The 71,197-nt window shown below is 46.9% G+C and overlaps 3 protein-coding genes across 5 annotated transcripts; all 3 read right to left on the bottom strand.

Moving 5' to 3' along the window:
* Positions 1-31,507: 31,507 nt before the first annotated feature.
* LOC123424682 (myb-related protein 1-like) lies at positions 31,508-34,168 on the bottom strand. Its single transcript, XM_045108346.1, has 7 exons — positions 33,870-34,168; positions 33,541-33,763; positions 33,369-33,445; positions 33,214-33,271; positions 33,033-33,120; positions 32,876-32,945; positions 31,508-32,377 (listed from the first exon to the last, which is right to left on the bottom strand). Exons 1-7 carry the CDS (start codon positions 33,918-33,920, stop codon positions 31,880-31,882), a joined length of 1,065 nt encoding a protein of 354 aa, XP_044964281.1. The 5' UTR covers positions 33,921-34,168; the 3' UTR covers positions 31,508-31,879.
* A 1,784-nt stretch (positions 34,169-35,952) lies between these two features.
* LOC123424681 (nuclear pore complex protein NUP214) lies at positions 35,953-49,418 on the bottom strand. 2 transcript variants are annotated; one of them, XM_045108344.1, is made up of 18 exons: positions 49,161-49,418; positions 48,852-49,069; positions 48,216-48,375; positions 47,396-47,542; positions 46,563-46,687; positions 45,031-45,140; positions 44,661-44,803; positions 44,416-44,578; positions 44,115-44,284; positions 43,228-43,994; positions 42,624-42,776; positions 42,463-42,520; positions 41,414-41,547; positions 41,219-41,343; positions 40,461-40,779; positions 40,029-40,236; positions 37,887-39,926; positions 35,953-36,640 (listed from the first exon to the last, which is right to left on the bottom strand). In XM_045108344.1, the coding sequence occupies exons 1-18, from the start codon at positions 49,369-49,371 to the stop codon at positions 36,519-36,521; spliced, it is 5,373 nt and encodes a 1,790-aa protein (XP_044964279.1). In that variant the 5' UTR covers positions 49,372-49,418; the 3' UTR covers positions 35,953-36,518. The 2 variants fall into 2 exon arrangements, with proteins under 2 accessions (XP_044964279.1, XP_044964280.1); XM_045108345.1 differs by having other exon boundaries at positions 37,890-39,926.
* A 3,396-nt stretch (positions 49,419-52,814) lies between these two features.
* Positions 52,815-55,387, bottom strand: LOC123429430 (probable pectinesterase 53). 2 transcript variants are annotated; one of them, XM_045113465.1, is made up of 5 exons: positions 54,891-55,375; positions 54,515-54,707; positions 54,211-54,417; positions 53,435-53,670; positions 52,815-53,332 (listed from the first exon to the last, which is right to left on the bottom strand). In XM_045113465.1, exons 1-5 carry the CDS (start codon positions 55,274-55,276, stop codon positions 53,185-53,187), a joined length of 1,170 nt encoding a protein of 389 aa, XP_044969400.1. In that variant the 5' UTR covers positions 55,277-55,375; the 3' UTR covers positions 52,815-53,184. The 2 variants fall into 2 exon arrangements, with proteins under 2 accessions (XP_044969400.1, XP_044969401.1); XM_045113466.1 differs by lacking the exon at positions 53,435-53,670 and having other exon boundaries at positions 54,891-55,387.
* Between the last annotated feature and the right edge of the window lie 15,810 nt (positions 55,388-71,197).

Genomic DNA, 71,197 nt, shown 5'->3' with positions numbered 1-71,197 from the left:
TAGCACTTTGTTTCGATTACTAATAAAATCTTTCGCAACAAGTATGTGAGTTCTTTATGACTAATGTGAGCCCATGGTATAGATGCACTTTCACCTTCCACCATTGCTAGCCTCTCTAGTGCCGCGCAATTCTCGCCGGTGCACAAACCCACCATATTCCTTCCTCAAAACAGCCACCATACCTACCTACTATGGCATTTTCATAGCCATTCCGAGATATATTGCCATGCAACTCCCACCGTTTCGTCTCATAACTTGTGACGTCACTCTCATATTGCCATTGCATGCAGTGGCGGAGCCAGACCATTTGTGCAGCCTTGGCAAGGTATGAGAGCTGCAAGAATTAGCTAAAATTGCCCACAAGAACTCACGGTGAGACACATAATCCGTAGTAAAATTAGTGAAGGATTGTCTAGTGGAGCCCGGGCAACTGCCCAGGCTAGCCGGGCCTTGGCTCCGCCACTGATTGCATGATCGTACTAGATCGTTGCACATCACGGTACACTGCCGGAGGCATTTCCTATGGAGTCATCATCATTGTGATCTTTGAGCTGTGAGTAAATAAAAGCTTGATGATCATCATTATTAGAGCATTCTCCCATGTGAGGAAATAAAAAAAAGGAGGCCAAAGAGCCCAAAAACAAAAACAAAAAAAGAGAGAAAATAAAAAAAGAGGCCTAAGAGCCCAAATAAAAAAAAGAGAAAAAGAGAGAAGGGACAATGCTACTATCTTTTTCCACACTTGTGCTTCATGTTAGCACCATGTTCTTCATGATTGAAAGCTTCTTGATTTATCACTACCATATGTTAGTGGGAATCTTTGTTTTATAACTTGGCTTGTATATTCTAATGATGGGCTTCCTCAAAATTGCCCTAGGTCTTCGTGAGCAAGCAAGTTGGATGCACACCCACCAGTTTTTCTCTTGAGCTTTCACATACTTATAGCTCTAGTGCATCTCTTGTATGGCAATCCCTACTCATTCACATTGATATCTATTAATGGGCATCTTCATAGCCTATTGATACGCCGAGTTAATGTGACCATCTCCTCCTTTTTGTCTCACAACCACCCCCGCACTCTATTCCACCTATAGTGCTATATCCATGGCTCACGCTCATGTATTGCGTGATAGTTATAAAAGGTTTGAGAAAGTAAGAGTGAGAAAACAATTACTTTGCCAATTCCGGGGTTGTGCATGATTTACATTAGTTGTCTGAGGATGATGGAGCATAGCCAGACTATATGACTTTGTAGGGATAACTTTCTTTGGCCTTGTTATCTTGAAAGTTCTTGATAACTTTGCTAGTTTGCTTGAAGTATTATTGTTTTCATTTCAATAGCAAACAATTGGTTTGAATCTTACGGATCTGAACATTCATGCCACGTGAAAGAAGTTGCAAAGGACAACTATGCTAGGTAGCATTCCACATCAAAAATTCATTCTTTATCACTTCCCTACTCGAGGACGAGCAGGAGTTAAGCTTGGGGATGCTTGATACGTCTCCAACGTATCTATAATTTTTGATGGTTTCATGCTATTATCTTGTTGAACTTTGGATGTTTTGCATGCTTTTTATTTATTTTCTGGGCTAACTTATTAACTCAGTGCCAAGTGCCAGTTCCTGTTTTTTCCATGTTTTTGACCCCTTTCAGAGGAGATTTTGAAACGGAGTCCAAACGGAAGAAAAATCCCCGAAAAGATTTTTTCCGAAACGAAGAAGATCGGAGAACTTGGGAGCCAAGCCAGAAGAGCCCTAGGGGCCCCACAAGCCCCCACCTCACGGCCAGGGGGCGCGCCATCCAGGCTTGTGGTCCCCCTGGAGGTCCCCTGACCTAGATCTTGCGCATATATATTCCCAAATATTCCCAAACAAATCAAGAGACGGTCGCAATCACTTTTCCGCCGCCGCAAGCTTCTGTCTCCGCAAGATCCCATCTAGGGCACGTCCTGGTACCCTGCCGGAGGGGGGATTCGTACACGGAGGGCTTCTCCATCAATACCATGACCTCTCCGATGATGCACGAGTAGTTCACCATAGACCTACGGGTCCATAGCTAGTAACTAGATGGCTTCTTCTCTCTCTTGGATCTTCAATGCAAAGTTCTCCATGATCTCCATGGAGATCTATCCGATGTAATCTTCTTTTGCGGTGTGTTTGTCAAGATCCGGTGAATTGTGGATTTATGATCAGATTATCTATGAATCTTATTTGAGTTTCTTCTGATCTCTCTTATGCATGATTTCATATCCTTGTAATTCTCTTCGAGTTGTGGGTTTTGTCTGGCCAACTAGATCTATGATTCTTGCAATGGGAGAAGTGCTTGGTTTTGGGTTCATACCGTGCGGTGAGCTCACCGAGTGACAGAAGGGGTAGCGAGGCACGCATCATGTTGTTGCCATCAAGGGTAAAAATATGGGGTTTTCATCATTGGTTTGAGATTATCCCTCTACATCATGTCATCTTGCTTAAAGTATTACTCTGTTCGTCATGAACTCAATATACTAGATGCATGCTGGATAGCGGTCGATGTGTGGATTAATAGTAGTAGATGCGGAAAGTATCGGTCTACTTGTCTCGGACGTGATGCCTATATGTATGATCATTGCCTTAGATATCGTCATGACTTTGCGCGGTTCTATCAATTGCTCGACAGTAATTTGTTCGCCCACCGTGATATTTGCTATTATGAGAGAAGCCTCTAGTGAACACTATGGCCCCCAGGGTCTACTCCACACCATATTTTCAGCCTTACACTTTTTACTTCGTTGCTCTTTCCACCTTCAGATCTCACTTTGCAAACAATCTTGAAGGGATTGACAACCCCTTTGAAGCGTTGGGTGCAAGCTTGTTTGTGTTTGCGCAGGTACTTTGGACTTGACGAGGCCCTCCTTCTGGATCTATACCTTGGTTCTCAAACTGAGGGAAATACTTACTGCTCCTGTGCTGCATCACCCTTTCCTCTTCAAGGGAAAAACCGACGCAAACCAGAGAAGTAACAAGAAGAATTCCTAAGCGCCAGGGAAGGACTTTTGTTGCCGTAGCAGCCATGAGCACCGCCAGAGAGGTGGGCTCAGAGCACATGAGCTTGTGCTTGAGGAGAGTGCCGTCTCGGCAGCCATCGATGAAGTATTGGGTGGCATGTACCTCATGCACTCCCTCGAAGGAGTTGCGAAGCTCCGTCCAGCGCGTCACGTAGTCGCGAAGGGGTTCGTCAGGCCTGTGGACGCACATGGCCAGCTCGCGAGGCCAGCCAGGGCGCTTGTAGGTGCCAGTGAAGTTGCGGACGAACGCCTCCTCGAAATCAACTCATGAGTTGACGCTGCTGGCTGGAAGGCTGTTAAGCCATGTCCGAGTCGAGTCGGTCAGCATGAGTGGCACATAGCGGACGGCTATGCGCTTGTTACCCTTGGCGATGCCAACGGCAGTGGTGTAGTCGATCAGCCAGTCTTCTGGCTTGGCTGTGTCGTTGTACTTGGGGGTGTCCCGAGGAAGAGTGAAGCCTCGGGGAAACGGCTCCCCTTGGATCCGGGGGCCAAAGCACGCCGGACCAATGGGACCGTCCTCCTCCAGAAGAGCCGACTGTGCTAGGGAGTTGAGACGCCTGCGGGCGTCGTGGTCGCCATGTGGGACGCGAGCGCCGATCCGAGCCGCGATCGTAAGGGCGCCTTATGAGCCGGTAGCATGGGTCCTCCCCGGACGAGGAACCTCATATACCGAATCACTCTCATCATCCCCGTGACACCCGCTTGAAGTAGGCTCGCTCTAGCGTTGAGAACGCATGTCGTGGCTGCCATCGCCCTTCCTGCCGGAAGTGCGATGCGAGGAAGATCCCTCGGCTTGATGATGACCACTGGGGTTACGGCACGCTCCGGGATTGGGTCCCGGAGACTTCGACTGAGCTTGACTGGGGTCAAGCCGTGTTTGCTGCTCGTTGACGGCGTCAAGGAGATCCTTGACCCACTTCTCCTGGAGGACACGCTCCTCGCCCTCCAAGCTTGGCATTTCTGCCATGGCCGCCTAGGCCGCCCGTAAGTTGGCCACAAGAGTCTCGTAGATGGGCTGCTTGCTGCCTAGAATCTCAGCAATGACCCGGCCGCTGCTACTTCTCAAACAACAGCGCCAGAAATTGACACATTAACTGAGACTTGCTTGCGTTGGCTTTTCCCTTGAAGAGGAAAGGGTGATGCAGCACAGGAGCAGTAAGTATTTCCCTCAGTTTGAGAACCAAGGCATCAATCTAGTAGGAGAATCTCGTCAAGTCCAGAGTACCTGCACAAACACAAAAGACCTTGCACCCAACGCTATAAAGGGGTTGTCAATCCCTTCAAGATTGATTACAAAGTGAGATCTGAAGGTGGAAAGTGCAACGAAGATAAATAGTAAGGCTGAAAATATGGTGTGGAGTAGACTCGGGGGCCATAGTGTTCACTAGAGGCTTCTCTCAAAATAGCAAATATTACGGTGCGTGAACAAATTACTGTCGAGCAATTGATAGAACCGCGCAAAGTCATGGCGATATCTAAGGCAATGATCATACATATAGGCATCACGTCCGAGACAAGTAGACCGATACTTTCTGCATCTACTACTATTACTCCACACATCGACTGCTATCCAGCATCCATCTAGTGTTGGAAATATGCCCTAGAGGCAATAATAATTAGTTATTATTATATTTCTTTGTTCATGATAATCGTTTAATATCCATGCTATAATTGTATTGTTTGGAAACACAATACTTGTGTGGATACATAGACAAAACACTGTCCCTAGTAAGCCTCTAGTTGACTAGCTCGTTGATCAAAGATGGTCAAGATTTCCTGGCCATAGGCAAGTGTTGTTACTTGATAACGGGATCACATCATTAGGAGAATCATGTGATGGACTAGACCCAAACTAATAGACGTAGCATGTTGATCGTGTCATTTTGTTGCTACTGTTTTCGGCATGTCAAGTATTTGTTCCTATGACCATGAGATCATATAACTCACTGACACCGGAGGAATGCTTTATGTGTATCAAACGTCGCAACGTAACTGGGTGACTATAAAGATGCTCTACAGGTATCTCCGAAGGTGTTCGTTGAGTTAGTATGGATCGAGACTGGGATTTGTCACTCCATGTGACGAAGAGGTATCTCGGGGCCCACTCGGTAATACAACATCACACACAAGCCTAAGCAATGTGACTTAGTGTAAGTTGCGGGATCTTGTATTACGGAATGAGTAAAGAGACTTGCCGGTAAACGAGATTGAAATAGGTATACGGATACTGACGATCGAATCTCAGGCAAGTAACATACCGAAGGACAAATGGAATGACATACGGGATTATATGAATCCTTGGCACTGAGGTTCAAACGATAAGATCTTCGTAGAATATGTAGGATCCAATATGGGCATCCAGGTCCCGCTATTGGATATTGACCGAGGAGTCTCTCGGGTCATGTCTACATAGTTCTCGAGCCCGCAGGGTCTGCACCCTTAAGTTATATGGTTGGTTACCGAATGTTGTTCGGAGTCCCGGATGAGATCACGGACGTCACGAGGGTTTCCGGAATGGTCCGGAAACGAAGATTGATATATAGGATGACCTCATTTGGTTACCGGAAGGTTTTCGTGCATTACCGGAAAAGTTTCGGGCTCATCGGTAGTGTACTGGGAGTGCCGGGAGGGGTGCCGGGGACCATCAGGAGGGGTGTCACGCCCCAAGGGGTGTCATGGGATATGGGAAGAGATAAACCAGCCCCTAGTGGGCTGGAATAAGTTCCCACTAAGGCCCATAAGGTTTGAGAAGGAAAAAAACACAAGGTGGAAAGAGTTTCCAAGTGGGAAGGTGGAATCCTACTCCAAGTAGGATTGGAGTAGGACTCCTCCACCTCCAACTTCGGCCAAAACTTTAGGTTTTGAGGCTGCCTCCTCCCCTCCCTCCCTCCTATATATAGTGGGGTTTTAGGGCTGATTTGAGACAACTTTTGCCACGGCAGCCCGACCACATACCTTCATGGTTTTTCCTCTAGATCGCGTTTCTGCGGAGCTCGGGCGGAGCCCTACTGAGATTAGATCACCATCAACCTCCGGAGCGCCGTCATGCTGCCGGAGAACTCATCTACCTCTCCATCTCTCTTGCTGGATCAAGAAGGCCGAGATCATCGTCGAGCTGTACGTGTGCTGAACGCGGAGGTGTCGTCCGTTCGGCACTAGATCGGAGCGGATCGTGGGACGGATCGCGGGACGGTTCGTGGGACGGTTCGCGGGGAGGATTGAGGGACGTGAGGACGTTCCACTACATCAACCGCGTTTATTAACGCTTCTACTGTGCGATCTACAAGGGTACGTAGATCGGAAATCCCCTCTCGTAGATGGACATCACCATGATAGGTCTTCGTGCGCGTAGGAAATTTTTTGTTTCCCATGCGACGTTCCCCAACATCTAGTGTATTGAGTTCATGACGAACAAAGTAACGCCTTAAGCAAGATGACATGATGTAGAGGGATAAACTCAAACCAATGATGAAAACCCCATCTTTTTACCCTTGATGGCAACAACACGATGCGTGCCTCGCTACCCCTTCTGTCACTGGGTGAGGTCACCGCACGGTATGAACCCAAAACCAAGCACTTCTCCCATTGCAAGAATCATAGATCAAGCTGGCCAAACAAAGCCCACAACTTGAAGAGAATTACAAGGATATGAAATTATGCATAAGAGAGATCAGAAGAAACTCAAATAAGATTCATAGATAATCTGATCATAAATCCAAAATTCATCGAATCTCGACAAACACACCGCAAAACAAGATTACATCGGATAGATCTCCATGAATATCATGGAGAACTTTGTATTGAAGATCCAAGAGAGAGAAGAAGCCATCTAGCTACTAGCTATGGACCCGTAGGTCTATGGTGAACTACTCACGCATCATCGGAGAGGTCATGGTGTTGATGAAGAAGCCCTCCGTATCCGAATCCCCCTCCGGTAGGACACCAGAACGTGCCTCAGATGGGATCTTGCGGAGACAGAAGCTTGCGGCGGCGGATAAGTACTTTCGATGATCTCCTGATTTTTTCTGGAAATTATGGGAATTTATAGGCGAAAGACCTAGGGCAGGGGAGGCCCAGGGAGCCCACAAGCCTGGGAGGCGCGGGCCCCCCTGGCCGCGGCTAAGGGGCTTGTGGGATCCCTGGTGGCCCCCTGCCTTGGTTCTCAAGCTTCCCGATCTTCTTCTGTTTCGGGAAAATCTTTTCAGAAGTTTTATTCCGTTTGGACTCCGTTTAAAATCCTCCTCTGAAAAGGGTCAAAAACACGGAAAAAACAGGAACTGGCACTTGGCACTGAGTTAATAGGTTAGTCCCAAAAAAGATATAAAAGGCATACAAAACATCCAAAGTTTGACAAGATAATAACATGAAACCATCAAAAATTATAGATACGTTGGAGACGTATCAGCCGCGGCCGCGGACCGAGCCAAACCGGCTAGGGGCCTCGGAAACCGGAGTGAGGCTGTAGGCGGAGTTATACTCGCGCTGCGTGGCCTCCATCCGGCGTTTAGCCGCGGCGATGGCAATGCCCTTCTCCAAGATCTGCCTGTCAGCCTCCTCCAGTGAGGTCCGCGCGTCGGTGGGGTTTGTGGAGGTGGCGATGGGCGTCCTCAAGCCGGTAAGTGCGGCCTGAAGAGTGTCGGCGGAGACAGCAGCAAGCTCACCAGTGTCTGCTGACGCCTTGCCATGAGTCGTGTTGGTGCCGGCGCCGATGACCATTACCTCCACGACGTTGGAGACGGTGGCGACATGATGCGGGGTAAAGAACCCCGCGGGCGACGGAGGACCGTCGAAGACGAGTACATTGCTGGGGTACACGTCGAATGTAGGCGTCTCGGTGATAGAGAGCCTACTGAAGCTGGTGCATAACGCCTCGACATCGAAGTCCTCGCCAGGGTAGCGAGGGCCATCGCCGAGACGCAAGTCGCTAAAGAGAACGATGAGGTTCTCCATAGCAGCGACGACGATGCTGGGGAGCGACTCATCGTTGGACTCTCCATCAGAGTCCGCATGATGGACTGGGACGTCGATCATAATTGGTGAAGCCTCATCGAACGCAGGCTCCACGGGCATGCAGATCGGTCCGGACGCGATGCATCCGGCGGGGTAAGCGCAGGGCCCCGCCCAGCGCGTGAAGCCAGCCGATGCCGCGGACGGCCCCACGGTGGGTGCAAAATGTCGGTGTTTACTCACAACATAAGCCATGGGTAGGCTAAAGATGGTGGGAACCGAAGTGGCACCGGAGGGCGCTGGGAACGAGGATGGTACAAGCATGGAACACATGATGTACCCAGGTTCAGAGCTCTCCGTAGACATAACACCCCTAATCCTGTCGGAGTGTATGATGTATGAATGGGACTACAAAGTGCTCTTGGAGCTGTATTGCGGAGGAGGGAGAAGGAGATGCGAGCTCGCGTCTACCTCTCCTATGCGGTGTGTGTGTGTGTGTGTGTGCTGACTGGACCGACCCTCTGCATGGAGGGGGCCGGAGGGTTTTATAGACGAACCCCCCGACCTACAATATGGATAAAAGGTACAGGAGTGGGACCCGGATGGTAGCCTCGTCGGCTGGCCAGGGGGGCCACGGGGTCTTGTCTTGTCGCGTGAGGGGCCCGCCGGCTGCAAGGTCCCGTCTTGCTGTGGGACCCGCCGGCTAGCCAATAAGGCTCTCGCGTAAGGTTGACACAGGACACATGTGGTACGTCCGGCGTCGTCCAGCGAGGATCGTCATGGGCAGGCAGTATGGCCGTCTCCACTGTTCCCACGCCGAGTGCAGTAATGGAGTGGGAGTTTGACGGGCCGACACTGTGCAGGGTGCTGGATTGGAGCCGGAGGAGGTCGGCGGCGTGGCCGCCGACGCTTGTACGTGTCGTGCACTCTGATCCAGTTCGATTGGCTAGGGAGAGAGATCGGGCACATATGAGCTTAGGGAGCAACAATGGAGTCTTGGAGGGTCAAAGAAGTAGAAGAACCCTTTATATAGTGGGGGAACAGATCCAACCGTTACCCCCACTAACAGCACGCTCAGCACGGTACTACTGCTTTGAGGAAGCGGAACTACCGCTGCCCCTACGGTACTACCGCTTGGGAGGAGCGGTACTATCGCTAGACCAGACGCGGTACTACCCCTTGGTAGGCTCATAGCCACGGTAGTAAAAATACTACTACCAAGCCTACGACCGCTGGAAAAGTACGCGCAAAAAATCTGACGAAGTACAACCGCTCACAGAGGACGGTACTACCGTCCAGAAGCGGTACTACCTCTCAAACGGAGCGGTACTACCGCTCAGCGAGCGGTACTACCACTGGAACATTTTGTAGAGGCTGGCAGAGACCAAACGGGAGCTCCATTGTTGCAAAGAAAAGGTGGTGGAAAGAAAAAGTGTGCGTGTGTGAGTTGATTCCACCCAAACATTTCTCACGCGGACACCTCTTAATAGTACGGCTTTCCTACAACTCAAAACCACGAACGAGAACCGTAGAAACCACCATGCTTCAAAACCACCGAGGGGCGACAAATCGTCTTGTGCCTTGCCATGTATAATCTGAAATGCTCAATGCACATTATTAGTCCGCATAGGTACTGTCATCAATCACCAAAATTACTTAGGACAAAATATGCCCTAACACACTGCTTATCCCGAACTCAATTGTTCTGGTTGGGTCGAGCTTGGTATTTGTCTTGTCTCACGCCGACTTGTGGATCCGTAAATGGAACTGGTCACCGTGTTCTACTTTAGAACTTAATTATGTGTCGCAGATCATATCGGTCTCCCGGTTGAACCGTTTCCTTTTTCGTGTCCCGTCCTTGAGGAGGACGGCATGGTTGATCGTCTTGTACGAATCTGGGTGGTGCACGCTCCAAGGCCTCGTCTTCGAATTCTGGCAACAAGCGCCGACATGGGTAACTTTTGGTTTTCCCCTATCGCTCCTGTCCGTACCCTTCTTCGACGCCCAAGAATTTAGTCCATCTTTCATTGATGGAGTTTTGTTCGGCTTTGAGTTGTCTCTGCTTTATCTTAAGGCTTCAAGCAGTGGCGATGAGTTGTTGCCTGAATACTTCCTGATCCAATGGGTCTTCGTGGGCGATAAAATCCTCGACTCCAAGGCTCTCCTCCTTCTCGATTAGAGGGACATAGTTGTTGTCTTCGAAATCGTCGAGGATCTTCACGTTGGTTTGTATCGACGTATCCTGGTAGGTCGGGGTCATATTTGGGGTCAAAAGGTTTATGGGGTTCGGCTCGTATCCTCATGATCTTGATTTTCCTTTGTGCCGGCATTGATTTCCTTGCCCTTACGAGCTTTGGGCTTTTTGCGCTCGCGACGACGCTTGGCGGGTTCGTCACCGCTGTTCTTGACTGGGGTGCTAAGATTTACACAAGGTCGGTTACAATAGTGAAGGAATATGCTGATTACTATATCACCTTGGATTGCCAAGTCTTTGAAAGAGTCCATCTTGAGCCTGATGCTTCTACTAACGGCCGAACAGGCCCGGGAGTACGGCCCATGAGAATAAGCAGCCGGCCCAAGGACCCCTTAATCCCAGACACCCTCGGGCGCCGATGTGGGTTTCTCGGCCATCGCGCCTGCTTAATGTCGGTAGGCGCACGGACGAGCATTTGGTATGAATGTGTTAGATAGTCGTCACGTCCAGTCATGTCGCTGCAGCATTGAACATGTGCAGGGACCAGGGCATGGCGCATGCGACAATCTCGGTTGGCGCACCATTGTAATGTCAGCTTCAATAAGAGGTTGCACCAGCTCTGGGCCAGCATGAAAGCGACGAACACTGATAGGGGGCAACTACTTCGGGCAGGACATGTTTTTTGGATGGGTTCGAGGTGGCAGAAGCATACATAACAGCAGTCCGGACATCCGCATAGTTGTGTTTGGATTGCGGACAACCAGGCTGGCCCGTGGATCAATGGGCACCATGTTGGATGAAAAATCTGATTTGGATAGTTACGTCCGGATGTATGTGGGCGTTTTGAGGGTCCACATTGGAGATGCCCTAACATGGTTGTTGTGTGTTTGGACTCCGATATGCACCTGAAAGTTTTAGTGGCATATTTATTGATGCATGGATGTCAAGTTTGGTTGTTAAGCATGATAATGTCCATGCTTCGGTTTACTTTGATAGAAACTTGCAGTGTGTCGCAGAAATTTATCATCCTTATGTGGCTGGAATTGTCATCGAAAAGTGTCACGTCGCTCTCATGGAGTAACACTTATCATTTATTTTTTTGTGCGCGTTCATGCTTATTTTACTACCGGTAGGACCCTTACACGTCAGCTTTGCTTTTATGTTGGCAAAAGGCCACCATTATTAAAGGTTAATCCACTAGTGTGGCTTGGACAAGTGCATTGCACCTTCGACCTCTGTACGATGTATGCCATGGAAAATAGGCGCGAATCAACTCATGATCAGCTTGGGTCAAATTATCTGTTTCTCGTCAATCAGCGGTACGCGATGATATATACCGAGTATACACCTGATCTAACAACTTCGTCCAAAGCGCCAAGCTGACAGAGAAAAAGTGTTTGATATAACTTTTAACTAGAAGAATTGGACACGCTTTACTGTGTTGTGTTAGTGATGTTGTTGGGTTTATTAAAAAATACTCTATTTTAAAATATAAGTTGTATTATTATTATTTTAAGTTAAAAAAACAAATTTGATCAAGTTTGTAGAGAAATATCAAAATTCATAATGTCAAATCGATATTTTCTAATTTATCATGAAATGAATTTTCATACTTATTTTGTTTAATATTGTGGATGCAGATGTTTTTGCTGTGAACTTGGTAAAAGTTAAAAAAAATCTAAAAAACTATTTTCATTAGTAGCGCAATCCTCAAGTGTTGAATCTGAAGCCGATATCATGTTCAGTTGTATGCGCATAGTTAGCTTACCCAAAAACTTAGCGAATGCGAAAAGTTGGGTACATTTTTTAGCACGGGAAATACAACCAACTAAATACCTACGCCCACGCCCAATCATTCCGTTCACTATACGTAGTAGGATAAAATTGAATCAATTAGTAGCGAGCTAGACGATAGACCTTCACTGTACGCGGAGTACATTGTCCCAACTACTCGATCTCGTGATCGAGCCATGTCTGTTTTTTAGTCCCTGTCAGCTACCGGTATTTATTTTTTCTTAAATAATGGATGTCAGCTACGAGTAAAACAAACCGGGAGCAAACAACACTCTTCCACAACGAAATTAACAACAACATTGTTTGCAGCTTTAGGCATCACTGCATCAGTAGTGGACTTTCCACCAACTTACACGGCCGAAATGGCATCGCGAGGAGGCATATGCACGCACACTTTGTACACTTTTGGCTTCATGTCGGGGGTAAGCTAGTTCTTTAAGCCGTCACTTGCAACTTTATGACGTGTAATGATGTTTAGTTTAGAACATTCGAGCATAGGAGCCCTAGCCAGCTTAATAAATCGACGCCTCTCGTGCCTATCACCACTAGGTTAAATGATTAATTTGCTGTCTAATTTAGGAATTAATTTGCATAGCCATTAGGAAATGACCGCAGCCACTAACCCAACGCACGGCTAGCTACGCACCCAGCTCGTGCATCACGATAATGCAAATAGATGCTAGGGCACTATATATAAGTACATTTGTCTTGGCTGAGGATGCCGAGCAATGAGCGATGTTTCCAGGGATGGATCGAGAAAGAATTATCGCATGTAGGAGTACGTACGTACGTACTACCATCTGGTACATATGATATTATATCCTGTCTCATCTTTGCACCTTGTGTTGGGTGGACGACGAGTATGAAGACAAGGGGAGACGTCGCCGGGATCAGGTGAAAAGGCCGGAAGCAAGACGCGGACACGGCACGAGGCGGTGTCGCGGCATGCATGCACGCGCCGGTGGGGGGGTGTCCCGGCGTCGTCCTCGTGGTCGTGGGATCAAATCAGTAATCACTAGTGGGCAGCGCGGCGCGGCCGGAAAACTCCCCTGCTCACCGGGGCACCGCATGCGCCCCAAAAGGCATGCAAACCGGCGACCAACCCCCCCGTGTCATGTCTCGGCCCGGAGAATTTATTTATGAACGAGAGGGGCAGAGGAGGAAGAGACAAGATGCCAGAGGGGCTGCCCGTCGTTGCCCTCCCCCACAGGCGCAGATCTATATAAGTATTAAAAAGATGACGGTGATCGATGATCATGCATGCAACTAGACAAAACGTAGAATTTGATTGCCTTGCCTGGTGTACGTATACCTAGCCCTAGCTTGGGCGTACGTATACCTGGCCCTTGGATATGGATGGCGTACGCACGCACTGGCCGCAGAGTCGCGGTCAGCAAATGCTGCTTGGCCTAATCCGTGTTGCGCCCATGCATAGAGTACCCCTCTTTTTGTTGCTTCACTACGAAGGATAGAGCTTTAGGTAGCAGAAGTGCAGGCCTTGGAACTCGGATTTGGTAGGGAGTACGAAGGTGTGTCGGCTCGAATCATCATCGATCAGTACTTGTTTAGTCCTTCCTTCTTCCTAGCGGTACAAGCTAAGCGCTGGCAGAAATGTCGTACTGGTACACGATGTGAACCGGATGAGCTGCTCAACTGATTGATACAGCGACGACAGTTCGTACAGACAGCGCGCGCGCTCGGGGCAAAGATTTCCCGCGCGCGCATGCACGCACAGCGCACCATGCATGTAGAAGCATCACGTCTCCATCGTGAAAGCATCCAAATCCGCAACTTGCAAATCCGATCCATCAAACTTTCATGAACGTTTGTCCGTTAACGTTAATCGGGTGCGTCTCAAATAATGTCTTTCACACCCGCGTTTCTTACATTTGAACCTTCAAAACTATACAAATTCATGCAAGCTACATAAAAATCGATCATTACACACATTTCATCGTATCACCATTTCATCGTAGGACAAAATAAGCATGGTTCGTCATAGTTTAACAATGGACAATGCAAACTAATTTAAACATGGATAAAATATAAACACAAGGCCGAAGGGCGGAGAAATCACCATTTCCTCGCCGGCCCCTTCCCCTTCCGATCGTTCACGCGGTTGTGCCCCTCCTCCGTGTAGGCGTCGACATGCGGTGGAGTGGCATCGTCGTCATCGGAGCCGGAGATGGAGGCATCGTTGTTGTCCTCGTCAGAGTTGCACCGCATGCCGGACAACCTGCGGAGCAGGCAGTCCCGCTCCTTCGTGTGGCGCCCCGCTTTTGCCTTCGATGCCGCCTCTTTTTCGTTGCCTCACGCTCTGATAATTGGATGGCCAGTCGGAGCGCGTCGACATTCTTGCGGCAGAAGCAGCACGCATCCTTTTTCATTGTAGTCAGCGAGCGGCACAGGACGCCCGCGGGGCGCGCGTTCTTGGGGTGGACCGGTGCGCTCGAGGACGAACGCCATGCGACCAGCGCCTCCCCCTTCTCCCTCGCCAGCTACCGCTCGCGTCAGGCTGGACGTGCCTTGGACTCTGGCGTCCTCGTGCGCCCCATCCCCAATGTGGGCACGAGGACCCAGCGGTGGTCGGGCACCTCTTTCGAAGCAGAAGGTGGTGGAGGTGGGCTGCGTACGTAACCTGGAACGGACCGGTCAGAGCGGGAGCGACTGGAGTTGCTCGCCTCGCGGGAAGGACATGCGACGTCGCCAATGCTCCGTCAGCGTGCCATGGGCCCAGAGGATGCAGATCCATCGACGTCGAGGCCGCCTTGGTCCTATAGCGATTGGCACAACACGATGCGGAGGGCCACCTCATCCACATCGACGTTCGATCCGTCAGAGCTGCTTTCGTCATCGCCCATTGGATCAGAGTGTGGGGGATTGGAAGTGTAGTGGACGAACACTGAACTGCCAGATGTCTAGAGTTTTCGGATTGGGGTATTTGGTGGGTTCTGTGGTGGGCCAAACTGACGTGCCTGTGGGGTTGGTGGTGGGTCGGGCCTGTCAAGCGGGCGCCCTGTATTCTCCATATCCGTCCCATATTTAAAGCAACTCTAGCAGACCCTGTATATTCACGACCTGCAAACGCGTTTTGTAGGTCGTCGAAGTGGGTTTTTGCGGGATGATAAGTTGCGCTGCAGAACAGAACCCGCATAATAAAACTGCATAATTTGAAAAATAAACATTCGAGGGCATGTTCAGAACCACAGTCATGATCATACAACACTACATTCATCAGTACTAGAGGGGGCATCACCTACTGGAGCTACTACCGCACTATGCAAAATGAAGCTCACCGGAATCGAGCTCGTGCAGTAGTAGAGCCTACATTCAGCCGTCGTCCTCATCGGAGGAGAGCTCGACGTAGATGCGCTTCTGCGCAGTAGCTTCGCGTCGCCACTCCTCCACCTTGTGGCCGAGGACGATGGCCGACGCGACACCCTGCTCGTAGAGCACGGTGTCAATCTCCTCCTCCCTCCGGCGGCGCTGCTGGTCCTCTTCGGCCTCCCGTGCACTCCGCGCCAGCAGCACGGGCAGGAGGCTATCCACCTCCGCCGGAGAGAGGAAGTCCTCCGGTCCGACGACGGCCCTGACACGTCGCTCCGGCTCCATCTTCACCGACGGGAGCTCTTCGAGCTCCCTCTTCACCGGTGGGACGGAGGAGGACGAGCGGGAGCTCGACGCAATTGAGTTGCTGCCGGAGAAGAGGCGGCCGCACGCGCGGTCGTACTCCTCTGTCTCGCGACGGAGGAGCGACGGCGGCAGCGGCAGGCCCCAGCGCGTGTACCGGCGGGCGGCGCGCTTACGAGCGGCATCGGATCTGACGCGACGAGCCCTCTCGGGGTCGTCGTCCCTACGGCTACCGGAGCTGGCCATGCGCGGCGGTGGATTGGAGCGGCTACGCTGCGTAATGGAGGCGCGCGGTGGCGGATTGGAGGCGCCGGCGGTGAGGTGGGGGGGGGGGGGCTTTTCGCGACGGCGGAGGGATAGGGTTTCGACCCGCATCCAGCGGTCGAACCCGCAGTTATACCGGTCGAGGGAACGCGTTTACGGGCCACCGCAAAATATTTCTCGGTCGGGCCGCGTTTGCAGTGTCTGTTCTGGCAGGAAAATGAGCCCAAACCGGCATAGTCGTTGGATTTTTTGGGTGGCGGCCGTTTTGCGGGGTCTGCTAGAGTTGCTCTTAAGCTGGATATGACGGGTGCCGTCCGAACTTTTGAGGCATGTTTAGGGGATCTGTCTGGATTGATTTTTTTGATCACACGAACGTTTGAGATCGGATATAAGGTTCCGGTTGCAGATGATGTTAGATCACTTCGATCGCCATCAGCAGAAGCCAGGTGAAACGAACGGGCCGGTACATCAGCTCGATGGACGATTCCGTTACGCTGTCACTCGTCGGATCGACGCATGTGCCGTGTTGCGCAACCGTCGGCGTGGCGCAGTGGCTGACCGACCAGCCTGTCTTCCTGCGCCCTCCCTCAGCTGATACACCATCAATCGATCACCTCACAGCACCCACTGTTACTACACTACACTACACTTACACTAACAGTTACGCTTAGAGTTCAGAGTCTGTGGGGGAACAAAAGCTGCGGTGGAGATCTAGAAGCAGGCAGGGAAAGCGAGCTCGGAGGTTGGGTTGGGGTTGGCGAGGATAAGACCGCTGGCTGGCTTGCTGGCTGGGGCTGGTCTCCAGCAGCTAGCATGCATAGGTTAGCTTAGCTTTGCTTGGAAAAGGATGGTGGCCGGAAGCGCAGCCCGCGGCAACGAACGATCATGAAGCATGGATGGTGTCGACCGGCCGGCCGCGGGGTCCTCCACGGCCACGCAATGCCAATGCGTGCGTGCATGCATGCACCGCCAGAGCCTCCTCTGCTCCGGGTATCTAGCTTAGCTAGCTAGGGCTAGACGGCCCTTGGCGTGTCTCCGGACCGAGGGACACGCCGTGGTCCACCGCGACGCGCTACGGCTACTAGCATGCCATGGATTAATCCGGGCGAGCACGGATGGCCCGTGCGTGGAGAATCTTTCATTCTTTTTTGGTTTTCCTCCCTCCCTAGCTAGCTGCTACCACAGACGATATACTAGTAGTTTTTATTTGGCACTCGCGCACGAGTTGATATATACTATAACTCGGACGTTTGTTCAACTTCAACAGTACGTGTTGCTGCCGTTCATATACGTGCTGCTACCTGAGGCAATTCCAGGTGTTGGTGTGGTAAAAGTGCGGCGATGCATGTGTTGGTGTCGGACAGTGCGCCTGAGGCTTTCTCCAGCGCCACGTGTGTCGATTTCACTATGGTGGCTTGGTCAATGCTACGCGAGTGGAACAGTCAACTGCCAACGTATGTATGTTGGTGGACTATTTTTTTAGCTGGAAATATGGAAGTTATATTTAGCAAAAGCCCCGGCAAAATCTGCCTGGAGACAAGTTATAAGGAAGCTAGGTTGCGACTCCAACCAGCACTCTGTCACCTCTCTAGTGCTAGCTTGCTTTGCACACAAGTGGGTAGGCGTGTTGGCCGTTCTAATACAATGTTGAATACTAAAAGAAGAAAAGAAAGCTACGTGCTCCCCTGTCTCATCCAAGATAGGCGCCACAACTGAACGAGAATTGTGACGCAAATGCCATAGGTGAACCAGTCCCAAACTATCTGTCTTCAAAATCACTTTCGAAAAGCCTCTCAACCGAGCAAAAAGAGCACCTTCCCGCAATACCAAGGTCTCTGCAACAAAGGGGATCAGTCACCCCACCGAAGGGTTTGCACCAGGCAGCGATAAAGCCCTGCTTGGAGCGAGCTACCCCTCCACCGCCACTTCTGCTATGCTGAAGCGCCACACTGCCGTCAGTGTTAATCTTGATAGTGTCTTGATCTGGTGGCCTCCACCCATGCCCAGGTAGGGTACCCGCCTGGTTTCGAGGGATGTCCAACATCGTTAGAGCATCTCTCGTCAAGATTATCGACTGGCTCGGACTAAAAGGACCCCGATCATGCGTAATGTTGTTGTGCGAAGTCTAGATGTATGTTGGTGGACTTCACTCTCACGCACGAGAGAGGGGTTTAAAAGGGCGTGGCCGTACGTGTCTGTCGACTTCCATCGGAGCCCGTCTCCGGCCCGAGACTGCTTGATGGGCTGCGGATCGGGCGGCAATCAGCTGACTGGATGGGCCGCGCGGAAGGAAATGGTGGCTCCCTACGAAACTGATGCAACGGAAACCAATTTCGAACTGCATCATTTTTTCTTGCCTCCCCGCATTTCAGTTTAGCCTGTCTAAGGTGATACAATAAAAGCAACATCACGTTGCGCATTTAGTTTAGTTGCCTCCATTAGGCCAGTAACTTCCCCCGCATTTAGTTGTCCGTGTTTGTGGTCTTGGGCTGCATGTTGCACCACGTGGTGTTCAGGCCCGGTCCTAAGGTTTCGGGGCCCGGGCGAAACTCGAACACATGCCCTATAATATAATAATCAAAATAATCAATATATATCTGTATAAAATGTACAAATAAGTAATTAATTAATGCTTAAATATTATATCAATGTCAGGTAATTTATATATTATTTTAATACAAAATCTAATATTTTTAGATGCAGGGCCACTAATAATGTTGTTATCCATGGACAAGAAAATAAGAGACATACTTTATGTAAAATTAGGTGGTCACAATGACTGATGAACTGTACTTTTGGTGTGGTGAACCAGATAGCAAAAAAAAAAAATCATGACATAAAATGTATAATCAACCATATAATCAAAAATAGATTAAAAAATACATGATGGGCCAATATGAACATGTTAAGGCCAAGGTTGGATATGACAAGTTCCTCACTAAATAAGTTGTAATCTACCATCAGTTTTTCACATGAAATCATCTATTGAAATTATACTCCCTCCGTCAGAAATTACTTGTCGTTGGAATGGATGTATTTAGACTTTTTTAGTTCTAGATACATTCATTTCTATGCATTTTTGTGACAAGTAATTTTGGACGGAGGGAGTATGAATTAGTATATATCTTTTTAGGATCAGTTGATCGCTAATTCCATCTTCCAAAAAAAAGGATTTACTCCAACTAAAAAAGGGGATTGCTAATTCTCCTGAATAGGTAATTTTGAATTGGAGTTGATTGTGTGTCCCACGGCTAATTTTGAACTAGAGCTGACGATGTGACCCACGACCATTTTTCCAACTAAGAATGCGGGCTTGCTTTTTTTAGACAAAGGGGGTTGCTCCAACGTAATTGTTTTTAAATCAATTACTAGCCCTTTTAGCGTAATTGTTACAACTAGCCTGGTGTGACCCACGGGCCACACCCAGTTTTCTTAAAGCTGACCCACCATGCTACCACAAGACGGATTAAACATCCAGAAGAAAGAAAAAGGCCCAAGGCTCAGCCGCTACAGAAAAATGACATTTCAGTCTTCTTCTTCCTGAAGACAGATCAAACAGTTTCGACAGCTTCATGGCGTCCCCAGCGAGCAGTTCCCGATCTTATAGAATCGTAAAAGTGCTCACACATACCTCGGCGGGGACCCCTTGCTTTGGGGGCCCGGGGCGGCCGCCCCTCCTGCCCCCCCTCAGGGACGGCCCTGGTGGTGTTCGGTGCACACATTGTGTCATCCTACTACCACATCCAAAAAAGGATGTACCTACCACCGCAAGTTCACCATCATCATGAGGGGTTAGTATCTACCACCTCATAAACATATACAAGGCAACAACTGTTTTAGCGCCCTAGCTATCTCAAAATATGCTTTGTCCAATTCCAGCGGAGCTCGTCTCCAACACGAGGTCACGTGATGGAGGTAGACCGGACCGCCACGATAGCTATTTCTCGGATGGCTTGACGTGAGATGGAAGTGATTGCCTCAAGTGAGCGTTCTGTTAGGGTGACCCAAGTAGCTTCACTAAGGCTAGTTTATTTCCTTCTATGCTCATCATTCTTTTGTTTTTTCATATTTTTTCAAAATATTATAAATGCATATATTCCAGAAGGTAAGTTAATTAAAAGAAATGAAATTATGAATTTGAAAAATGTTAACCCGGTGTGAAAGATTGTTGATGCAGTTTACAAAACAAATGTTTGTCAGATTTTAAAAAGCGTTCTTTTGTTTCAGAAAAATGTCCATTATTAAAAAAAATCATCTAAAAATTGTTCGTGTAATTCAAAGAAAAACTTTCTTGCATTTAAAAATATAATCATGAGTTTCATAAATATTTTCATGACATTTAAAGAAATAAAGTGTAAAAAATGTATGCATAGTTCTAAATAAATGTTTCTTATCATTCAACATAATGTTTGAATGTTTATTTGAAAATGTAAAGCACATATTCAAAAAATATCAAAAATATATTGTCAAAAAAATGACAATCGTGTATTTGCGAAATTATTGAACGTCTACAAAAATGGTTCCTGCTGTATTCCAAAAATATATAATGTGCATGAAAAAATGGACATCAAAAAATAAATTAAAAGGTATTAATCATGTATATGAAAAATGGTAAACGTGTATAAAAATATCCATGATATAAACATAAAATGTACAATGTTATTTAAAAAGTAGACATGTATTGAAAATATATAAATAAGAAAACCAGTAAGAAACAAAAAACTGAATCCCAAGAAAAAATACCATCGAAAACCAGCAATGAAAACCAAAATAAAAGAAGAGAAGAAAGATAAATTGAAAACCTGAAAAAGCAAAAAAGAAAAACTGAGAAAGCTCAAGAAACGCTGAAGAAATACAGAAAACCCGAACCGCAAGAAAAGCATATGAAAACTAACATAGAAAAAGCACTCCTAAAAATCACCTCCGCAGCAAACCATATTGGACCGAGCCAGTAATGCCTCGATGCAAAAATTCTTAAGGCGAGACAGAATATAGCGCCGCAATATGCGATATATAGCCATGTCGCTCTTACTCGCATGTTTTTTTGTCGAGGCTATTTCTATGATAGTTGTACCTCTGGCGCTCGATTGTCCCTTGCCTTAGTGGGCTTGCCCAGTAGGGTGGTTTTGGGAAGCTTCTATGGACCGGTTTGGTCGGATTTTTAGAAGCTTTCATGCAGGGTTTTTACTTTTATGTTTTCCTATTGGATTTTTTTTGTTTATATTTTTTTCCCTTCTTCTTTTAAATTTGTAAACATGTTGATTTTTTTAATTCATGTAGCATTTTTTCTTATACACGCGTAGCATTTTTTATTCACGTTTAAATAATTTCCGTACATATTTAAACATGTGGTGATTGTGATTGTATTTAGCGAAACAACATGTTGGGTATGTGCGAACGATCATCAATTTTTCCTCATGTGCCAATCAAGCCAAGAACCACCTGTAACTGTCATGCCACTTTTCCTTGAAATGTTTTGGAATTAAGAAGGGTATGTACACTTTAAAAAAAATCACGAAGGGTATGTACACTAGACGACCTACAACAACATATCAAGTTGGAGTTTAGTAAAAAAAGGATTGGTATTGTCAATTTAAGAACAACATGTTTAGAACATTTTCAGTAAATGTTCACAGTAATATAACATGGAAAGCAAGCATTTTTCTGCCCCGTATACTCAATCTCAGAACTCGTTAACTTGCCATTAAGAATATGTTTTTACTCGCACCGTCGTCGTATAGTTTTGTTTCGCAGTTGCTACTATAGGCCCTCCGCCTCTATATTTTTCTACCTTGTTTTCTGTTTCCTAGTCATCTTTTGTTGCTTATTATTTTGCGTCATGACAGAAAAGTTATCGAAAACCTTCTCAAGTGTATCATGTACTTTAAATCGGGCAGAGCAAATCCGAAGAGGAGAAGAAGGTATTGCAAGAGTGAAGGCGCTCGTCAAGGCCCAACACCGGGCGGAAGGGTTGCGGAAAACATAGACCGGTGGAGCCACCGGCTAGATATCACAGATGATGCGGCGACGACTACCACGACAGCGACCACGACAAGCAAATTGACGTTTATTGTTGTCGAGGTAGATCACCTACATAATTGGTGCTTATTCCATCTCTTGTCCTGAGAAAATTCTATGGCAGTGGGCCAGGAAACATCTAGAAGAACTGACAGTGGGGTTGCGGATTTACCTCGGTCAGCATGTCGTCTAGGTCTAAGTCATGTGGAATTTGGCTAGAAATTTCGGCAGCATAACCGGCCGGGTGGGGAAGAATCGCATGGCTAATTTTCGAAAAGGAAGACACTGCATGTCTTCTTCTATTTTCTGCACCACGGCACACAGTCACTCCAAGTCCATGTCTTCTATTTTGTACTACTTCACATGGAAGGCAAATTACACCGAACGTCTTCCTAGCCGACTGTTTAGAGAAAGTGTTAGAGAGATGACTTGAAGACGGGTTTTTTTTTTGAGAAATAGACCAGCCACAACTTTATAAATTAAGAGGGGAGCAGTTACAATCCTCTCTGAGGATACTCCTTAAAGAGGGAGGAACATCTCCTAACATGAAGTGGTCACCGTGTCTCCTGGCCAGAGCAGCAAGCTCATGTGCCAGCTTATTGCTGGTTCTGTTAATGAATCTGAAAGTAACCTCCTTGAACTCCTTTTTGATGTGGTCGACATCTGCGATTAGTGGAAAGTGGCAAGACTGGTTTGTCCCCTTACTGTTCAGCAGCAAAACAATAGATGCACAATCTGATTCCACATTCACCGGACCCCTGTAATATTTGCTAAGGACTGAGAGCCCGTACAATACAGCAGCCAACTCAGCTTGTTCTGGATCCGTGCATACGTGCATTCGCTGTCCACATGCCATCTCCACCATACCTTCATGCGTTCTAACAATTATACCTGCCGTAGTGTCACCCGTATTGGCTATGAAAGAGGCATCTGTGTTCAGTTTCCACCAGTCTTTGTCAGGTGGTTCCCACTTGCTGCTCACATCTTGCTTTTGTCCCAAGATCAATGGATTGCTTTGACCTGTGTGTAGCTCACCGCAGCCCTTGATCATCTGAACTTCCCCAGAGCATTGCCCTTGGGGTTTCTTTCCCTCCCTTATTTCCATTCGCCTCTGATTCACATGATCATTCTCTTGATGGTTAGCCCAGCGTCCACCCTCCGAGTGCTGCACGCACTCGTCGCCTCCCAAGCGTGTTTCCTCAGCGTATTTTACTAGGAAACAAACTGATTGTCCAATCAACGCCTTTCCATCTGCATGAATGCAATCATCTCGCAGCCACCAAGCACGCCACATCAGGAGCAATATTCTCCTTCTAGTTCCATTATCACATTTTCCTAATAGGTTTTGTAACCAGTCTATTCCAGTAAACTCAAACTGGTCTTCATCCGGCAGAGCCCAATGAACTCTTATTCCTTCCCGAAGAGACCGGGCTTTTGTGCAGCTTATAGTAGCATGGAATTCATCTTCTGCCTCTCGTCCACAAATACTACAGGTTTTATCCAACTCGAGTGTTCTTTTCCATTTATTTTCCTTTCTTGGGAGGGTTTTGGTCGCCACACGCCACGCGAAGATCCTCACTTTTTGTGGGACTTTTGTCTTCCATATGAGATCCCACATGCTCCTATTTTCCGCTTCATTTGTCGAACTCGATGCCATCTCATTGCTCTGTTGTTTAATTTTAGCTCCTAGTCTGTAAGCACTCCAGACAGAGAATACTCCAGACTTTTCTTCATGCCATGCAGCACAGTCCTCTGCTTCACATTGAGGTATTTTTAGCTTGCAAATCTCTTCTGCATCATGTGGGTGAAACAGTTGTTGTATAAGTTCCGCATCCCACTCCTTCGTATCTCCTTTCAACAGCTGATTGACCCACCTCAGTCTTGATCGTCTCTTGAAACCCGTGGGTTTGAGTCCACTCTTTCTTGGAATCCACTGATCTCTGCAAATCTGGATTTTCTTCCCATTTCCCACTCTCCAAATGAGGCCCTTCTTAAGCAGCTCAAGGCCATGTTCAATGCCCCTCCACGCCTGGGAAGCATCTGAGGCAAAAACAGTATCAAGGAGATCCCCTTTCGGGTAATATTTTGATTTTAGGACTCTTGCACATAGACTGTCGGGGTATTTCAGTAAACGCCAACACTGCCTTGCGAGGAGGGCTTGGTTAAAGATTTGCATATCTCTGAAACCGGTGCCTCCCGCTCTCTTGGGCTTAACCATACGTTCCCAAGACATCGAGTGAACTTTCCGTATACCTTCTTCCTCTCCCCACCAGAAGTCCCTAATTAGGCGTTCATACTTGTCGCAAAAACCCACTGAGAATTTGAATACTCCCATGGCGAACATGGGCAATGCTTGAACTATGGATTTAACATGAACCTCCTTGGCAGCAAAAGACATATGACGGCCAGTCCAGTCATTGCATTTCTTTAAGAATCTATCCATTATAGGTTGAAAATTTGCATCCTTCATTCTACCCTCGGGAGTTGGAAGCCCCAGATATTTGCTTTCAAAAGTCGAAGACTCACAAGCAAGGATATCTTTAATTTCCTCCTGTACATTCATGGGACACCACTCACTAAATAATATCGAGCATTTGCTGCTGCTTAGTAGTTGTCCAGTACACCTTTGGAACATTTGAAGAGCCCTCTTCACCGACCTCGCTTGTTCGCAAGAAGCCTTGAAAAACACTAAACTGTCATCTGCGAATAAGAGGTTTGAGATACCAGGACTGTTTCAAGCTACTTTGATCGGAGATATGCTTCCACTCTGCACTTCCCTGTTGAAAATTGTAGCTAGTCCATCAGCGACAAGGAGGAACAGGTATGGACTAAGGGGATCCCCTTGTCTGAGGCCTCTGGTCGGTAGGAATTGTTCCAATAATTCTCCGTTCAACATTACCGAGAACCGAACAGACGTTACACACTTCATGATCCAGCTAATCCACCTAGCATGAAACCCCATTTTCTGCATAGCTTCTTCAAGGAAAACCCACTCCACCCTATCATATGCCTTGGCAAGGTCCAATTTGTAAGCACAATGCGTGTCCCGAGGGTTCTTACTATGTTGGATCTTATGAAAACACTCAAATGCTATGATGGCATTATCTGTGATGATCCTACCGGGGATGAAAGCACTTTGAGTTTCTGAAATCAGCTCACCAAGCAGGGGTCTCAACCTGTTAACCAAACACTTGGAGATCACCTTATAGATTACGTTGCAAAGGCTTATTGGGCGGAAGTCCTTCAGGCTCTTGGGGTTCTTTCCTTTCGGAATAAGTACAATGGACGTGTCATTTATACCCTCAGGCAGGTTTCCATTCTCAAAAAAGCCTTGGATCGCCTCAATCACATCCTTCTTCATTATATCCCAGTTCCGCTGAAAGAAACGGGCTGGAAAACCGTCCGGACCCGGGGCTTTCAGAGGGCCTATCTGGAAAAGAGCATCGCTTATCTCCTTCTCTGAGAATTCCTTAATCAGGCTCGCATTCATCCCCTCATCGACCTTACTAGGCAGGAGATCAATGAGATCATGTGGGTTCACTCCATTCTCTTTTGTATACAGCTCCTTAAAAAACTCTATGGCCAGATTTCTCAAGTCCTGCTTTTCCTCCACCCAGACACCCTCTCCGTTCTGTAACTTCTTTATTGTGTTTTTCCTCTGTCTCCAGGTAGCTTTCCGATGGAAATAGCGCGTATTTTGGTCTCCCTCCCTAACCCAGGTGGCACGCGAGCGCTGGCGCCACATGACTTCCTCCTTAACGAGAAGTTCGTCCAGATCAGCAGCAGTTTTCTTAATTTGTCCTTCATAATTCCTGTGGTTTGGGTGCTCCGTCAGTAACTTTAGCCGTTGTCTCAGCTTTCTGATGTTTGAATTTACACTCCCAAAATCCTTCCTGGACCACAACACAAGGGAATCCTGAACCTTCTTGAGTTGGTGTCCTACATCTTCCAGGCTGTGTATTGCTCCCTTGCTACTCCAAGCTTCTCTAATAGTGACCTCTAAAGACTGTACTCTCTCCCACATCATTTCGTACCTAAAATATTTTTTACTGGAACCGTTTTGCTCATTGACCAATGTCAACACCAAGGGGAAATGGTCTGATCTCGATGTCACCACATGTAGTATTTGAGCCTGGGGAAACATATCGCTCCAGGCAGGTGAAGCTACTCCTCTATCCAACCGGCCTCTTACATTGTTCCTCCCGCTTTGTTTATTATCAAAGGTCCATTCCGGCCCTTTAAAACCCATATCATAGAGGTCACACCACCCCAGACATTCTCTAAAATTACTCATATTGCTTTCAGATCGTTTTGCAGCCGAGAAATGTTCCCCTTGCCACAAAGTCTCATTGAAATCGCCTATCATCATCCACGGTTCTCCTGATCTGTGCTTGATTCTTTTTAATAGGCTCCACATGTTGTGTCGTTCATGAGCTTTGGTCTCTCCATACACAAAGGTGCCCCGCCACAAAGGACCATTCTGAACATTCCGGATATGGACATCAATATAACGCGGCCCATAAGAAAGCAAATTTATTTCAATGCTATCATCCCAAAAGAGGGCGATGCCGGCACCTTTGCCTATCCCATCATGGGTGATATAGTTTTTAAGGCCTATTATTCCTCTTATTCGCTTCACGTTCTCTTCGCACTGCCGAGTCTCAGAGATGAACACGACAGTGGGGCGGTAAGTGCGCACTAGGCACACAAGTTCCCTCACTGTCCCGGGGTGGCCCAAACCCCGACAGTTCGAGCACAGCATCGTCATTCCTCCTGACGGGCGCTATCAGTCGCACCCGTCAGTTCCCCGGTAGCCCCAACACCGGTTGCTTCCTTTCCACCCAGCTCTTCCTTGTTGCTCTCTCCCTCCTCCTTCTCATCAGCTCTCTTTTTCTTACACATATCACTCCTAGCAACACGCTCACTCCCTAATTCCGCCTCTATTACAGGAGTATCAACACCAATTCTCTTACCCAGGATAGAGTCCCCTTTACCAGCACCTTTTCTTCCTTTAAACTGGTACATGAACTTTGTCTTGAGCTTGTCCTTGTTAGTGCCTGCCAGGGTCATCACAGGAGCGCAAGTGTGCCCACTAGCGACCATACCCTGACCTGTCAGATTGACCGCCTCTACTCTGTTCCCGTTCTGCGTCTCTTTTCCTGTATCTTCCCCACCCACCGTGTAGACAGCAGCATTTGGTGAGGCCTTGAACACAGCATCCGGGCCGAACCCTGGAGGGAAAGGAGGGGTCGCAGCCTCCAGGACTGTGTGTGCATCAGGGGTAGTGTCGATGTCGTTTCCGATTACAGCCTCCACAGGTGGAGTTGAGATAGTGCCAGTGGTGGTCGTGGCTACAGCTGGAGTAGAAGCCACGGTCTCTGGGATGTTGTCCAGGGGCTTCATAGAATTTTCCCCGACGCTCAGCTTTCTTTCATCTCCATGTTCTGGCCCATCGCTGACCTTCAGCTTGCTCACTGCAGCAATCGCCGCCTGTACAATAGGATCGAGGAGGACCTCATCAGGGACTCTCCTGTATCTCACCATCTCCTGAGAGCAGTTTGCGTCCTTATTTTCTTTTTTCCTTCCCAAGACTTTCCCAGGCCATCCTAGCCGGCGCAGTCCATGCCTCCCCATGCACCTCCGAGCCAAAGTGCAGGAAGCGCCTTGCACTGCAGGCATCCAGCGCTAAGAACCCACCTTTGTTCTTGCTCATCTTGAATGGTGAGGCTCTCATAGATCCAGTGAACCTCACCGTTTGGTCATCCACCGGGAGTCTACAGTCTCTATCCCCATGCCCTATATGCCCACAGTACATACAAAATCTGGGAGCTCTCTCATATTTGACCTCTAAGTCCATCCACTCATCCTCTCCTAAACCCCTAGATCTGATCTCACGCAGGAGAGGGGTGTTTACATCATGTTTTACACGTACACGGAGAAACTCAGAGAATATATTACCAAACTTATCAGCGTCTACCCTCAGAACTTCCCCCAACAGGCCCCCGAGTTTCCAGCCGATCTCCTCCAAGAGCATGAGTGGAGGCACATCATAGATGCGTGCCCAAATAGGCATAGTGTTCACCTCTACGTTTGATGCTTTACCCTGTCCGTCAAAGGGAACAATGAGGAAGGCATCCTTACGGTGAGTCCAGGGGCCGTTCTCCAGGACATGCCGGCGGTCACCCTCGCGCTCGAACTCCAGCATGAAGCGGTTGTTGCGGAGGGGTGTGTAGCTGAGCCGGCCGCGTAGCCCCCACTTGCTCTTCAGCTCGCCGAACAGGCCCACCGTGCTGAACGGGAGCACCGAGAAGAAGTATCCCACGGCGAGCCATCGGGTTGCCATCGCTGCCCTGGCCCTTGATAGATCTAGCTCCACCGCAGTCGTGCCTCGATTCTCCCCTTGAACCACGCTCTGCACCACCTGGCAGGCTGCCATGGCAGTGTTTTTGCCCCCCCTATGGGATGGGGAGCCTCTTTCCACCCTCCGGCTACCACGCTCGTCACCCCCAAGAGGGAGGGCCTCGAGCGTGCTCGCCGCAGCCATCTTCTTCAGCTTGCGATCGCCCTTGTTCTCCATTTTGTGGGTGGATGGTGTATTTGTTTGATGCGAACTGTTGGCCCCCCTGCTCTTCCGTGTTCTTATAGCCCCCTCACCTTGGCTATCCAAAGGAAGCAATCAGAATTTCCTTTCTCCCAATCACTGGTTTTGTCCGGGGGATCGCCCGTTTGGGTAAAATTGATTTCCCAGATCATTTTGTTCCGTTCTCCGCCCAGCAGGTCCGGGCCTTCCTCTGTATGCTGAATTTTTTCTTTTTTGCCTGCATGGTCTTGTCTTGGACCCGCCCTTGACAGTATCGTATCCTGAATCTCATGGCAAACGACCGACTGCTGAATCGATCTCTATCTCCACGATCTAATTCCCCTCCTTATCTCCCTGATCCCTCCATACAGGAAGGGATTCGTGTTCCATAGGCGCTAGGTTGTCCATCAGCTTGAGATTTGGCATCCTAACTGGGGGCTCACTTGCCTGATCTTGCCCAGACGCCAGGCTCCAATCCAGGCCGCCATAACTAGGCTGAGGATCTGAAATCTTCCCCTCGAATGATAAACGAATACGGTCCATACCTGCTCGCAGTCGATCCACGATCTTGCCAGCATGATCCATTCCGGATCCCCCTGATTCCGACGAATCTCCCTCCCGAACCTTCCTCCTAGCCAACAGGGAGTGGGCAGCGACCCCCATTTTCTTCCGGATCTCCAGGAGACCCAACGGATCTTCCTCTGCGAGACCGCGGTGCCTCGAGGGCTTTGCATCACTCTCACTCTGCAGTGGAGGAGGGGGGAGAACGGAGGATTTGTGCGGAGGGATCAGTACTCCGGTGGCCGGTCGCCAGGTTCTCGCCTGGGAGAGCGGCGGAGCGCGGTTAGCGGCCATCATGGAACAAGGTAATTGCATAATGCTTGCCACAAAACCACCTAAATGCGACTAGAAAAACAATGGTGTTTCCTAGAAAGCCCGGTGTATTAGCATCATTGGGATTTCTGACAGACCCATCATCTTTCAGTTGGCATGAACCAGTCCTTCTTGGACTTATCTGTCCTGGTCCAGTTCCATGATATGCATGTTTTAGATCTCGACTTGAAGACGGTTTTACATCCAATATATGGCTAATTAGGAAAGGAAAAGGCAACTCTTCTCTTAAAACACCAAATTCTTTCATTAAAAATTGGTTAGATTCTTAATATTGCAGCACGTTACACACAAATACTTTCACGGCACTTAAATGGTTTATACAATAACAAAAAAATATACTAATCCGACAGAGTGGGACTGGTTTTATTGTTTAAATTTTATTTATAAATTTGTGTGTCTTGCAGGGTAACAGGAAATAAGGTTATATAGGCAACTTTTAAGACTATATCATGCTAATGAAAGGCAGTTTTTGTGTCTCGGGCCACCTCCAAGGCTCCAACTGAAGTTAAGAAATGTGATCTACATATTTCTACAATGAAGCAATATTCAAGTTTAGAATGTGAATTTAGGGAACTGAATGAGAAGTTCGGCAAGCATGCAAAGGAACGCAAAGATCTTCACAGCAAGCTTATAGAGCTCGGGTAAGAAATAACCACAAGTGGAGACGGCGGAGACGAGGATGTGTTATCGAAGTTACTTCCCTTTATGGGAAAGTACGTCTGCTAGGGTCATCTTATTCTCTTTAAGAAGCCATTAGGGTCACTGTATTCTCCTCATGCCCTCACACAATGCGAGATGTCGTGATTTCATTAGTGGTGCCCTCGAAGGTGGCAACCGAACCTTTACAAACAAGCTTGGGGCAATCCTCACAACTTAATTGAAGGCTCCCAACACCATCACGAAGCTTCACCATAATGGATACTGGCTCCGAGGTGACCTCAAACGTTTAGGATTCTTAAACACCCAAGAGTAACAAGATCCGCAAGGGATTAGTGGCAGAAATTAATTTTTTCTTGGTAGAAGTGTAGAGCGGGGCCCTCTCAACCAAACCCTAGACAACCAACAAGTTTTGTTGGCTAGGGAGAGCGATCGGGCGTAAGTGGAGCTTGGAGCAACAATGAAGCTTAGGGAAGGAAGAGGTGGTCTTCTTAGGGAAGAAGACCCTCTTTTTATAGTGGGGAAAAGATCCAACCGTTATCCCCTATCAGCCTGCACAAAAGCGGTACTACCGTTCCAGGGAGCAGTACAACCGCTTGGATGGTTGTGCCCGCTGCGCAACACAATGGCACGAGGCCACGAGCCGGTAGTGTCGCCGGAGCGGTACTACCACTCACCCCAGCGGTACTACCGCTAGGGTCGTGGCATAGGAACCCATAGAGGAAAGGCAACGATTGTGGGCATAGGCAGTACCGCCGAAACGGCACTACCGCTCGCGAGAGCGGTACTACTGCTTACACGCGGTAGTGCCGCATCCCACTGGCGCCCTTACTTATGTTGATAGTGCTACGAGTCCAAGAAGGAAGCGGTAGTAGGCCAGTGGTGGCGGGCGGTACTACCGCGTCGCACTACCACCCCTACTACCGCGCAGTCCGACACGAATAGTTGAGACTCCCAAAGCCAACAGTGGTACGCGCGGCACTGGACAGGGGTACTACCGCCTGTCTAGAGCGATACTACCGCTTATAGGTGGTACTACAGCTCGCGAGCACGGTACAACCGCTTGGGACCTTCGGGACCTACAGCTCGCCAGAGCTAGCCACGTCTAGCCAGATCAGGCATCCCGCGCAACAGGTACTACCAACCCGCCGGTCAACACCACCAAGCGTCCCTGGTGCGACCGAGGGCCGACGCACTACCGCAGAGTACCGCCACCGCCAGCTCCAGCCATGACACTGCCCACACAACCACCACGGCATGAGACTTGAGAGGCATTGTGTCTCTTCGTCATGGTCTGGTGTACGTTGGTTTGTGGTTGTTTGGCGGTGTTTTTGTCGCATTCCCTGTATTGTGAATGTTGTCAACATGTGTATAGACTCCACGTTAAATTTAGTTAGACAAATTCCATTAGGGACTACGTACGGATATACATAAACATGTTTTAGAATGTAGATTCACTCGTTTTGTTCCGCGTGTAGTCCGTAATGAAATCTTTTAAAAGATTTATATTTAGGAACGAAGGGAGTATTAGTTTTCTGCCAAAAATTATTCTAATTAGTTTTTTTTTTTCCTACTTGATGAAGAGGCAGAGCACCTGCGTTTGCTGTAGAGAAAGAAAAAAAAAGTATACACACGCATGACACAAAAGCCATCGTGACAAAAAATGACTATTTCACCGAAGCACAGCTGCAGCATACAGACTGTGAGACTTCACGGTAGGCCACCACGTCAATCTTGTCCTGCCCGTTCTGGTTTCCATGCACTGCTTCTGAAACTCTGCATGTTCATGTTCATGTTCAGAGCAAAACCGCTTCCGCCATGCACGCACCTCACTTGCTCCTCTCGCAGTCTCGCTCAGTCCCAGCCTGATCCGTTCAGGTCAAGCCTCTGGCCGCCGTCCGGCCGCCGCCTGCTGCCCGCCGCGACGCCGCCGATGCTAAGGTCCAGCTCCGCCGCCGCCCCGAACGCCGCGCCAGCGTTGCACCCGTCCCTCCTCACCTCGCGCCGCCCCTCAGGCTTGCCGAGAAACAGGTAGCATTCCTCATCCTCCTCGCGGCTCGCGCTCGCCGAAGTTTCGAACGGAGCGCCGCAGCCTCTCCGGGTGGCAGAGGCGGCGAGGCCCATGGAGAGGATGTCCTCGGACGCGGTCAGGCAGCTGTCGTCGGCCGATCCGTCGTTCTGGAGCAGGCCTCGTCTCACCGACGAGGGAAGCTCCGGCAGCCGCTGCGGGGGCTCCGCCGCTTCGAGGCCGGCGACGGCGTGCTGCTTCCCGAGCGCCTCCTGCGCCTTCTCCAGCACGGAGTGCAGGTACTTCCCCTGGGCTTCGATCCGGAGCTGCAGGTGCCTTTGTACCTTCAAAGATCAACCCGTCATGCACCGTCATTCATAACTTCAGAGAACAGCAACAGCAACGACAGAGAACGAAAAAAAGTGCAGCTCAAGACACCGAAATGAAATGAGCACTATTGAATACTCCCTCCGTTCCTAAATATAAGTCTTTTAAACAGGTTTCATTAGTGAACTACATACGGATGAATATAGACATATTTTAGAGTGTAGATTCACTTATTTTGTTTCGTATGTAGACTCCTAGTGAAATATGTTAAAAGACTTATATTTAGGAACGGAGGGAGTACATGGCAGCATTTCAGACCAGCGTATATAACAGCACAAGGCTACCATTTTCTTCCAAGATTTGGTTGAGCCAAAGTTACACGTGACATGGATAACAAAAACCAATCATGTTGAATGAAGATAGTAATATATCCTTACTGCACTACTGACAGTGACAAACTGTAGGTTCCATAGTTAGTGAAGGAGGCTGAGAATGCGGTGTTTATATTAGCGTACCTCTATTTGCTCATGCAGTCGTCTCTGGACCTCAATTTGCATTTGTAGGGCGTCGTTTATGTGCATAGACCTAACCAAAATATGCCAAATTTTATTTTTAAAAAGTAGAATGCAAGTCGAGTGCATACATAGGTAGCAAACCCAAATTACTTCTTACCTGCTGGTGTTCGTCTCTCGGTTCAGGTGATCAGCTGGTGATCCACGCCCTTCACACGCTTTATCTGTCGCCACCCCGAAGCCATAAACTGAAAACAAAAATTGAGAGCAGGGTTAATGATACATCATCTATTGGATAATTACCAAATAAACTTTGCCTCGGAGCCCTATGATTTACTCACCATTTTTTGCATGGACGGCATTAGCCTGCGTTTGGAGATTCTTGCTAAGTCTGAATTTCTGTGAGGAAACAGTTAACCAGCTAAGTTTCTTGCTCAAACAAACACATGCATCATGCTAGATAAACAATAGCTAGATAACAACTCCATATATGTACCTGGAGATGGCTCTTAAGATGGTAGAGAGTTAGTCCCGGGATTCCCATGACCCTCATGATTGCCTTCGGTGTAGCTTCTGCGATAGTATCAGGTAATGTAGCCATCAGAAGGAAATTCACCTATGCATTCCTGCTATGAGCAACAAATGAATTTTTTCGATCATTCACTTACTGTCAGGCCCTCCTAGCTTCTTCACCGCATCCGCAAAACGCTCGTGCAGCTCAGGAGTCCACTTAAGCCGGGGCTTCGCATCCGTCGACAGGATGAGCCCCGAGTCTCCTCCTCCTGCCCCTCCTTGGCCTTTCATGAAGAACTTCGTCTCCGGGGACAAGCTAGGCCTCGAGGACATGTGCTGCCTGTGATCATGAAACTGCTGCTGTTGCTGATGATACATCTGCCATCCAATCAAACAAACATGAAACATCTCACGTAAGAACACAAGCCATAACAAGCCGACCAAAGGTTATCTCTTCCTCGGAGGTGCAACCCTCTTTTATTACCTGCTCAGGCTCCGTCATGTACTGGCAATGCTCCGCCTGCATGCTGCACATTCCAGGCCGGCCGACAGACGAGATCCCTGCCGCAGCTTTACCACCGGCGCCGCTATTTCTAGTAACCAAAGAAAGACTCGGACCACGGCCTTCCGGAAGTGAGACAACCTTGGCCTATGACTATGGAACCCAACTCAACTACCTTGGCTTATAAGGGCAGAGATGGATGGATGGATGGATAGGCAGGGAGGGAGGGAGGGAGGGAGGGAATCTCGAATCGTTGGAGCAAGCTCAACACTCAAAGGCTCAAAGCGTGACAGACCCGAGCCCCCAATCTTCGCAGGAGCTGAAAAGAGATATGATCCTTATTCCTTCCGAGGGACCCCTGCCCTCCCCCCTCCCCTGGCCGATCTTTCTTCCTTAATTTGCAGCTACAACAACAAGTTAACAAACCTCTCTCTCTCTGAGGCTCTGAGCATGCATGCACACATTTTGCGCCTGCTTTGGCCGGAAGTTACGTACGTACGTGGCGCCGGCCTGAGAAGGCCCGGCGAAAGCCCGAAAGCGAAGCCGGGGTCTTTTCCTTTTGAGAAGCTGGGCTAGCAGGGGAGGGAGCACCTCATTCTCATGGCGACTTTTGGCGGGTCGCCCGTGGTCTGCAATCTGGTTATTTCCCGAGTGAGAACTTGCAGTTGCAGGCCTCTCCCTCCGGCCTCTTTAGATTCCTCGAGCCCCCATTCCCTGAGAACTTGCAGGGCTCTTTGGACAGATTCCTTGAGTGCTGAGAACCGATTCCGGCGTCATGTCATTTCCGGGTGCCGAAACGAGCGGGCGGCAGCATTTGCGGTCAATCAGCATTGGCTGGTTGGCGTTCCATGGGATCGATCTGCTGCAACTGCAATGATCACCTGCCGCGCAGGCTCACTGCATGTGTGTGTTCAAAAACAGGGGGGAATATCAGTTGGGGGGAGCGCAGGGGGAGGGGGAGGGGGAGGGGCCGTCGATCTTTTGACTGCGGTGCGGGCATCCAGAAGGGGAATTTGGGGCATGAGTGCAGCATGCAAAAGAGGGGTAAAGCGGAGGTGCCCATTCTCGGATGCCTTCTCGGGTCGGGGGTGAGGAGCCCGCACAAAGGCAAGGAATGTGGAATAATAACAACGGAATAAGCATTGAGTTCCCCCCGCTCGCGGTGTCTCCTCTCGCAAGCTTGGCACCTCCCAAAGGCAGGCAGGAACGCTGGGGGTGTGAGCTTTGAAGCCGACGCTGCAGCTTCACTGTTTGCTGCTTGGTTTTGCTTCTACTCCTACTACTCCTACTCCTTACATGTGGCGTGCAAAGTAATGCTAATGATGAAACTGGTTGATTCGTGCCGCTTTGGCGTTTTTACCCATGCGGAAACCACATGAGATTTCAGATTTTGGTTGCGGCTGCTGGCGAAGTAGATGCGGTGGGGCTTGCGGGGAAAGCTTGACCATACAAAAAGCAAAGGGGATGCGCCGCAGAGCAGTATTTTCTCTCTTCTTTTAAAAGCCGGCGCCTTCCTCTTTGGGTTCGACTGGATTATGCTTCCCTGCTGTTGCTGCTGCTACGTGGATCGATTAAATCTGCTCTAGGCTGTTGAGGGAATCGATCAGCAGCTTGTCACTGCGACCAGGAAAGAGATCATCGCCTAATTATATTTATATACTGAGATATGAGCCACGGGTCCACGTCCACGCCCTCATGATATGCTTGTACCTGTGGGCGTCCGTGCGTGCGTGCATTTGTTCTGTTCTAAGCACCTGCCGGATTCCTTCCGCATTGCTCGTGAGTTGTCAACAAATATGACCAATCGGTTATCACAAGGAGGAACTAAAACCATGCATATATTCCTCCAGCATCGGTTCGGGGGCCAAAAGAGAAGGAAACTATACTAATGAGCGCTAACACATGGAATAAACTCCTTCCAGCCGTAGCTTTTCCCCTTCTTATATTTGCACAAAGATAAGCGAATACCTTAGGCCGTTGCTTGTTAACAAGTGCTTGGCATCATATGCTTTTGTTTTTCATCCCTGTGCGAGTGAGCACCTGGCAGCCTCAGAGACCAGTTCTGTACAAAGTGACAAGGAATATTATGGTGTTGAATAGTGAATTTGCAACCAATGTCAGCAGTGCACCGAGACAAGGGGAGAAAAAAAAAAAGCACCGGACAGCCGTTTCCTCTTTTGATGTTGTACAAAAAACAAGGGCGGAATACATTAAGTCGTTTTTTCTAGGAAATACTATTATCCAGTGCTTTTCTTTTGCACTCTCAACATGCTTTTGATGAGAAACCCTAACATCCCTGACTACCTGGCAGTGGCTAGGTCCGGCATCAGCGTAGATGACTGCATCATGTTACCACAATAATTATGCTGTTGCCACGGATACTCTTGTTTTCTTGAATGATGAATGAGGCTGTAGTGCTGTACTTGATGAAACGCCTCAGGGGATAATCAGACTTGAACTCACCGTAACTGAATACAGGACAGGCAAATTTTGGAGCTCCATCTTAGCAACATCAGCTTTCACATAAATGTTGTCATTCAGCATGTCACTTGAAGTTTTTGATGTATACAGGGGCAAAAACCATTTGAACATTTCTGTTTGGAACTTGAGGATGCCTGGAGACAAACTGCACTATTTTCTCATTTGTGTCAAAAAATCCGCCGGGGGTCTTCCAGGCCCTGCAGCGCCACCCCCACCGAATGATGAGAAACCAGTAGCCCCTTGGTTATTACTGCCAAAAGCTCCAAAACCACCTTCAAGATTAACCAAATTATATTAGTCCTCAAAAATTGCAGACAACAAAGTTGGCACAAGATCAAGCTATAAGTAAAACTCATCATCTTTAGTCACAAACCCCCAGAAGGCCAAAATGATTGTTATGTCAACTAAAACAATTATCTCAAAATTAACCTTGTGGGACAACAAGCCTACATTTGGAATTACAAATGAAAACATCAATACTCAAGTAATAAATGATTGGTGATGACAAAACAGTCAATAGCTAAGTAATTTATAACATACTGAAACTGATTAATTGTTCAGTTTAGTGATCATGGCTGTGCAGAAAGATAATATCTTAAATACTTAGGCTACTCATAAACCTAAGATAAGATAACTTTTACAAGGAAAATAAAAGAATGCACTTGTTTTAGGAGTATATTCTAAAAACAGCCCCAACTAAATAAAGCAACCTTATCAAAACCTGATTGTTGTTATTCCTGACAAGAAAGCCAAACTTCTCTCTCTTTTTTTTTGTATGCCAAAAACATTATGTGCTGGTGTTCTTTCCAGAAGAAACAAGCACTAATCTACAGTTTAACTTCAAAGAATATTTCGTACATGTCAGATTCAATATATTTCACTCACAGAAAATCAAACATCTACTACACTTAATTGTCATTCAATCAACAAGCTCAAAATCACTACTAAATTGAGGCATTGTGGCCTCGTAAAAGGCCAATAACAAGGTAAAGGTAAGCCATACACTGCTGTTGAATTCAATTCAAAGGTCTGAACTAATAGGAAGGGTCGTTTATATAGTTTGCTGGATGTTAAACATTTACAACTGCCATTTAATAGCAGGAATATAAGTTCCTATAGAGTGGAACATCAGATATGACGCATTTAACAAAGCATAGTTCAGTCAGATCTCCCTCTTTCTGCTGCTGCCGTGTACTATTGCTGTGAGTTTCATTATGTGTATAAGATGTATGGGATGCGTGCTTGTTTTATACTGCAAAAAATATGTATATAATTATCTGGATTAGAAGTAGTTAAATCATGTAGAAGGATGTTCGCCACATAAGAACAAAAAGGTTAGGTGACCGTTCCGTTATTTGGCTCAAATAGTTAATAAACAGTTGGACAACTAGTTAGTGTTTTAGAGACATGTCTTGACAAGGAAATATGTACCCAGCACATCTAATCATGAACATATAGATATAGGCCAAAGTATATAAGTATGCATCCAAAATAGAGCAAAAAATCTAGATATATCACCACCTCCGAAGCCACCTCCCTGAGCTGCACCTCCAAAACCACCACCCTGGGCTGCACCTCCAAAACCACCACCCTGGGCTGCACCTCCAAAACCACCACCCTGGGCTGCACCTCCAAAACCACCACCTTGGGCTGCACCTCCAAAACCACCAGCAGATGAAGCTGCAGCAGCGAAACCACCACCGCTTTTGGACGCAAGAGAAGCAAACCCTCCACCGGTAGCAGCAGCAGCAAACCCTCCACCAGCAGAAGTAGCAGCTGCAGAGAAACCCCCACCTGCTGCAGCACCAGCAAATCCAGAATTACTGGAAGGTGCAGAAGCAAAAGCCCCAGAAGAGGAACTAGCAAATCCACCAAAGCCTCCTAACTGGCGTGATTGTCCAAAAGAACCCAGGACAGATCCAAGCGCCTGCTGAGCACCAAGCTGTGAAGGCTGCCCAAATCCTGACTGCTGCCCGCCTCCAATTTGTGCAGGCTGCCCAAATCCTGACTGCTGCGCAGATCCAATTTGTGCCGGCTGACCAAATCCTGACTGAATTTGTGCTGGCTGCCCAAAACCTGCCTGCTGACCAGCTCCAATTTGTGCAGACTGCCCAAATCCCGACTGCTGCCCTGCTCCAACCTGTGCAGACTGTCCAAATCCACCAAGACCACTTGAGAATGCACTAGAAAATGTACTTGAGCTTGTTGATTGAGATGGCTGTGCTGGCTGAGATGAAGGAATGGTCAGTGATGCTGGACGGAAAAGCTGTCCTGGGCTGGTGGTTAAAGTAAACGGTGAACCTGAACTTTTACTCTCAGATGTACCAAATGAGCTCCCAAAAGGATTGGATTTTTTAGGACTTGAAGAAGGTGCGGACCCAAGACCAAACCCACTAAGGGCTCCCAAGTTTAGATCTGCACTTGCAGAAGGACGCTCCTCTTCCATTTCATCTTCATCTGATGAGAGATTGCTTGGTCCTGCATCTTTTCTTGTGGAAGTGACAACAGCAGATTCCGTTGCCCCTGGCACAGTTTTAGGCACAGGAATGGATGGAGGATTAGAAGGTAAGCTGCTATTGGCCACTGGAAGCAATGCAGTTTTGCTTTCACTTGTAGGTACGCCTGTTAAAGTAGCACTTACAGAGACTGTGGCTCCAGTTACCTCTGGTGTCACCACTTCAGGTTTAGATACATTTTTATTCAAGTCAGGTAATGACTCCTTAACAGGTGTTGGTATAGATGGCAGGGAAGAAGACACTGTACCCTCAGCCTCGGGTACTGTTGGGGGAGTTTTTGGTGTTGATTTCTGTGGTGGGAGTGTGGAAGAAACCGTTGGAGATGAAAGATCGGAAGTCTTTGCAGCTGATGCTTGCATAGTTGATAAGAGTGAAGTAGATGAAGAGGAAGCACCTGACATCATAGGAAATAAAGATGACTGTGATGTTGGTGAAAATGCCACCTGGGCTGAAGCTTTGGCTGAGTTCTGCATAGTATCACTGACTCCACTAAGTTGAAAAGTCTTCCCATGCAACACAACAGGCTTAGAAGGTTCAGAAGGTTCAGAAGACAAAGATGGTTTATTAACACCCGTATTCTGTGGAGAAATGCCAAACCCTTTCATGCTTCCAAAAGATGGTACATCCTGGTCACCGTATCTGTTCTTTGTAGTCAAGGTAGATCCAGCTCCAGAATCCCCAGACAAAGTTTTGAAGGGCATTGGGCTCGACACTGATGGTGACATATCTGGACGTGTATTGGCATTAGTTTTAGGAGCTATAGTGGTTTTGAAGGTCAGAGTATTTGACTTGGGCATGGTATGCATTGTGCCTAAAGATGCAACATTGGGTGAGCTGATCCTATCACTCGCATCCTTCTGTGTGTAACTGAATGATGCCGGTAAAGATGGCGCCAACTTTGAAGACTGGTCAGCACTTCTCATTCGCCCTGATAACTCAAAATGCTTTTGGTCCGAACCCTGAGATGGCCCAGCTGGTTCCTTTACCCATTTGAACAAAGAGTTGCCCTGGGGTCCTGAAGGTTTTGTTTTCTCATCCAGCACTGTAAAAGACAAACAGAATGTCTTATGTTGTAGCAATGTATATAATCAGGACCTCCTTGAAATACCCAAGTATTTATCAATTCCTACGGCCAGTAACATACCTTCAGTTGGAGAACGAACCCTGCTAGTATATGATTCGACTATTGATGAACTGGGGCTACCACCAAAAGTTTCCTGGGAGATAGCTGCCATTTGAGAATCGAACATTTTCTTGTTTGATCTGAATGGGAGATCACCACTAATCTTGAGGCGCTGTTGCTGCGCTATTCTCTTTACAGTAGTTTTCTGAGGCTCCAAACTAGCCAAACTCTATCAAAAAATAATGGAATTGATGTTACATCTGCTTCCAGTCAGAACACACAGAACACAAAAGAAAAGGGGTATAGAGCTAAAATATGCCAAGAGAAAACATCTTTGCAAATCACATGATTTGAAGGATGGGGGTTAATGGGATAGGGAAATGAAGATCAACATCTTTTTTGCAAAACACATGCATATTAGATACAAATGCAAATTTTGATCTGGAAATTTACCATATCCAGTGACTCTCTCCTCCTTCGTGCAGTCTCAGGTTCAGTACTCTTGGAAGGTCCCAGCATGCCCTTAGTGTGTTCTTTCGTGGATGGAAACCTCTGAATTAACTTGGAAGGGGTACTGCCTGAAAATTTGGTTGCATCTGTCGTATGGGCTAGACCAATTGATTCAAACAACTCTTTGGTCACTGCCCCTCGCTTCTTAGAAGGAGAACTTATATTTAATGCAGATATCTGCTTTGAAAGGCATTCAGATAGTTGCTCTGCTGCCGCTAATTGTGAATTCAGTGCATTGTACACGCTGGATAATTGTGTCTGACTGTCACGTAAATACCAGAAATCAGGTAAGAAGCTCACAAAAATTGATGAAATTGGAAAATGACTCAATACAAAAGGTGGAACAGAAGTCAGGCATGGTTATAACACAGCAAATTTAACAAATTCGCAAAACAGTATTCTGAATTAGCTACACTGTAATTCTACCACTATGGCCACACCACAACCAACACTGTCTGAGGTACGTTAAAATGAGAAGCAATTTCAACAGTTAATACAGGTCAAACATGCAGGCAAAAACCCATCCTTTTTATGTCAAGAGGGATTTACAGATCTCTTCGAACAGGCTAGCAAAATGATTGATTTCCCTTTGAACCAAAATCACAATAGCAGGTTAGTGAATATTGTTCCACCTTTGTCATCCATTTGATGTTATCAACAAAAATGCATTGGGATATTCTACCAAGATAGCAGGTGAATACCTAGACCGCGACTTGTTAGAATAAACAGCTCTACGACTTGAAGCAACTCTTCCAGTTTCACCAAATTTGTTCATCTCCAGATTATTGAAGTGCCTCTCCAGCTCTACCAGCTGATTTGTCAAATTCTATATATAAAAGGAAAAGAAAATATTAGTTCATTAATATTTCAAAAGCACTTGAATCAGACAGTTGTACCTGATTAGCTTTGAGAATATTTTGCCTCTTCGCCTCAAATTCTGGACTCAAATTCTGGCGGTTCCATATGTCCCAGTACTGAGTATCTGAAGACTGACTGAGAATTCCCTTCATATAAGCTTGCCTAGCAGAAACTGGGGAGAAACAGAAAATAAGGTCATTCAATGCGCAGGTCAAATGTTTAGTATTTGGACATTTTTCCTTGCACAAGAAAAAGGCTTGGATGCAAGTGGATAACTGTTTATCACTCCAGAGTTCAGACTCGATGTTTCCATGTCAAGGATTCAAAACTTCAAAACTACCAGTAATAACTTGGAAAATACTCATAGATCAGCTGGTAAACTTAAGGCGCATTGCCTAGGAAAGTTTATATTACTGGTGATGCCATTATTTTAATAAGCAACAGAACAGTTTTGATATTTCAACTTAATAGAAGCTTGTTAAAGCAGACAGGCCCATAGCACTCAGATACTGGTATAGTGGGCTCGATGAGGAAGCCTTTGGTTAACTCTCTGCAGATTTATCTTTGGAGACACACCAGATGCAACACATGGAGCCCCCAGTATGTACCCTGACCCTAACAGGAACCCCCGGTATGTACCCTTACCTAACAGCCAAAGTGAAATTGTATAGTGTGAACTCTTTTTCTGTTTAAACAATAATATTTCAAAGGCGTTTCTGTCTAAACAATAATATTTCCAAGGTGGCCTCAAAATTCTAAAACGTGTGGTATGCCTGTTTTAGGGAAATTGTGAAGTAAGCAAAGTTATGAGCATCAATAGATGAGAGATACAATATACCAACATCAGATACGGTTCAGTAACTTTTCTGCCAAGAAAAAACATGGCACCAAACCAAGTGCATAGGGATCTCAAGTAACTATAGATTACAAACAGGCGCTAGTCTATAGCATATCGAAAGATTTGAATGATGATGAAATTATTTCTTCCAGGTATATATAATCACTAACAACATTACGGCAGTACATTTGTTCTAGTTTAAGGTGGAGTGTTCCTATTGTTCTATTTCCAGGTATAAACAGGAAGTACCTTGGAACATCTTATTTCGAAGATCTTCGGCTTTTGAACATTGTTCCTCTACTTTGTTCTGGAGTTCAGAATAAATGTTAAGTAACAATTTTGAACAGGCAGCACTGCAAATAATGTCGGAAATCCCCAAAAAAAAGTCCAGATGAAAACAAATATATTACCTTGAAGACCTGCAATAGTTCCAAGAGGTTTTGCAGATCGCCCTCAAGAACTGAAAGAGGGCGCTGCTGCAAGGTCATGCAAGCATCTCTGAAACCACCATCTTTTTCTATGTATGCCAGGAGGGTATCTAACTCCTCGGTCATATCATTTATCTGTTTAATGGAAGGGTAGAACTTATATTGGTCAAAATAGAGAAGATGCAACACATGCATTCTAGCAGTTAAGTGCTCAGTGAGGTAGCAAACTGTAAAGTAGATCCAAATCCAATATTTAAATTATTTAATACATTGGAGGATAACTATAGTCACGAGAGGAATATGGTCCTAGCATGAAACAATTAAAGAGTAGAAATAAAACAAAACAATTTCAGGTCTCTGGACTGGTTAAACGTGGTAAACATATGCAAGAAACTCAATCAATAGAATCCTAGTGGCAGATATGCATATCAAAGGAAATAAGCTGAAAAGGTTAAGACAAGGTGAACGTATTTAGGGAACTCAATCAATAGGATACTTATGATAGATATGTATATCACGATGAGTCAGATAAGATGGCACGGCAAGGCATAATAGTAAACATTATACAACAACATCTTGATCTTACACTGTAGATCTTTTTAGATAGATCTTGTTGGGCATCAAACATTGTGCCCAATTTGAAATTTTTGGAATTCACTGATGTATGGTTCCTGTTGTTGTGTGATTTGGCAATTGTTTGTTGTGGCAGAGGTGATCCACGGGAGGTAGGAGGTACTTCGAGATTTCCTGCCCCAAACCCAGCAGCTGAAACTCCAACTGGTTTATTTGGAGAAATTGACAATGATGGCGCAGAACTTAAGCTCGCTGAGGAACCAAGAACTTTCCTCTCAGTAGTGTAGCTGGTTTGTGCTGAGTAGCTTCCGAAACTACTAGCCCCATCCCTTTCTGCAGTCTTAACTGGAACAGCTCCATCTGAGCTGAACAATGATGATTTAAAACTAAGGCTACCACCACTTTTTGCAGCGTTCTGAGACCCCCCAAATGTTCCCAGTGGTTTGGCTGAATCGAAGCCACCTTTACCAAGTTGGCTGCTGACAAAACTACCGCTGTTGTTCGGTTGCCATGAAGAAACTGGCTCACTAGATCCCTTGCTTCCTGTTGAATTTAGACCAACATTATTACCAGTTGAAAAGCTGAAAGGCATTCCAGGTTTCATGTTGCCTGTTGGTACTGAGCTAGAGGGAGGTGCAAATGGGGAAGCCATATTCACTTGCTTGGTATCCAATGGCTTCTTATCAGAAGAGATAAGCAATGAACTGCCAGCAGCTATGTCCTTGCTATTTGAAACTGGGAAACTGCTCTTTGCATCTCCTGATCCATGCTGATCTTTCTCTGCAAGAATACAAGAAATAGCAGAATTCTTTAAATTTCTAACACTCATAAGAAACATAGAATAACAGCCCAACAAAGGTCAAGATGCAAGATAGTAACTCCTGAGTAGCAAGCTCTTACCTGCTGGTGCGCTAGATGCCCCAGGAGCTAGCAGACTCTTGGCCATTGAGCTTGTAACATTCGGTGTCAGATCCTTATTAGACGCAGTTGCAGGAGAAATTTGTTTATTCACATTACTATCCTCAATGGTAGACAGACTTGTTTGAGGTAAATCAGAAGGGTCAGAAATCCTAAATTTGGGAACAGTGTCAAAACAAGGAAGATATTCAAAACAAAATGTCAGTATATAGGAAATGCAGTACAAAAGTAAACAGTCTTTTCATGTAACTATAGCACTGTCAAGTTTCAACAAAAAACCTACCTGGCAAGATAATAAATAACTAGTTTCCCTTCACTAGTCAAACAGAGTAGAAGATGTTGAGGGGCAACCTCCTTCTGTTCAGGTCCAACCAGTACTATGATCTTCTGAAATAATGAAACATTCTCCACACCAAACCCCAATATAACATTGTCATCGCCATTTTCTGAAAGCCAAGAGGAGTATATACATTGTTTTCAAAGCAAAGAATAGAGTATTTCATTGTGGCTTTCTGAGTTGTGTTATACCTTGCAGATCAATCCTAGGAATATATTTATCCTCCACCATTTCAAGGTATACCACAGTTCTTTCCTCGTCAGTTCTAGACGGCCATTTCAAAAGAGAAATGTGGTCATCAGTGCTCTTTTTATTTGAAACAACCAGGAGATCCCTGTCAAATTACACAAATATATCAGACATGACAACTGTAACAAGATAATTACAGAATCCATCCGCAAATACCCCTTCTACATATTTTATATATCAGACATGACAACTGTAACAAGATAATTACAGTTTCTTTCCAACACTACCATACACACAAAGTACATGAAATAAACAATAACTAGATTATAGAAGTATTATTGAATAAAGAATGCTGAGTCCGGTTTTGCATACCAGCAATGTAGATAGCCCAATAGCAGATTTGGTCCAACTCCAGATGGTAAAATATCATCCATGATACCTCCGAAAACATCATAGCTATAAACAACTGGCTTGCTTGAGCTCTATAAGGCATTAAGAAAGCAACAACATTAGCTTCAGCCAGTCAGTACGGAAATTCAGAAGTCAAAGAGAGCACAAACTAGAACATCTTAGTAAATATGTTTTGTTACACAATACAAAAGGGTCATCACATATAGCTGAGTGTTCCTTCCTAAGTTAAATATAGTACTCCATTACCAACACGTGATCATATCCATTACAGAACCTAATAGGCAATAGCCCAATAATCTTGATTTTAGCATATATGTGGCATTCCTACATCTTTTCAGGATAAATTTATGCAAAACCAAATACCAGTTCAGTAATTTTGGATAGACATAGTGAAAATTTATGCAAAACCAAATATCAGTTCAGCAATTTTGGATAGACATAGTGCAAATTTATGCAAAACCAAATATTAGTTCAGTAATATTGGATAGACATATGTGCAAGTAGTTTAGTAATGGACTCTGCTCCCAAGGAGTTACAAGTTAGAACTGCCACTTCAAAAGATTAGTCTTCATGAAGAATAATCTACAAGTCAGTGAAAATACTGATATTATTACCACAACCCACAAGCCTGAGATCTCTTTCGCAGCGGGCCTGGTACGGATCAAAGGGTGCTTTCCTTCCTAGATTTCAGCATAACTTGCCAACATGTGCAGAGTGAAAACAGTATTTTTCACACATAGAAATTCCAACCAACAATAAAATGAAAATCAAGACTATCATGCAGATAATGGCGATACATCTGATTCGCTAAGACAAGGCTTTGATCAATTATTACTCTATAAAAATTATATGGTTTAAAATTTCAATCATTAGTAGCACTTGTGAATGTGAATCTAATGGCATCACTTTTCTGTCATATAAATTGTGCATTGAAGGATAATACCATAAGTATTTGACATTTCTTAAACACATACAACTATTGACCACACTTAGTCTTGTGTGCATAAATATGCTTTAAAATACTCCCTCCTTTCCGGTTTATAGGGCTCAAATCTGAAATCTCATCAACCAAGGTGAATTGTGAGTGGATGACACTAGTTTAAACTAGCCAATGAAATATTTCTCACATATGCAATTTCCAAGACAATAAATGTAGCATCCTTTCTTTCATTGGACTTGCATGGTGGATGTAGAAAACGATGCATGCATAGCCACTCATCTCCTTTCTCTAAACTCTATGTATTAAATATGACGTGAGACTCAAAGCACTTTAACTCACTTAAACTCAAAATGAGCCTAATATAATGGAAATCTGAAAATTTTGAGATGAGCCCTATAAACCGGAAAGGAGGGAGTAAATATTTACCAAATTGAGGTAGCTTTACCCAAGAACGTTCCCACAAAGAACATTTAGCAAATGATACATTAACCAAAGAAACACCATACAACAAAATGTGAATTAGGAGAAGCAGCGAACTAGAAGAAGAATTCACCTCAAAAAATGTGTCTCCCCCGCTTCTTATAACTTGGACCAGATAACCCTCTTCATCGCTTTCTTCATTCAATCGAACACAACCGACAACAATGCTATCATCGCGAACCCACCCGATAGAATCCACTGATGGAAATTTGAAAATATAACATCAACAAAGAATCATGGTAACATACTAACATCTATGACTAAACATGATTTGGTGTATTGAATGGTGTATCTACAAGGACAAGAGTAAAATAATACTAAATCGATGAATCCAATAATTGGAGGAGTAAAGTGTGCACCACAAAGGTCATGGGATGAATGTTGAAACCAAACTTCACTATATTGTTTTCTAGTATCACCACAAAATTTTCCTAAGGAACTTTGCATCATTGTCGATGGTTCTTCGATATATAATTTCAGAAAATGGCTATTGATACAAATTTTAGCCTGTGGTGCACTTCACAAACATTTTTATACCATGTTGTTCATCCTGCAATGTGATCATATTTGTGAGCTGTATGTTGCTTGCTCATTTTGGACCTAAAGAGAACCATGCTTACTAGCATGATCTACTACAGATCATAAATCAGTTTACAAGGAAAAGAACATATCGTGAGTCAACGACCAAACAAGCTAACTCTCAGGGTAGCAACATAATCATATTTATGAAACTGCATTATGTTAGTGCTGCGATCAGCCACGGGGCCATCAGGCATAACTGCATATCCTTACAGAACTGGGGAACAACTGTGTGTACAGAAAATAACAGCAAGAAAATTAGAGCAACCGAACAATTCAATATATACCTGAAACATATACCAAAAAACCAAAATGGAGATTCATTACCTTTGATGTCAGTGCCCTCTGAATCACTACCAGGCCACAACTGAAACAAGAGGGCCATGCAACATGTTTCCTTCAAATCTGACGATAATATCCTGAGTGAATTCTTTCTTGCAACAGCAATATGGTTCCCGTCCTTGCAACAGTCGACTACATATATTCAGAAAGATGGCAAAATTCATTACAACCAAGACAATGATGAGTAACTTCAATTACAACACCAAAATAAATGTCTTAGCAAGTTCTAAAGGACAACAAATATCAGCCCCAGAAGTGAGCCGGTGCCTGAAGATGGATGTTGCGCTGCACCCAAGATACATAAAACATTTTGTAGCAGCATTAGTGTCATAAAGCCCCTATAACAATATTAATCAGGCTGATTTTGTAAAGCCTAAGCGTTAGAAAGAATAATACCATAGGGGGAAATAGTGGTTGAAGTACCCAACAAGAGCAGTATATATTATAGCACTATTACATTAATTTCTTGGTGTATTGATCCTCAATAATGTAGCACTAACAAAGTAGCAGTCAAACAATCGACATGTTCTATGATATAAGTACTCATATGTCAAAATCAGAGCATTATTAAAAGCTAACCGGTTGCTTTTTTAACGAAACAATTGACAGGTATCCTAGAGAATGATTTTCTGGTCATATAGTAGAAGTTACTATAATATGGAGGGGGTAGTACTTATGTGCTCCCTCCGGCCCATAATATAAGAGCGTTTTTTACACTACACTAGTGTCAAAAACACTCTTATATTATGGGACGGAGGGAGTAGAAGAATGTCAACTCAAGCAAAGGATAGGAAAAGAGACAAACCAGCATCAACATTTTCCATTACATCCTTCAGGCCTTGCCCCAAACTCCCATGAGATAGCAATCCACCATTCGAGAGTACAATATAGCCATGATCTAGCCATTTGAAATCTTTGACAGTGCCAGAGCGTCCCAGGCTACATGATGACGACGACTCGATAGCCTGTATAGCAAAATTATTAGACCACTGTAATATTGGAAAAGGCAGCTGCTGCTGAAAACATATATCAGAAGAATGGATCTCTTGCTGATCCAAACTACGATTCATTATCCAGCAACCCAGACCATATCCAGCACCAGGATCAACAAGCACTCGACCATTAGAACTGGCATTGCCAGGAATCACCAAAGTACTCCCTCCGTTACATAATTCTTGTCATGGTTTTAGTTCAAATCGAACTAAAACCATGCCAAGGATATGGAACCGAGGGAGTGTTAAGAAAATGATAAACACCATCAATGCCATTAGCTCATTACTACCAGCTTGTTCTTACACAAATAACTAACTCGGAACATGCTGTAAAAAGTGCACTGCAACAGAACAGATAATCCCATTCTAATATTGTCCTGTTACACTACCCTGGACTGACATTGCATTGTTCACACGATTTTGTGGGGAGCTGGAAAATATGGTCGAACCTTATCAGTGAGCAAGGAAGTAGCCGAGAAGAATTGGATCTCGCTGCCCGTGCAGGCGGCAAGCACGGACTCGTCCCGGGAGAGCGCTAGGAGAGTGACGCCGGGGAGGGACACGTCGGTGACGCAGCAGTCCTGGGCGCAGCGGGTGCTCGCCTTGCCCTTCTCCCTGGCCTCCTTGCTGGCCTCGATCAACGCCTTCGTCCTCGCTGCGATAAACCCTGGAAACAGAGAGCGGGAAACCCTAGGCGATGAGGTCGACAGGAATGCAGAGGCGGGCGCTTGTCTGGTCGGTGATTCGGGGCAGCTTACCGTTAGGGTGAGCGAGGAAGACGGCGGCGTGGCGGTCGGAGACGGCGAGCGGGCGCGCGGGAGGGGACTGGAGGTCGAAGAGGGGGAACGGGGCAGAGGCGGGGGGCAGGACGGGGATGGGGTCGCCGACGAGGCGGAAGACGAAGTCGGTGGTGCCGTCCATCTCGCCCTCGACCTCGTCGGAGAGGTCCAGCTCCCGGGGCGCCGCCATGGAAGGCGGTGCCGGCCGGGGCCTAGGGTTCTGGGGAGGAAGCTGTAGCGGGGGGGGGGGGGGGGGGCCTGGGGCTTTCGAAATTTGGAGTTGCCCGAAGATTTAGGAAGAGGCTAGCGTGGTTTGTAAGCTGAGCAGTCAGCAGTGAGACGGGGACGGCGGGGAGCGGAGGGTTCCCGGCGGCGAACGATGGTGGTGGTGGTGGTGGCCTGGCATGCCCGTGGGCCACAAAACAATGGACCGTTTTCTCGGCTTCGGTCTTCGGCTACGGCGGAGGGCTGTGGCTTTTTGGGCCCTTGCTTTCATCAGCTTGTATTTTGGTTGCTGGCCGGCCCAATTAGGTCAGCGCGATATTATTAATTCGGAAACATTTGTCTCAAAACAAATCAGAAACATTAAAAATCTGATGTCAGATTTTTAGACATGGAAAGTCTGACATTTTTTATGGTATTAGCGTGATGCTCAAAATTTTAGTCTGCATGTACGTAAATTTTCACACACACAAATAAATTAAGACGAATTTACCATGCTCGCCAGCTAAACTTGTCATCCTTGAATAATTTGTCAAGAAACTCGTTCTATTTGCCATGGTCAAAAAACTGACGTCATATTTGTAATGGATTCTTTTTTTGTTTCGTTAATTATTTTTATTCTATTTCATCTCTCTTTCATTTTCCATTTCGTTCCATAATTTGGCTTACTTTTTGAATTTGTTTATACAACAAATACATGAACAAATATACCCCTAATATTTTGCCTTCAAACAAGTGATTTATTTAAATTTAGACATTTAAAATACATGAACATTTCCAATGAATAGTAGTATAACAAGTAGTTTCTCATGTTCGTATAAACATGATTAATGATTCAACGAAAACATTTTTCACAACCGGCATTAAGTATTTACTTGATACACTCACAAAAACATAACAAAACGAAAAAGGTATTTTATAAAATATGTCTTATTGAGCGAGAGGACGAGCCATCGATACCCACTGTAGGAGCCAAGAGGTGCCTCTGGTGCATGGGGTGGGGCGGAGGGAGGTCATAGGCAAAAAAAAATTGTGAGACATTGCATATGTGGATGTAGGAGAGGCAAATTCAATGAGAGGATTAAAGTTTTTTTTTGCGAAGTAACTCTTATATTACTCAATCATTAGTGATTACACTCTCGTGAGGCAATACATACGACTTCATCTCAAGCCGAGCCGAGCCAAACCATGGTTCGGCCCTGCCTTGTACCAAAACTAGCCATAGCATGACTAACACAATTGCGTGAACGACGGATATGAGTAATAGAAGAGACACATTCCCTCATATTTTGCTTAATCTCTCCAATCAGAAAAGCATATCTTGATAAGTTGTGCCCCGCGTCCTTGCCATTGCAACAGACTCAAGACAATCAGAGTCCACATTTATAGGTAGAGAGCTCCATTGCAGCGCCAACCTGAGACCCTCCCGGATAGCCAAGATCTCAGACTCAAGCACGTCATCGCAATCATAAACAAATCTGCAAGCGCTGAAGATAAAGTTGACATCATGATCCCGCGAGACCATGCCAGTTCTAGCACTCTCGTTCAATACAGATCCATCAGTGTTTAACGTCAATCTTCCATCGATTAGAGTTGCTCTAACAAGGAGTCACCCATGATTGCATTTATGACAAGTTTTACCATGTACTGCTGTTGTCAATGTTGCTTCTTCTTCTTCTTCTTTGCAAACAGTCAGGGTTGTTTCTCTCCTGATTTTTTTTAAACAGAGGAAAAAGTTTTGTCCCATCGATTAATTAAGAAGAAGAGAACTGTCCAGTTAATTAACGAAAAATCAGGCAAAAACCGATACATATCGATCACATGCGGACTACTTGTTAAAAAAACTCAATCCGCAACAACCACAAACCCTTGCAGTTCGACGTCGCAAAGAAACCCTCAACGAAATCAAGGGTAAATACACTTGACGCCACCAAATCCACATATGCGAGCCAATCACAAATGGAAGAGACTGAGTATCCCCATTAAGTAGTTGTCGACACCTTAGCAATGATAGCACTCTTTTTGTTTATGCTCATGAGAGCCTTTTTCACCTTCTTGACTTTGCCCACACAAACCTCCTCCGCTAAGAGGCAGGCAATCGTCTTGGCAGACCCAGAAGAAGCTGCATCCAAGCTGGCAACCAAGTAGCCAAGCTTTTTCACGGACACCGCCTCGTCAATACGTGCCAACATAGCGTCGGGGTCAAAAGGGGGAGAGCGGATGGGCTTCAACGGCTCAGAGTTAGGTGTCAAAATATCTACCACATCAACCTCGACACCCGTAGACGTCACCTGGCCAACAACCTCAGGTGAGAGAGCAATAGTAGCAGCCAATCCTCCACGATCCACGAAGGTGAGTGTCAGACTCGGCTCCGACGACGACGATGGACTAAGATAATAGGGATTGACTAGGGAGCGGCGCCGCATATGTGTTCTCCCATGCGACGGCTGCTTAACAATAATCCTACACCTACGTAGGTCACTTACGTAAATTGGGTTACGTAGAGACGTGTCTTGCTTTAATCAACCTCTCCCTCCTGATTTTTAGGGTGGGCCCCGCTTCCCATTAATCAAAACTGGCCAAGTAATCCCTTACGTAACCTTTCGTAGATATTTTACGTAGATGTAGCAAAACTCGTTGCTTAAACAGCCGGCTGGGCCCGATTCCCTTTGATGTTTGAAATTCAAAAAGTTTTATCTACAAAACCGTTAATTTAATCGATGATTCGTTTTCATCATTGACTTTCTCGCGACGAGTTTTTCGAAACTAGATTTCATGTCGACATGTTTTGTCAACTATTTTTTTTGTTCATACTTGCCGTATTTTTTGATCCACTTGTCATATTATTAACCACTTACTTGTCTGAAAAAAATAACTTGATTGACACTTTTTAATGTTGTTTCGTACAAAGTCTTGTCCCAGTTTTTATTATGCATGATATAAAAAAGCATGTAATAGGTTGTGTTTCCAATTTAAATATGCTAACTTGTCGTATTTACAACAACTTTGTTAGAAAACTATTTTGTGTGCTTGTTACTTTAGCTATGTCGAGTTGTCATATTTACAAATGATGATCAAAAAAGATTTTTTGTGATCGTCGGTTTTAAATATGCTGAGTTATCATATTTTCGCGCGTAATCGCTTTTAAAAAATTGTTTGTGTATGCTAGTTTGATTATGTCGAGATGTCATATTTATATGCAATTTTCAAAAATACGGCAATTAAGTTATTTTTTATCAGATAAATAAGTACTTAGCAATATGACTAAGTAAGTGCAACAAACGTGGTAAGTACGAGTAAAAAAAATTGTCGAAACATGTCAACATAGGATCTAGTTTTAAAGATTTCATCGAAACAAAATCAATGATGAAAACGGATCATCGACCGAATTAATGGTTTAAGAGATAAAAGTTTTAAAATTCCCGTCATTTAGAGATGAATCATTGCATGCACGCATGCATGACAAAGAGAACACAATCGTTTGCGGAGCACGAGAGCTGTTAGTTAGATTTTCCCAACATAATATTCTACAAGCATTTGTTTAGTTATATGTTGTCTAAACAAATAATTAGACCTCGAAAATACGGGCGATTATGCCTGCCATGCGTTTCTAGCGAGGGGCCGATCGAGTACCATGCTGCACGGGACCTGTCTGAGTTGAAAAAACACACTCGCCGCCGCCCAAAACAAGACCGCAAAAAACCTGTATAAATTCACTCTGTCTTTCCACTTCCTCTTCTTTACATGACGCGTGCGCGTGTCACGGCGAACGCGGCCTCTGTCATATCCTGATCCACTCGGTGCCGTCGATGAAGCTGAGCGATATGAATGGCTTGGCCTCCTCGTCGGTGAGCTCCCGCGACCACGGCACCCTGCCGGAGTAGCTCGCGCCGGGGCCCGTGCACTTGTACTGCCCGTAGAACACCGTCCTGCACCATCATCCACCGTCAGAAACGGGAGAGGGGGTCAGGGGAGAGAGGACGGAGACGGCGGAAAAGAAAGAAGAAAGGAAAGAAGGATAAGGAGCGTACAGCTCGCGGCCGGGGTCGCCCCAGTTGTACCAGCCGCGCGGGACGATGATGTCGTCCATGTAGGTGTAGGCGAAGACGACGCGGGAGAAGGTGCCCCATGCCCGGCCCAGGTAGAGCGCCCCCGACCCCGTCACCCTGCAGCTCACGAACGAGAACCCCGTGTCCTCCAGCATGCTCTGCCGGTTCTGCGCCGTCAGCGCCCCGTAGTCCCGCGCGATCGCGTGCACGTGGCACCCCTGCACCCACACCACACCACACACACAGTCATGCACATACGTACGTACGTACGTATATTCCTCGTCACACGCACATGAGCGAGCATATCTGTGTTTTTTTACGTTGCTCGTGAATCTAGAAAAGCGGAACAGAAAACATGAGCATGTCTGATGGGCGCGAGACGAGACCGCAATATTTGACGTCTATCGGGCATGTGGGGGCGTAGGGCCGCCGGCCGGGGCGCCGGTCGCGGCGTCGGGGGCACAAGCGGACAGCAGCAAGAGGCCGTGTGCATGCATGATTCAGCCGCTGTGACGAGCCGGTCCAAGACGCCAAGATTGCGACTGCAACCGGCGACTGAACAAAATCCCGGCCTTGCGTGCCACAGGTGTTTGCCGGCTCTGTTTTTCTTGCTACATGATCGTACTACATGCTCTGTTGTTTTCTCTCTTGCCCTCTCTGTTCAGCGTGCGCAGTATTGCACCTCGCTCGCACATGGAATGGAAGGGCCGGCAATGGAGCGTCGGCGGAGGGAGGAAAGGGGGAGAGGCACCCCGTACCTCGTAGAGGGAGAGCGCGTCGCCGAAGATGAAGTCGATGGAGCCTTCGATGTAGCACTCCTTGTAGTAGTGGCGCCCCGACTGGTCGTAGAGCGTGTCCTGCGCGCCCAGGAACCGGCACCCCACGAAGGCCGCGTTGTCCGCCGACACCCGCAGCGCCACCGCCTGCTTCCCCGTCGCCCCCGCCTTCGGCACCGGCGCCGTGTTCTGCCAACGCCCGATTTATTAGGACACCTGCAGCGCGTATGGCGTACCGAGCTCCGAGCAGCAGCAGGGACGGCGGCGGTGGCGGAGAGCTACGTACCCTGAAGGTGATGTTCCTGGCAATGAAGTACTGCGCGTTCACGGCGAACGACGCCGAGCCGTACGTGCCCAGCGGCCGCCCCCTCGGCCCGGCGGGCGTGTCCGCGGTGTCGCCCCACTGCACGACTGTCTTGTCGGCGCCGGCGCCCTCGAGGGTGATGAACGCGCGCGTCGACGATATCGTCACCTTCTCCCTGCGACCAGGTTGCGGAGAGCCAGAATTCTAAGACACGGCGAAAATCTCAGCCAAAACGGCACAACAGTTGTGAAATTTTGTACGTACAAGTAAATTCGGAGCTCGGCTCCAATGGAGCAAAGTAAACAGGGCTTGACAGAGGCGTAAGGGAGGAGTGGAGGACAGGGGGCAATGCACGTACGTGTAGGTGCCGGCGTTGACCTTGATGACGACGCGGACGAGGTTGATGGTCGGGAGCGAGTCGACGGCGGCCTGGACGGACGTGAAGTCGCCGGCCGCGGGGTCCTTGTCGACGACGAGCGAGTAGGACGGGAACGCGCGGGCGACCGGCGCGTGGTGGAACGTGCTGTGCTTGAGGCCGCCCACGTACCGCACCCACCGCATGAACAGCCGCTCCAGCTCCTCCGCCCGCGTCGCGTTCTCCGGGAACGGCCGCCCCGCCGCCCTCCCCGGCCGCACGCCCCGCGTGTGCCCGTCCACGCCCGACACCACCGCGGCCACCGTGGCGACGCAGAGCAGGAGCCGGAGCAGGAGCCGGCCGGCGCGCGGCATGGGCATGGGCGGCATCGGTCGCACGCCGACGCCACGCACGGCCAGTGGCTGACAATGCCGGCGGGGTGGTGACCGGACGGATGATCGGGGAGCTGGAGCGGCGTGGCGAGGTTCGGTGCGTGGGGCAGGCGAGAAGGCATGTGGGGGGGATGGATTTAAGGGGCTCGAATGCTCGGTCGATCACGGGCGAGAAGAGAACACGAGGGGATTGTACGTGGAGTGGAGTGGACTGACGCGGCACCACTCGGGCCGGGTCACGGTTCACGAGCCGCCTAGTGAAACTTGGTACTGCGTTGGTTGCTTGCTGGCTTGTGGCGCGTGTTCGCCGCTCTGGGGCCGCTCTGGCTGCTTTGGGTACGTAAAGTACGCGATGCACGCTACGTACGGCTCTACGCGATGGACGTGCCTTCCCGTGCTCTTCCTTCCGGACTTCCCAGGCGATCGTGACTTCTGCGCGCGCAAGTGCTGTGCTTTGTTGAGGACCAGACATCCAGCTGACATGAACGCGGAACCTCTCAACACCTTCGCATAGATGTCTTTTGGCGGAGGCTAGGAATCATCCAACTGTGATTTCTCAAGGAAATCAGTCGGGTCATGAGCCGTCCGATCTGTGATGTGTGGCCGTCGGATGGGTCAACGATGCATTCCCTCCCGTCGTTCTCCAAAACGCAGCTATCGCATCCAGCCATTCATAGCAGCAGCAACGCAATCCTCGCTGCTAACGCAATCCTCATCGCCGCGCCGCACCGCTTGTTGGTTGTCGCTCGCGGCCACAACATCCCGCTGCACCACGTTCCTCCATCGCAGCTCGACGACACTGCGGCAATGGGGGTTGCAGTAAGGCGGCGTTGTCGCCGCATCGCTTTGCAGCACCGGCAGTGCTGCGACGAGATGGTTGCAGCGGCGGTGGTCTCCCGTCGTGTCGTCGTGCTCTCGTTGCTGCTTAGGGCCATTTGTTGTCGCTTCTGCAGGCGAGCTCGTCGACCCCCGCCGTTTTCAACAAAGGCGAGGACGCTGATGCTGAAAAATGCCAGGTGCTGCAAGGCTCGTACCGACGTGTTCTCGTTGATGCACAGGAGCGCGTGGTGCTGCACAGAAGAGGTCACCGTGTTGTAGCTGTTGCACGCGAAGTCATCAGTTCACGTTGTCATGCTTTCATTGCTGCAGACGAACGCCGCCGTGTTGTGCTGCTAGAGACAAAGTTGTCGTCGATGGCGGGGGCTGCCACCATGATGATGGATGCAACACGGAGGTTGCGACCATAGCGATGGATGAGGCAAGGTGGTTGTGCCTCGCTTTACTGGATGAATTCTCAAGGAAATCAGTCGGGTCATGAGCCCTTCGATCTGCGGTGCGTGGTGTAGAGACAGAGGAGTTGGCAATACAATAATTGATGTATTGATGGGTGCCAAGGGCACATATATATATAAGGTACAAGTGGACCTTTATTTCAACTATACAAGGTTAGGAGATGGGCGAGACTATACGCAATATACATGCAACATATGTCCCCCCCCCCCCCCCGCGCGCGCGCGCGCAGTCAAAGCGTCGTCGGAGACACAGGGACTGGACCGAAACTCCTCAAAGACAGCAGTCGGCAATCCCTTAGTCATCACGTCAGCAAACTGTTGCGACGTCGGCATGTGGAGAACTCAAACTCGGCCAAGGGCAACCTGCTCGCGAACGAAGTGAATATCGAGCTCGATATGCTTCGTTCGTGGATGATGCACCGGGTTGGCGAAGAGGTAGACCGCGCCGACGTTGTCACCGAAAACAAGAGTGGCTTTGGAAGTGTCAGAAAGCAACTCCTGTAGTAGCTGACGGATCCAAGAGCACTCCGCCACGACTTTAGCCACTGCCCTATACTCAGCCTCAACACTGGAGCGGGAGACCGTGGGCTGGCGCTTCGAAGACCAAGAGATCAACGAGGGCCCAAGGTAGACGCAGTAGCTGATGTGGAGCAGCGAGTGTGGGGGCAGCCAGCCCAGTCGACGTCGGAGTACGCGACGAGGTCAGTGGAGACGGCCGCTGTCATGTTCTCATGTTTCATTACTATTACAGGCTCCTGCAGAAAGAAAAGAAAGATTCCAGGACCATTGCCTGAAAGCTCTTTCCTGAAAGAAGCTAGAGATGCAGTGTCATCTCTAGGCAGCACCACAACAACAAGATTAGGCAACCTTGCAGCTAGAGTTGAAGTAATGAGGGAGGCCAAGCAGCAAGTGATGTCAGTTGTGCTTCCCTGGCAACGGCGCCAAGATTAGTCATGTAGACGGCACCAGGAATCCTTCTGCTGCGGCTACGCCTTAAGGGACTTTCGAGGCAAATATGCAAAGGATTTCCCCCGTGACCTTGGAGCCTTGCGTTGGTGTTCCCTCGAAGCGGAAAGGGTGATGTAGCACAACGGTGATAAATATTTCCCTCAGTTTGAGAACCAAGGTATCAATCCAGTGGAGGAGTATCACAAGATCCTGCACAAACACAAAAGCTTGCTCCCAACGCTATGAAGGGGTTGTCAATCCCTTATAGATTGTTTGCCAAGTGAGAACTGAAAGCAACAAAGTAACAAAGCAAAGTAAAAGCGGAGGTGTAAAGGATGGATGTGAATAGACCCGGGGGCCGTAGTGTTTACTAGTGGCTTCTCACATGAAAGCAAGTAGACGGTGGGTGAACAAATTACTGTCGAGCAATTGATAGAACCGCGCAAAGTCGTGATGATATCTATGACAATGATTATATCTATAGACATCACGTCCAAAACAAGTAGACCGATACTTTCTGCATCTACTACTATTACTCCACACGTCGACCGCTATCCAGCATGCATCTAGTGTATTAAGTCCAAAAGAACAGAGTAACGCCTTAAGCAAGATGAAATGATGTAGATGGACAATCTCATATCAACGATAGAGCCCATATTGTTATCCTTGATGGCAACTACTTAATGTGTGCCTTGCTGCCCCTACTGTCACTCGGAAAGGTCACCACATGGTAGAACCCAAAACCAAGCACTTCTCCCATTGCAAGAATCATAGATCTAGTTGGCCAAACAAAACCCAAGACTCGGAGAGACTTACAAGGATATCAAATCATGCATATAATAAATCAGCAAAGATTCAAATATATATCATAGATAATCTGATCACAAATCCACAATTCATCAGATCTCGACAAACACACCGCCACAGAAGATTACATCGGATAGATCTCCATGAAGATCATCGAAACTTTGTATTGAAGATACAAGAGAGAGAAGAAGTCATCTAGCTACTAACTACGGACCCGTAGGTCTGAAGTGAACTACTCACGAGTCATTGGAGGGGCGATGATGATGAAGAAGAAGCCCTCCAACTCTAAAGTTCCCTCCGGCAGGGTGCCGGGAAGGGTCTCCAGATGATATCTCGCGGAAACGGAAGCTTGCGGCGGCGGAAAAGTATTTTCGAGGCTCCCCTGATTTTTTGCTGTATTTTAGGGAATATATAGGCCAAGGATCTAGGTCATGGGGTGGCCAGGGAGGCCACAAGCCCTGACACCGCCGCCTTGTTGGGGAACGTCGCATGGGAAACAAAAATTTTCCTACGCGCACGAAGACCTATCATGGTGATGTCCATCTACGAGAGGGGATGTGTGATCTACGTACCCTTGTAGACCGTACAGCAGAAGCGTTAGTGAACGTGGTTGATGTAGTGGAACGTCCTCACGTCCCTCGATCCGCCCCGCGAACCGTCCCGCGATCTAGTGTCGAACGGACGGCACCTTCGCGTTCAGCATACGTACAGCTCGACGATGATCTCGGCCTTCTTGATCCAGCAAGAGAGACGGAGAGGTAGAAGAGTTCTCCGACAGCGTGACGGCGCTCCGGAGGTTGGTGATGATCTTGTCTCAGCAGGGCTCCGCCCGAGCTCCGCAGAAACGCGATCTAGAGGAAAAACCGTGGAGGTATGTGGTCGGGCTGCCGTGGAAAAGTCGTCTCAAATCAGCCCTAAAACCTCCGTATATATAGGTGGGAGAGGGGGAGCCTTGCCTTGGGGCTCAAGGATCCCCAAGGGGGTCGGCCGAGCCAAGGGGGGAAGGTCTCCCCCCCAAACCGAGTCCGACTTGGTTTGGTGGGTGGAGTCCTTCTTTCCTTTCCCACCTCCTCCTTTTTTTTCTTTTCTCTTTGATTTTCTTCCTATGGCGCATAGGGCCTTCTTGGGCTGTCCCACCAGCCCACTAAGGGCTGGTGTGCCACCCCCAAGGCCTATGGGCTTCCCCGGGGTGGGTTGCCCCCCCGGTGAACTCCCGGAACCCATTCGTCATTCCCGGTACATTCCCGGTAACTCCGAAAACCTTCCGGTAATCAAATGAGGTCATCCTATATATCAATCTTCGTTTCCGGACCATTCCGGAAACCCTCGTGACATCTGTGATCTCATCCGGGACTCCGAACAACATTCGGTAACCAACCATATAACTCAAATACGCATAAAACAACGTCGAACCTTAAGTGTGCACACCCTGCGGGTTCGAGAACTATGTAGACATGACCCGAGAGACTCCTCGGTCAATATCCAATAGCGGGACCTGGATGCCCATATTGGATCCTACATATTCTACGAAGATCTTATCATTTGAACCTCAGTGCCAAGGATTCATATAATCCCGTATGTCATTCCCTTTGTCCTTCGGTATGTTACTTGCCCGAGATTCGATCGTCAGTATCCGCATACCTATTTCAATCTCGTTTACCGGCAAGTCTCTTTACTCGTTCCATAATACAAGATCCCGCAACTTACACTAAGTTACATTGCTTGCAAGGTTTGTGTGTGATGTTGTATTACCGAGTGGGCCCCGAGATACCTCTCCGTCACACGGAGTGACAAATCCCAGTCTTGATCCATACTAACTCAACGAACACCTTCGGAGATACCTGTAGAGCATCTTTATAGTCACCTAGTTACGTTGCGAAGTTTGATACACACAAAGTATTCCTCCGGTGTTAGTGAGTTATATGATCTCATGGTCATAGGAACAAATACTTGACACACAGAAAAAACAGTAGCAACAAAATGACACGATCAACATGCTACGTCTATTAGTTTGGGTCTAGTCCATCACGTGATTCTCCTAATGACGTGATCCAGTTATCAAGCAACAACACCTTGTTCATAATCAGAAGACACTGACTATCTTTGATCAACTGGCTAGCCAACTAGAGGCTTGCTAGGGACAGTGTTTTTGTCTATGTATCCACACATGTAAATGAGTATTCATTCAATACAATTATAGCATGGATAATAAACGATTATCTTGATACAGGAATTATAATAATAACTATATTTATTATTGCCTCTAGGGCATAATTCCAACAGTCTCCCACTTGCACTAGAGTCAATAATCTAGCCCTCACATCATCATGCGAATTACATTGTAATAAATCTAACACCCATACAGTTCTGGTGTTGATCATGCTTTGCCCGTGGAAGAGGTTTAGTCAGCGGGTCTGCTACATTCAGATCCGTGTGCACTTTGCATATATTTACGTCCTCCCCTTCGACGTAGTCGTGGATGAGGTTGAAGCGTCGTTTGATATGTCTGGACTTCTTGTGAAACCGTGGTTCCTTTGCTAAGGCAATGGCACCCGTGTTGTCACAGAACAAGGTTATTGGATTCAGTGCGCTTGGCACCACTCCAAGATCCGTCATGAATTGCTTCATCCAGACACCCTCCTTAGCCACCTCCGAGGCAGCCATGTACTCCGCTTCACATGTAGAATCTGCTACGACGCTTTGCTTGGAACTGCACCAGCTTACCGCACCCCCATTAAGAATAAATACGTATCCGGTTTGCGACTTAGAGTCGTCCGGATCTGTGTCAAAGCTTGCATCGACGTAACCTTTTACGGCGAGCTCTTCGTCACCTCCATACACGAGAAACATCTCCTTGGTCCTTTTCAGGTACTTCAGGATATTCTTGACCGCCGTCCAGTGATCCACTCCTGGATTACTCTGGAACCTACCTGCCATACTTATGGCTAGGCTAACGTCCGGTCTAGTGCACAGCATTGCATACATGATAGAGCCTATGGCTGAAGCATAGGGGACGGTGCGCATATGCTCTCTATCCTCATCAGTTGCTGGGCGCTGAGTCTTACTCAATCTCGTACCTTGTAAAACTGGCAAGAACCCTTTCTTGGACTGTTCCATTTTGAACCTCTTCAAAACTTTATCAAGGTATGTGCTTTGTGAAAGTCCTATCAGGCGTTTTGATCTATCCTGTAGATCTTAATGCCTAGAATGTAAGCAGCTTCTCCTAGGTCCTTCATAGAGAAACTTTTATTCAAGTAATCCTTTATGCTCTCCAAAAACTCTACGTTGTTTCCAATCAGCAATATGTCATCCACATATAATATTAGAAACGCCACAGAGCTCCCACTCACTTTCTTGTAAATACAAGATTCTCCAACCACTTGTATAAACCCAAATGCTTTGATCACCTCATCAAAGCATTTGTTCCAACTCCGAGATGCTTGCACCAGTCCATAAATGGATCGCTGGAGCTTGCACACCTTGTTAGCATTCTTAGGATCGACAAAACCTTCGGGTTGCTAACATGATTCTGACGGACTTAAGCATTGCTACGGGTAAGAATGTCTCATCGTAGTCAACTCCTTGAACTTGTGAAAAACCCTTTGCCACAAGTCGAGCTTTATAAACGGTCACATTGCCGTCAGCGTCCGTCTTCCTCTTAAAGATCCATTTGTTCTGAATAGCCTTGCGGCCCTCAGGCAGTACCTCCAAAGTCCACACTTTGTTCTCATACATGGATCCTATCTCGGACTTCATGGCTTCTAGCCATTTGTTGGAATCTGGGCCCACCATTGCTTCTTCATAATTTGCAGGTTCATTGTTGTCCAACAACATGATTGATAAGACGGGATTACCGTACCACTCTGGAGCAGCACGTGGTCTCGTCGACCTGCGTGGTTCGACAGAAACTTGAACCGGAGTTTCATGATCATTATCATTAACTTCCTCCTCAACCGGCGTCGCAACGACAGAGGTTTCCCCTTGCCCTGCGCCACCATCCAGAGGGATGAGAGGTTCGACAACCTCGTCAAGTTCTATCTTCCTCCCACTCAATTCTCTCGAGAGAAACTCCTTCTCGAGAAAAGCTCCGTTTTTAGCAACAAACATTTTGCCCTCGGATTTGAGATAGAAGGTGTACCCAACTGTCTCTTTTGGGTAACCTATGAAGACGCACTTTTCCGCTTTGGGTTCCAGCTTTTCAGGCTGAAGCTTTTTGACATAAGCATCACATCCCCAAACTTTAAGAAACGACAACTTTGGCCTTTTGCCATACCACAGTTCGTATGGTGTCGTCTCAACGGATTTTGATGGTGCCCTATTTAAAGTGAATGCAGCTGTTTCTAATGCATAACCCTAAAACGATAACGACAAATCGGTAAGAGACATCATAGATCGCACCATCTCTAATAAAGTACGATTACGACGTTCGAACACACCATTACGCTGTGGTGTTCCAGGCGGTGTCAACTGTGAAACAATTCCACATTGTCTTAAGTGAGCACCAAACTCGAAACTCAGATATTCACCCCCACGATCAGACCGTAGGAACTTGATCTTCTTGTTACGATGATTTTCAACTTCACTCTGAATTTGCTTGAACTTTTCAAATGTTTCAGACTTGTGCTTCATTAAGTAGACATAACCATATCTACTCAAATCGTTAGTGATGGTGAGAAAATAACGATATCCGCCGCGTGCCTCTACGCTCATCGGACCACACACATCGGTATGTATGATTTCCAACAAGTCACTTGCACGCTTCATTGTTCCGGAGAACGGAGTTTTAGTCATCTTGCCCATGAGGCATGGTTCGCACGTGTCAAGTGAATCAAAGTCAAGTGACTCCAAAAGTCCATCGGCATGGAGTTTCTTCATGCGCTTTACACCAGTATGACCTAAGCGGCAGTGCCACAAAAATATGGCGCTATCATTGTTAACTCTAACTCTTTTGGTCTCAATGTTATGTATGTGTGTATCGCTATCAAGATTCAATATGAACAATCCTCTCACATTGGGTGCATGACCATAAAAGATGTTACTCATAGAAATAGAACAACCATTATTCTCTGACTTAAAAGAGTAACCGTCTCGCAATAAACAAGATCCAGATATAATGTTCATGCTTAACGCAGGCACTAAATAACAATGATTCAAGTTCATAACTAATCCTGATGGTAATTGAAGTGAAACTGTGCCGACAGCGATTGCATCAACCTTGGAACCATTTCCTATGCGCATCGTCACTTCATCTTTCGCCAGCCTTCGTCTATTCCGCAGTTCCTGTTTCGAGTTGCAAATATGAGCAACAGAACCGGTATCGAATACCCAGGCACTACTACGAGAGCCGGTTAAGTACACATCAATAACATGTATATCAAATATACCTGATTTTTCTTTGGCCGCCTTCTTATTTGCCAGATACTTGGGGCAATTGCGCTTCGAGTGACCCATACCCTTGCAATAGTAACACTCTGTTTCAGGCTTAGGTCCAGCTTTGGGTTTCTTCGTCGGATTGGCAACAGGCTTGCTGCTCTTCTTTGAATTACCCTTCTTACCTTTGTCGTTTCTCTTGAAACTAGTGGTCTTATTCACCATCAACACTTGATGCTCTTTACGGAGTTCAGACTCTGCGACTTTCAGCATCGCAAACAACTCGCAGGGAGACTTGTTCATCCCTTGCATGTTGTAGTTCAACACAAAGCCTTTATAGCTTGGCGGCACTGATTGAAGGATTCTGTCAGTGATAGCCTCTTGCGGGAGTTCAATCCCCAGCTCAGCTAGACGGTTTGAGTACCCAGACATTTTGAGCACATGTTCACTGACAGACAAGTTCTCCTCCATCTTGCAAGCATAGAATTTATCGGAGGTCTCATACCTCTCGATCCGGGCGTTCTTCTGAAAGATAAACTTCAACTCCTGGAACATCTCAAATGCTCCATGACGCTCAAAGCGACGTTGAAGTCCCGGTTCTAAGCCATACAAGACTGCACATTGAACTACTGAGTAGTCCTCCTTACGTGCTAACCAAGCGTTCTTAACATCCTGATCAGCCGTAGCGGGTGGTTCATCTCCTAGCGCAGCATTAAGGACATAATCCTTCTTCCCAGCTTGTAAGATTAGCTTAAGATTACGAGCCGAGTCTACAAAGTTGCTTCCATCATCTTTCAACTTAGCTTTCTCTAGGAACGTATTAAAATTCAGGGTGACTGTCGCGTGAGACATGATCTACAACACAAATATATTCAAAGTGGACTTAGACTATGTTCAAGCTAATTAGAGTTTAACTTAATCAAATTATTCGCTAAACTCCCACTCAAAAAGTACATCTCTCTAGTCATTTGAGTGGTTCATGATCCACTTACACTAGCTCAAGTCCGATCATCACGTGAGTTGAGCATAGTTTCAGTGGTAAGCATCCCTATGCTAATCATATCATCTATATGATTCATGATCGACCTTTCGGTCTCATGTGTTCCGAGGCCATGTCTGCACATGCTAGGCTCGTCAAGCTTAACCCGAGTGTTCCGCGTGCGCAACTGTTTTGCACCCGTTGTATGTGAACGTTGAGTCTATCACACCCGATCATCACGTGGTGTCTCGAAACGACGAACTGTAGCAACGGTGCACAGTCGGGGAGAACACAATTTCGTCTTGAAATTTTAGTGAGAGATCACCTCATAATGCTACCGTCGTTCTAACCAAAATAAGGTGCATAAAAGGATTAACATCACATGCAATTCGCAAGTGACATGATATGGCCATCATCATGTGCTCCTTGATCTCCATCACCAAAGCACCGGCACGATCTTCTTGTCACCGGCGCCACACCATGATCTCCATCAACGTGTCGCCATCGGGGTTGTCGTGCTACTCATGCTATTACTACTAAAGCAACATCCTAGCAAAATAGTAAACACATCTGCAAGCACAAACGTTAGTATAAAGACAACCCTATGGCTCCTGCCGGTTGCCGTACCATCGACGTGCAAGTCGATATTATCTATTACAACATGATCATCTCATACATCCAATATATCACATCACATCGTTGGCCATATCACATCACAAGCATACCCTGCAAAAACAAGTTAGACGTCCTCTAATTTTGTTGTTGCATGTTTTACGTGGTGACCATGGGTATCTAGTAGGATCGCATCTTACTTACGCAAACACCACAACGGAGATATATGAGTTGCTATTTAACCTCATCCAAGGACCTCCTCGGTCAAATCCGATTCAACTAAAGTTGGAGAAACTGACACTTGCTAGTCATCTTTGAGCAACGGGGTTACTCGTAGCGATGACACCAGTCTCTCGTAAGCGTACGAGTAATGTCGGTCCAAGCCGCTTCAATCCAACAATACCGTGGAATCAAGAAAAGACTAAGGAGGGCAGCAAAACGCACATCACCGCCCACAAAAAACTTTTGTGTTCTACTCGAGAAGACATCTACGCATGAACCTAGCTCATGATGCCACTGTTGGGGAATGTCGCATGGGAAACAAAAATTTTCCTATGCGCACGAAGACCTATCATGGTGATGTCCATCTACGAGAGGGGATGTGTGATCTACGTACCCTTGTAGACCGTACAGCAGAAGCGTTAGGGCGTGTTTGGTTGCCTGGGTGCATCCAGGATGCATTGCATGAAGGAGCTTGGGTGGTCCTGGCCTGGTTGACCTGATGCAAAATAAAAATGAGATGTGTGTTTGGTTGGGTGCATGATACGAGCTGGGTTCAACTCAGATTTTGTTTGGTATATTGCATCTTGGGTTGTATGAGAGATGCAACATACAACAGATATTGTTTGGTGGGTTGTATGATGTCGAACAGATATAAAATAATTACAAGATATTTTTGGTAATATCTTTGATGATTGAAATAATGAAAGAATATGATTGAAGTAATTTAAAAAAATGGTAGCATCTTGTTTGTTTGTACGGTATAGAAGCAGCTTATGATACAATCAATATCCAATACACATAAATCAATATCCAATACACATAAATCAATATCCAATACATCTTAAAAGTTCACATATTATAGGGCCACACATCCATATTAATCCAGTACATCGCATAAGCATCACATAAGATTCAAGTTACATTCCATACATCACATATATATAGGGGCATTGTTTTTTTGACCAAATGGAATAAAATATGGTCAACTAGTTAATCAGCAAAGATTTGCTCACACTCCACCCTTGGGCACATCATCCTTGAGCTTGGAAAGGTGGTGAATGACCCAACGAGTGCGGCGAGTCTCCATCATCTACACGAATGAGTGGCTCCTAGCCCTGTTGGCACTCTCATTGAGATAATCCAAGATAATCAATAGATCATCCTCACTAAAACCAGGGAGCTCCATCACAGCATCATAAAGTTCAGGATGTGCCTCTGTAGTGGACTTGATAGCATTAGCAACTTCACGGACTGCTTCAGACATGTTGGTCATGACCAAAACTTCTTCTTCGCTCATGAGGCTAGCCCTCTTCCTTTTACCAGTGGAATGAGCAACAACAGCTTCCCCATGAGCAGCAGCAGTAGCACTCGAGTCAGGTTCATTACCATCAACAACAAATTCAAAACCAGAACCTTCAATGTTGACATCCGATGGGGAGGTTCCCACCATTGAAGCAACCCCAAGAGCCTCATTAGATGCCATTGCATACCTCCCTGTAGCAATACCAGTCCCAAAGATAGCAAGCATTTGAACATAGTTCTCTAAAGGCACATTGAGGTACTCAACATCTTTGGGATGGTCCTATATGTAGTGTGGTTATGGGAAGGTTATATACTGACAAATAGGAAGCATGTGAAAGGAAATAATTATAGGTCAGTTCAAAGTACAAACCTTGATATGGCCCAGATAGTGCTCTTCCTCCAGTGATATGACACAGTTAGTATCATCCCAAAGTGACCCACTAATGTCTCGGAGCTTACTAATCTTCACCCACCTAGCACGCCACTTGCGGAGGTGGTTGTAGACTTGGGTCCCGGTTATTGCAAGACCAAAGTGGTCACTACAATTCTTAGCCACCTGGTTTAAGTGCACCTCCTTAAAGCCTTTGTCAGTCTTCACTCCACTAGCAATGAGCTCTACAAATTGACGTAACATGAAACCAGACATTGGAGATGTCCAACGCAATGGGTGATTCCCACCACCATGCCCACCATCAGCCATCACTCCTATGTACAAAGCAAACAAAGGAATCTGATTACGTAAGAGTATATAAAGTATTTAAAATGGAGCTGAAATAGTGACATAAAAGATTTAAAATGGAGCTGAAATAGTGACATAAAAGAATTAAAATGGAGCTGAAATAGTGACATAAAAGAATTAAAATGGTGCCACCTTTCCTAGCTATGTCTCTCTCAAGCATAACATAACGGACTGGAGCACGATAATTTCTAATTCTAGCCCTTGTAGTTATAGTGGCCATATATGCACACAAAACAGCAACCAAACCAGCAGCTTGCACTATCAGCATATCTCGAGTCTTGCTGTTGTCATCCATCTATATAAATGTAGCACAGATTTAATACTGATAAATTAACACTGATAATATTTACATCAAAACAAAATAGAATATGTGCAAAAAATTTAAACAGGGGTAACCAGGGAGCAGCCTCAGAAGCAGCTCCCATGGCCACGACGGCCATGGCCAGGACCTCCCCTCCCTCGCGTTTCTGGCGGCAGCGTACTTATCAGATCCGAGAGGGATTGAGGGAGGAGGAGAACCAACCTGTGGGGGAGGAGAGTGGGTCGCCGGGGCGGGGGAGGAGAGCGGCTCGCCGGGGCGGGGGAGGACAGCGGCTCGCCGGGGCGGGGGCGGGGACGGGAGCGGCGCGTCGGGGTGGGGGCGGGGACGGGAGCGGCGCGAGGACGAGCGCGGCGCGTCGGGGCGGGGGCGGGGACGGGAGCGGCTCGCCGGGGCGGGGGCAGGGACGGGAGCGCGGCGCGGCGCGAGGACGAGAGCGGCGCTACGGACGAGAGCGAGGCGTCGGGAGGGAATCCTATCCTCCAGGCGAGAGCGAGGCGTCGGGCGGGTCGCTGCACGCGCGGGTGCAGGCTCGCGGAAACGGCCCGAACTTGCGTTTCCCCGCAGCCTGGCCCGGAGGCGTTTTTTGCATCTGTCGGGCCAGGTCCAACTACACATACAACATGCCAAACAATCTAATATTTGCATGGTGGGTGCGAGCCAGATGCAATACAGGCAACCAAACATGCCCTTAGTGAACGCGGTTGATGTAGTGGAACGTCCTCACGTCCCTCGATCCGCCCCGCGAACCGTCCCGCGATCAGTCCCACGATCTAGTGCCGAACGGACGGCACCTCCGCGTTCAGCACACGTACAACTCGACGATGATCTCGGCCTTCTTGATCCAACAAGAGAGACGGAGAGGTAGAAGAGTTCTCCGGCAGCGTGACGGCGCTCTGGAGGTTGGTGATGATCTTGTCTCAGCAGGGCTCCGCCCGAGCTCCGCAGAAACGCGATCTAGAGGAAAAACCGTGGAGGTATGTGGTCGGGCTGCCGTGGAAAAGTCGTCTCAAATCAGCCCTAAAACCTCCGTATATATAGGTGGGAGAGGGGGAGCCTTGCCTTGGGGCTCAAGGAGCCCCAAGGGGGTCGGCCGAGCCAAGGGGGGAAGGTCTCCCCCCCGGCCCAAACCGAGTCCTACTTGGTTTGGTGGGTGGAGTCCTTCTTTCCTTTCCCACCTCCTCCTTTTTTTTCTCTTTGATTTTCTTCCTATGGCGCATAGGGCCTTCTTGGGCTGTCCCACCAGCCCACTAAGGGCTGGTGTGCCACCCCCAAGGCCTATGGGCTTCCCCGGGGTGGGTTCCCCCCCCCCCCCCGATGAACTCCCGGAACCCATTCGTCATTCCCGGTACATTCCCGGTAACTCCGAAAACCTTCCGGTAATCAAATGAGGTCATCCTATATATCAATCTTCGTTTCCGGACCATTCCGGAAACCCTCGTGACGTCCATGATCTCATCCGGGACTCTGAACAACATTCGGTAACCAACCATATAACTCAAATACGCATAAAACAACGTCGAACCTTAAGTGTGCAGACCCTGCGGGTTCGAGAACTATGTAGACATGACCCGAGAGACTCCTCGGTCAATATCCAATAGCGGGACCTGGATGCCCATACTGGATCCTACATATTCTACGAAGATCTTATCGTTTGAACCTCAGTGCCAAGGATTCATATAATCCCGTATGTCATTCCCTTTGTCCTTCGGTATGTTACTTGCCCGAGATTCGATCGTCAGTATCCGCATACCTATTTCAATCTCGTTTACCGGCAAGTCTCTTTACTCGTTCCGTAATACAAGATCCCGCAACTTACACTAAGTTACATTGCTTGCAAGGCTTGTGTGTGATGTTGTATTACCGAGTGGGCCCCGAGATACCTCTCCGTCACACGGAGTGACAAATCCCAGTCTTGATCCATACTAACTCAACTAACACCTTCGGAGATACCTGTAGAGCATCTTTATAGTCACCCAGTTACGTTGCGACGTTTGATACACACAAAGTATTCCTCCGGTGTTAGTGAGTTATATGATCTCATGGTCATAGGAACAAATACTTGACACGCAGAAAAAACAGTAGCAACAAAATGACACGATCAACATGCTACGTCTATTAGTTTGGGTCTAGTCCATCACGTGATTCTCCTCATGACGTGATCCAGTTATCAAGCAACAATACCTTATTCATAATCAGAAGACACTGACTATCTTTGATCAACTGGCTAGCCAACTAGAGGCTTGCTAGGGACAGTGTTTTGTCTATGTATCCACACATGTAAATGAGTCTTCATTCAATACAATTATAGCATGGATAATAAACGATTATCTTGATACAGGAATTATAATAATAACTATATTTATTATTGCCTCTAGGGCATAATTCCAACACGCCTCCCCGTGGTGGCGGAGTGGGAGCTTGTGGGCTCCCTGGAGCCCACCTGGCTTGGCCCATAGGCCCCCTGATCTTCTTCCTTCGGAAAAAAAATCATTTCGGGGATTTTATTTCGTTTGGACTCCGTTCCAAAATGAGATCTGAAAAGAGCCAAAAACACAGAAAAAACAGGAACAGTCACTTGGCACTAAATTAATAAGTTAGTCCCAAAAAAGATATAAAAGATACATAAAACATCCAAAGATGACAAGATAACAGCGTGAGACCATAAAAAATTATAGATACGTTTGAGACGTAACAACAAGCCAATGAAATATTGCATGAAGAGAGATGTGGTGAAATCCTAGCACAAAGGGAAGTTGTTGCTTTGCAAAAAGCTGTTGAATCCCTTGCCAAGAAACAAGCTGAAAAGGCCAAAAAATCTCAAGAAAAAGAAGCTTTGAAAGCAGAGGCAAGAAAAAAGAGAGAGCAAGAACTTGAGGCCAAGAAGCTTGAAACAACAGCTAAAAAAGAAGCACTACTAGAGGCAAGGAAGAGGGCTGCAAAAGACAAGAAAGCAGCAACAAAAGCAAAGAAAATTGCTGCCCTACAGAAGAAAGCAACAACTGCATCAAAAAGCAAAAGAAAGTTAACATGTTTGATTAATTCAGGTCCTGAATGACCATTTAATGTAATGCATGAAGTATTTTGCAATTTTTAGATGTTAAGACTTGTTAAACCGTGAACCTTTTTGTAGTGTATGTTTTTGAACTACTTATGTTTGTTCTGAAAGAGCTATTAATGGTCAATTTCTGTTATATTTCTTCTGAAGGAGCTATCAATGGTCAGTTTCTTTTTCTGCTATGAATGTTTCGAAATAACATTACTTTGCACCAACAAAAATGTCTCCATAAGTACTTAATTATTACCAGCACAAGTCTCCTTCTTATAT

Source organism: Hordeum vulgare, chromosome 2H (assembly GCF_904849725.1).
Source record: "Hordeum vulgare subsp. vulgare chromosome 2H, MorexV3_pseudomolecules_assembly, whole genome shotgun sequence".
Classification (NCBI taxonomy): domain Eukaryota; kingdom Viridiplantae; phylum Streptophyta; class Magnoliopsida; order Poales; family Poaceae; genus Hordeum; species Hordeum vulgare.
Note: the sequence above shows the minus strand (reverse complement) of the source record. Positions and strands in the feature narration are given on the sequence as shown.

What these genes read in the sequence shown, in the direction of transcription:
- LOC123429430 (XM_045113465.1), bottom strand. Translation starts at nt 55,276, where the DNA reads ATGCCGCCCATGCCCATGCCGCGCGCCGGCCGGCTCCTGCTCCGGCTC. An exon ending in CCAGGAACATCACCTTCAGG is followed by an intron (nt 54,418 to 54,514) that starts GTACGTAGCTCT and finishes GGGCGTTGGCAG; the next exon opens with AACACGGCGCCGGTGCCGAA. An exon ending in GGCGACCCCGGCCGCGAGCT is followed by an intron (nt 53,333 to 53,434) that starts GTACGCTCCTTA and finishes ATGATGGTGCAG; the next exon opens with GACGGTGTTCTACGGGCAGT.
- LOC123424682 (XM_045108346.1), bottom strand. Translation starts at nt 33,920, where the DNA reads ATGTGCAGCATGCAGGCGGAGCATTGCCAGTACATGACGGAGCCTGAG. An exon ending in GAAGCTAGGAGGGCCTGACA is followed by an intron (nt 33,446 to 33,540) that starts GTAAGTGAATGA and finishes ATACTATCGCAG; the next exon opens with AAGCTACACCGAAGGCAATC. An exon ending in ATCTTAAGAGCCATCTCCAG is followed by an intron (nt 33,272 to 33,368) that starts GTACATATATGG and finishes GTTTCCTCACAG; the next exon opens with AAATTCAGACTTAGCAAGAA.
- LOC123424681 (XM_045108344.1), bottom strand. Translation starts at nt 49,371, where the DNA reads ATGGCGGCGCCCCGGGAGCTGGACCTCTCCGACGAGGTCGAGGGCGAG. An exon ending in TCCTAGGATTGATCTGCAAG is followed by an intron (nt 44,579 to 44,660) that starts GTATAACACAAC and finishes CTTGGCTTTCAG; the next exon opens with AAAATGGCGATGACAATGTT. An exon ending in GGAGAGAGTCACTGGATATG is followed by an intron (nt 40,237 to 40,460) that starts GTAAATTTCCAG and finishes ATTTTTTGATAG; the next exon opens with AGTTTGGCTAGTTTGGAGCC.